Source organism: Pungitius pungitius, chromosome 10 (assembly GCF_949316345.1).
Source record: "Pungitius pungitius chromosome 10, fPunPun2.1, whole genome shotgun sequence".
Classification (NCBI taxonomy): Eukaryota; Metazoa; Chordata; class Actinopteri; order Perciformes; family Gasterosteidae; genus Pungitius; species Pungitius pungitius.
In genome coordinates, this window is record NC_084909.1 from 13014326 (window position 1) to 13085972 (window position 71647).

The 71647-nt window shown below is 40.3% G+C and overlaps 4 protein-coding genes across 5 annotated transcripts; all 4 read left to right on the forward strand.

The window, feature by feature from the left end:
- The first annotated feature begins 5834 nt into the window (after positions 1–5834).
- c10h2orf76 (chromosome 10 C2orf76 homolog) lies at positions 5835–13183 on the forward strand. The gene is made up of 5 exons (XM_037457562.2): positions 5835–6266; positions 6345–6395; positions 9436–9473; positions 9966–10047; positions 11093–13183. The coding sequence occupies exons 1-5, from the start codon at positions 6086–6088 to the stop codon at positions 11167–11169; spliced, it is 429 nt and encodes a 142-aa protein (XP_037313459.1). The 5' UTR covers positions 5835–6085; the 3' UTR covers positions 11170–13183.
- Positions 13184–14385: 1202 nt separating this feature from the next.
- LOC119206623 (acyl-CoA-binding protein-like) lies at positions 14386–26321 on the forward strand. Of its 2 annotated transcripts, XR_005118219.2 has the most exons (5): positions 14386–14535; positions 15548–15665; positions 18021–18083; positions 18242–18345; positions 25216–26321. XR_005118219.2 is itself a non-coding variant. In XM_037457563.2 (4 exons), exons 1-4 carry the CDS (start codon positions 14521–14523, stop codon positions 25287–25289), a joined length of 270 nt encoding a protein of 89 aa, XP_037313460.2. In that variant the 5' UTR covers positions 14387–14520; the 3' UTR covers positions 25290–26321. The 2 variants fall into 2 exon arrangements, 1 of the variants encoding a protein (XP_037313460.2); XM_037457563.2 differs by lacking the exon at positions 18242–18345 and having other exon boundaries at positions 14387–14535.
- A 16792-nt stretch (positions 26322–43113) lies between these two features.
- Positions 43114–50946, forward strand: LOC119198944 (uncharacterized). Its single transcript, XM_062564800.1, has 10 exons — positions 43114–43862; positions 44136–44285; positions 44416–44558; positions 44709–44845; positions 45652–45746; positions 45837–45948; positions 46023–46244; positions 46335–46506; positions 46635–46762; positions 47694–50946. Exon 10 carries the CDS (start codon positions 48408–48410, stop codon positions 50451–50453), a length of 2046 nt encoding a protein of 681 aa, XP_062420784.1. The 5' UTR covers positions 43114–43862; positions 44136–44285; positions 44416–44558; positions 44709–44845; positions 45652–45746; positions 45837–45948; positions 46023–46244; positions 46335–46506; positions 46635–46762; positions 47694–48407; the 3' UTR covers positions 50454–50946.
- Positions 50947–50952: 6 nt separating this feature from the next.
- LOC134132780 (BICD family-like cargo adapter 1) lies at positions 50953–53646 on the forward strand. The gene has a single exon (XM_062564802.1). The coding sequence runs from the start codon at positions 51130–51132 to the stop codon at positions 52999–53001; it is 1872 nt and encodes a 623-aa protein (XP_062420786.1). The 5' UTR covers positions 50953–51129; the 3' UTR covers positions 53002–53646.
- The last annotated feature ends 18001 nt before the right edge of the window (positions 53647–71647 follow it).

Here is a 71647-nt window from a genome sequence, read left to right on the forward strand (position 1 = left end):
TGCTGCCTGCGAGCCGCAAGCACCGCTATCGCTATGGCTAGTCACCTCTCCTCATCCATGTTCTATGTTCACCTGCTGTTTCTGTAGGGTTGCCAACCGTCCCGTATTACCCGGGACATCCCGAATTATGGGCAATTTTAATTTGTCCCAGCCGGGACAGCTCCAGTCCCGATTTCCAATCACAGCCTGCTAAGTCAATGATGCGCAAAAAACTCCCGGTTGTTGTGAAGTTGTGACGCATCAGACCAGTGTTTCTCCATCGTAATCCACATATTTCTTTCTGGCTCTGAGCCACTGACTGCATCTGACTGACACACTGAGAGGGAGGGGTGGAGCCTGCTAAGAAATGATGTATGGAAAATGAACCAATGGGCCGCTGTCCCTGCTTTATGGGCCGGTTGAAAGCAAAAAAAATTAAAAATTGTATAGGCCTATCGACCGGCCCCCAAGTGCGTCGGCCCACTGGGCATTTGCCCGGTATGCCAGATTACCAGTCCAGCCCTGCCAGCCCATACCAGAACCTTGCTGGCATCTGAGTCGAAGTGGAGCTCTGTGCCCGTTACTGATCCAGCCACGGGCCCCATCCATCTGGTCTGTCAAGAGTCAACCTCATCTCAGCTTGCCACACATCTTTAGTACCTTCATGGCCACAGAAGAATGTGTTACATGTTGTGGAAGATTTTGTCATGCAATCGGGAATCAGTTGTAAAGTCTCTTGTGAATCAAAGTTGTGTTTTCCGTTTATTTCTTGCAAGGAAGAAGAGGTCTGCAACAGCTATACATTGACAGGCAGTGGCAGGCTTCTTCTTAATGTTTGAGAGCAGCACAGATATATTTATACATTGGCAGGGTTAACACCTTGGTTTTGTTATGCTAAAGAGTTTGAGACAGGCAAGGAGATCCTAGACCTGAAGGGAACTCAAGGTGCTTACAACAGATGTTTGATTAGATCTAGGACAATAGCCAAAGAAATTCACACCTTCTCCTTCCTCCACGCAGCGGTGTTATGCAAAGATAAATGGGATCAAAGAGGAGAGGTGCTCTGAGATTCTCCTGCTCAGATAGTTCCCACACAGCTGGTGTCTTGGAACTTCCTCAGAATTTAAGTCATGATTGGTTTTAGACATTAATCTAATAAAACATTATGGCATCATTATATTTTGCCATTACATACACCAAAGAGCATTTCCACATATGGTATAAATGGGTGATTGGGTTTGATGTGCAGTACTGGAACATGAAGAGGACAGTTTCTGCAGGTGGATCAGTGTCAGTAGTGTTATGTCCTTACTTTATGGCGGGTGCTTGTCTAACCCAAATAAGCACAGACAACGACGTTGCATTAACGGTTTATTCAGACATCACATTATGTCACAGAGGTAGCCAAACGAGAGAGAGTTCCCGCCCGAATATATTACCCAGAATAACCCGGTGCTTCATTATTACGGAAACAGAGTATGCCCAAAATATACAACATCTCCTTCCCTCTTACAAAGAAAATACTTTTGTGAAATAACCATCCACTATATAATATTGCAGATGTCTAACACATCAAACATAACGTAAAAATGTACAACACAGGTCAGCATTCTCTACATAGCTACCTAGGGGTGAGGGTGGACTACCTCAGTCCCCTGACTGTGCCCATGGGAATTATTCTATACCCGTAACTTGGGTCAGTCACTAACTAAATCTCTATAAGTCCAGGCGGACAGGAGGCCGCCGCTCTCTGGTAGGGTATCACCTCTGCGAAGACACATTACTCTCATGGTCTTGATGCAGAAGCTACTGTAAGGGGCGGTCTCTCCGCGTCTGCTAGAGCCGCATCCTCCACTGGAACAGTTGGGTCCTGCACTTGTGAGGGTAGATAAACCGGTGTAGTGACAGGCACATCTAGAAAATTCCCCGGTTGTGTGCAGTGTTCCTTGTCGCTGTGATGATTTCAAAGCATGCTTCATGGTTTGGACAAACCACTCAGCGAGACCATTTGTTGCGGGGTGGTAAGGAGCTGACTTAATGTGTTGAACTCCATTAGCTTGTAGAAACGCGGCCATTTCTTGGGAATAAATTGGGGTCCATTGTAAGAGACGAGCTGTGCAGGTGATTCAAACCGACTGATGAAACTTCCGTACTCCAAACACAATGCTCAGTGCCTCCCGTTCTAGCTGAGCATAGTTAGACTCTGCCTTGTTTAATGTTCTTGATGCAAAAGCAATTGGCTTTTCCTCACCACTTGGTAAAGAAGAACAGCCCCTGCTCCGTATGGGGAGGCGTTACAGGTGAGCTGTAGCTGAAGTGATGGGTTAAAGTGAGTCAGGACCTCAGACGACGTCAGCACCTTTTTAGCTTTTTCAAAAGCCTCCTGACAGCCAACCGTCCACTTCCAATTGATCTCTTGGCGCAGCAGTTCGTGCAGCGGTTGTAGCAGCGAAGATAAATTGGGATTGAAGCGCCCGTAGTAGTTCAACAGTCCTAAGAAGGATCGCAGCTGGCTGACTTTTTGGGGCGCAGGTGCGTCCATGATTGCTGCTACTTTGGATGGTGCCCTGTGTAGCCCATCTGCACTAATTACATGCCCCAGATATTCCACTGATGGTCGGAAGAAGTCACATTTCTCCTTACGGCCTCTCAAGCCGTAGTCCCTCAGTCTTTGGAGGGTAGCATCCAAATTGCGCAGATGTTCGTCCTTGTTAGATCCGGTGCACAAGATATCGTCGAGGTAGCACTTTTCCCCTGGCAATCCGCTGAGGATCTGATCCATCGCTTGCTGAAAAAGTGCCGGGGCTGAGGTGATGCCAAAAGGCAGTCTGCAGTATCTAAAAAGTCCCATATGTGTATTGATGGTCAACATTTCACGTGACTGTTCATCCACATTCATTTGTAGGTAAGCCTGATTCAGATCTATCTTGCTGAATTTTTTACCCCCACTCAGCCCAGAAAACAAGTCATCAATTAGGGGAAGGGGATATTGCTCTGCTAATAACACAGGATTAAGCGTTACCTTAAAGTCTCCACATGTCCGAATTCCCCCGTCTTTTTTTGGTACTGAAACGATGGGCGTGGCCCATTCACTGATCGTCACAAGCTCCAAAACGCCATTCTTGACCAGGGCATCCAGGTCTGCTTCCACCTTGGTTCGGATTGCATATGGCACTGGTCTAGCTTTCATGAACACAGGCTTGGAGTCAGCTTTGACATGTAACTTCACAGTTCTATCCTTCATGCTGCCTAATTCTTCACGGAAAACCTCTGCATTTTTCTCCAGTATCTCCTGTAAGGGAGTGAGACTGTGTGACAGCTTCCATACCACCTGCAAGTCAAGACGAATTTCACGTAGCCATGCGCGTCCCATTATAGCAGGATGATTCCCCTTGGTCACATAGACTGGAAGCTTTTTTGTTTGTCCATTGTAGATGACAGTCACATCTGTCATCCCTTCCATGTGCACCCAGTGTCCGGTATATGCTTTAAACACAGTGTCTGATGGCCTCAGTGGAAGGTGCCCAAAATACACAACAAGTAGCTGTCCCACCCAGGCCTTCTTTGGTTTAAAACAAGGGACGAAATTCCTAAGCTGTGGTGAAGCCTGCATGGTGCTGGTATGTAAAACATATTCTTGCATTGAGAAAAAGGGTTTGAAATTGGTCTTTAGTGTAAATTAGATATTTTTAAATCCTTCCACATTCAGTCGGTCCACGATTGTCTGCCAGGCTTTTCCTCTGTTTAATTACAGCTGCCGTATTCCTTTTTTGCGTATTATATGCTTCACCTCCTCATATATTTGATTGGTTGCTGATCAGCGGGTGAGAAATATGCTGCGCGTGGCGTCTTCTCCATTTCCACATCAGTCAATCTGTGATTGATACCGTGGTCTACTTCAGAAAGCCGTGGATGCGCACTTATCCCCGCTATGTGCACCTGGATCGACTTGGCGCCTCCTTCTCAGCGCGACTCGGGCAAACGTGCAACGAATTAAGCCACGACAAGCAGGTCACACTAAGTCAAGCGGCGCTTAACACTTACTCTTTATTCTACTTTTGTGCAATACCCCCCTGGAAAACGCCTAATGATACTCATCCATAGTGGATCATTGTAAACATCAAAAACATACTTTCTGTAGTATTCTATAGTAGTATTACTACCTATAAAACTAATTTTACTAGCAATACTATAATTTCTATTGCTATTAATACTACTTCAACTACTGATATCACTACAAATATTACTATGACTAACAGTATTAGTATGTAAGCTGATTATACTAGTACTACTACTAACACTATTACTTTTAGTTTTTCTACTGCGTTAAATTTAAAACTTCTACAGCTAAAACCACTGGTATCACAATTACAACTATAGCTAATTCTACTATATTTACTACAAAAAAACTTTTTTAAATACTTGGCTTTTATTTCCGTATTTTTTCCAATTCTTTCAATTTAATTTCAGCTTGTCCTACTTCTATTATTTCAGCAATGTTTAGAATAATTTCAGCTTGTTTCATTTCTGTACTTGATTTTCAACCTTTTTTGAGCCGCGGCACATTTTTTACACTTACAAAATTCTGGGGCACACCACCAACCAAAATGACACTCTAACACAGTACATACAACACATATAGTTAATAATATAGTTTCTAAATGTATTTATACTCACTTAGTGTGAAGCCTGGGCCTGTTTTGATGAACACAAAATGGATATCCTGGCAGGAATGGTAGAAAGACACACACGAAGCTCTTCCTCAACACCTCTCAGTCTCTGTTTTTCGTTTTTATCGCAGTCAAGCTTGAGAAGCTCAGCTCACATATATATGTGGTTGAAAACAGGAGCAATGTCAAAATAGATTTGTTGGCCAGATCGGAAAACTCCTTGGCAACAGGAAGATCAGCAAAGTTTAGCTTTAAACCACGATCTTGTTTCAGTTCAATGAGTTCCTCTTGCTCCTTTAAAGTCATGTCCTTTCCAGCAACGGATGCTGAGCTGTATGGGTCCCTAACCCAGTCAAGGCATTCAAAAGTGCTTTATCCGTACCGGATACTCGTTTCAGCCGAGTATCCGGCTCAACTCTACGCACGCTCCTGATCTTGAATCTACTGTAGAATCGATTGCTCTACCTTAGTGTCCCGGGTGTTGGTGTCTCACGGCTGAATTCTTTTGCGGCTGAATATTTTAACAGTGATTTTTTGCAGTATTTTAATGTTGAAAAACATTCAGATACTTTATTTCAACGCATAAATATTCAGTGCTAGAAATTCAATCGCCTTTTTATTTCCACCCCCGATGACACAGATTTACTTCCATAGGGGCGAGTCACATCCGGGTATTATGACCGTTCTCGGCTAGATGCAAACTTTAGAATTAGAACAGCACTCGGGCTGCGACTGAGTCCACGAGAACAAAAGTCCACACAAGAACGCATATTGAGAAAAGGCCAAAGTTCTGTTTATAAGTGCTTTATTCAAATGTTTTAATGGAATGGCGTTAATGTGCGAAAAGCACATTAAATTATTACATATTAAATTTAGTTTGCACTTCATTTTGTTATTCTTTTTAATAGTAACAGTATTGTTGTGGTTTAAATCAGTGTTTCTCAACTGGTGGGTCCCGACCCACTAGTGGGTCGCGGACCCGTTTGTAGTGGGTCGCGGGCCTTTGCATGGAAAAATTTAAAAAATGTTTTTAATTTATTTTGAAGGGACAGCGGAGTGTCGGTTTTTTTCGGCTCGTCCGTCCATGTTTTCAGTCAGCGCGGCAATTAGAACGCGAAGGCCCCCCCCTTGACGATTTGGGTCGCGGCTTGTCATTAAGGGGTGATGGGTGGGTCCCGGAGCCAGACAAGTTGAGAACCACTGGTTTAAATATCATACATTCCTGATTGTGCACACTCCGGGACAGTAGATGGCGGCATGCACATACATGTCCGTTTGTACTCCTCTAATAACCTAACAACAAGAAGAAGAACTTAAGAAAAAGAAGAAGAAGAAGTAGAAGAAGAAGAATAAAAAGAATCCCAACGCAATCATTTCACTAAGCAACACGCCCGCGAAGGTTGAACTCTCATTAACATAAGGTGGTTAGGTTTAAAATGAGGAAAGGGGGCATGGAGCAGCGGGCCACGGAGCTGCGGGGCACGGAGCAGCGGGCTCAAGCGGTGGTCACGGTTCGACTGGTCCGGTCCTTCGAGCACAGGAACTTTAGACCACTAGTTTTTCACGGAGTCAGTTTGGACGGAACGGTGCAGGACTTTGTTCAGCTTGTCAGAGAAGGTAAGTGAACAGAACGACAGGCTACATCCTATCATGATGTAGCACAAGGTATTATGACGTAATGGTAAACCCTTTCAGATATAGCAACGAGACCAGGACTTCCCCCGCCTTTCAAGACGTTCGCTTATGGTACGTATGCCGGTGTTACACCCCCACTGTTTTTACACCTACTGGTTTCCCGAGTGACACAGAGTGCGAAAAGTGTTCGGTGGAAGGTGGCGATGGTCGGTGGTAGGTTCCTCCGGTGGTCGGCGGAAGGATCCTTTTTAGTAGCGTTTAGTTTAGTCCCTCATGCAAATTACATGTAAATGAGTATCTTACGACCATGGGTTTGCCCTAAGTGTTATTTTTTCAAACTTTATTGAGAATGTAGCACAACACATCGACTTGCAAGTAACGCAGCGTCTTGAATAAAGTGAAGTACGTCTGAATGCGAGGCTTTAGAAATCAATACAAAGTTCGGTAAAGTTAGCAAGATATTCACAGATTCAGACTTCGCGTTTCAATAGCTCGTCAGCGAAACGACGTTAAAACACAAACGACACCTCTCCGTAGTGAGGTCGACAACCAACTACACCCCGTAATAACCTTCATTTTACCAAAACAGACCGCTCAGCGAGCTAGACGAATCATTTTGTTTTTAAAATGCGGTCGCTTTCGAGGCGAATGCACAGAGACCGTCTGCCAAGTACAATCCTTAAAAAAAGTGTTCTGGATAGTACCACCGCCAAAATCATGACATACGTCCATGAGCTTGTACTTGTTGTACTACACTCTTTACTTTGTTTAGAGGTGGCTTTTAAGTATTTTCTAAGAATATTTTTGAATATTTATTGCAGATACCGTTCAATAGCCCCACTGACATGAATGGTAGAACTACCAAAATCATGGCATATGTCCTTGTACTTGTTGTACTACACCTGTTACTTTGTTTGAAACATGCTTCTGAGTAATTTCGAAGTATAAAACTCAATATTTATGGCAAATAATGTCATGGACAATAGCACCACCAGAACCAGGCTATCAATAGCTTTTTTGATTAGAATTATATTGAGTATAATACAAATGAACATTCTATTGCAGTGTAGCTTCATTAAACTTTGTTCAACAACCAGGATCACTCAATACCATTTGCTTTTCATAAAACAGCTTATTGGTTATGGAGCAGTTTTATGAATGAATATAAAGACTCTGACACACATCTTCCGTCCATCCATCTTCAAACCACTTATCCTATACTCCGGGGGGCTGGAGTCTATCCCAGCCAACTTCGGGTGAGAGACTGGGTACACCTTGGATCGGTCAGGAAACGTTTATTGCCATTATATGTTAGACCAGTGGTTCTTAACCTGGGTTCAATCGAACCCGAGGGGTTCGGTGAGTCAGTCTCAGGGGTTCGGCGGAGGTCAAGACACACACCCGACTCATATGATTCGTGATGACACGCCCCGCTTGGCCATCATTGGCTGTAGGTGATCACGCAAAATCGCTTTGCCCATCTGTGCTGCAGGGAATTTGGCACGCTCAGTAGTCGAATTGTGACTGTCGTGATGGTACGTTGTGTGATTTCTTTCTTAATATTTGAATCCCTTCATACTAACTATGTCGAGCAAAAAAAGAGAGTGGTCGGACGAATATGTACAATATGGATTCACATGTATAACCGCCAAGACAATTTCCATGTATATCTAACAGTTAAATCTTATTTTAACTAAAGGTTTCCTGAAAACACTTAATTTATTTATCCCCAAGTAGATACAATGTGAAACTTGCTCAAGATGGTTTTACACGCAGTGCCCTGGAATGACATCAGTCGAAATACCAAGCAAAGCCACCCCTTGGTGTTGTTTGTTGTCTAATCTTTAGAAAGGCAGACTCGCGCTCAAGTTTTAAGAAAAAAGTCAGGCACAAAAACATGAAAAAATTTGTTCTGCAAAATATATGCAACTGAAACAAACATTTGTTTTTATAGCGTAACTTTTTAAATTGCTAAGACCTGTTTAAAGTCATAAAAATGTTGTTCAAGCATAAATATATGTTTATATTGTTATGTATTATTTTATATTGTTATGTATTATTTCATTGAATTAAATTCATTCGAGTGAATAAGTTCCAATGGGTCGTAAGATACTCATTTACATGTAATTTGCATGAGGGACTAAACGCTACTAAAAAAGGATCCTTCCGCCGACCACCGGAGGAACCTACCATCGCCACCTTCCACCGACCACTTTTCGCACCCGGTGCTACTGGGTTTCCCTACGTGTGCCTGTTTGTATTTACCCAACAGCAGCAGATGTCTCTGCGTCTGTTTCCTGATTTGTCACACATTCACACGTATTGCTGAAAATCTACCAAACTCATTACAACTCCATTGCAGCGTTTGCCGACCTCTGCTCAGTAGAAATTTATTTCGAAAAGCTATAGGAAAAAAAAAAGCTGCCAGGGATGTTTTGGCAATACTGGTACACAACGTGTCATCCATCACATATGGATACGTATGTACAGCACTCAGGGCTATAGACTCAAACATTTGCCCGCGAGCGCCACCTAGAGGGCCGCAAAAAACTTGTACCTGGGGACCACACAGGGTTGCGGTTGAAATATTTCTTTAGAAAAATAATGTCTTGTGAGAGCCAATTAGCGTTCATGCTCCGCTCGTCATCACCGTCCTTCTGCTACAGCTTGAATACCCTTTATGAAACAGCCGCTCTCCGGAGACACACAGGCAGCTGAAAGTGAACGCCTGTAATTTAGTTTGTGTTTAACCGAGAGACACTGGCACCAACCGACACAACGGATCATCAAACTGGCTTCTGGTTAGCCTGAAGCAGCACTGGAAGCGGTGATCATCCAGACGAACTTCCCGGAGAAGTCGGTGAAATTCAGGCTGTGTGCGGAGACGGATGATGTCATGAACCCAATCACAACACCATTTGTGGCGCAGAAGTTTGTGAAATTCCACAACAAATAAAGAGCAGAAATAGTGGTGGATAGTGAAATTTATTATAACTGTCTTTACGGAGATAAGGAACGGAGATAAGCCACGCCTCCTTCCATGCGCACATATAGCGGGACGCGAATGAAGCGAACTAACTACTACTAGTTGGGCGAGAAGGTGATCAGATACATGCTCTTCATCTGATTCTGGAATTTTTTTTTTTTTTAGATACATTGAAGATTATCCACCAAGCACATGGAGCAAAGGTGTGTGTGTGTGTGTGTGTGTGTGTGTGTGTGTGTGTGTGTGTGTGTGTGTGTGTGTGTGTGTGTGTGTGTGTGTGTGTGTGTGTGTGTGTCGTTTAGAACTGTACAACAAGAAGGTAATCTTCGCAAATTACAGCTCTGTACAATAAGAAAAAGCTACCCTGCTTAGATAGGTACCAAATGTTCTGCCAGGGCGTCTGGTGAGTCTGTTAACATACAGTCATCCATAATGTCTGATGTTATCCGTAAAGACGGTACAAAATTCTACCTTCAGGCCAAGCACATCTGGTGACTACTGGATCTGTCCGTGGAACACAACTGACATACCTTTTTGTAAATGCCATTTCATGGTTCATTCTGCATACTAATTTCATAGTTGGCTGGGCTACTAGGAATTCAAAGATGATGAGAAATAATATAGGTATGTTACAGTAATTCTATTGTCTTTTGAAAACCCATGCTGTCATTCAAGTGTAAACCTTTTTCTTGCAGACTAACGAGTTGGTGATGAGTTTGGATGATGATGAAAATCTCATTCTGCAAGATAACCTCACCCTTAAAGCTGCTGGCGTTGGTAAGAGTTTGTCATTGCTGTTTATTGAGCATTTTGAAGTTATGCCTACTTTGTTTAGGGAACACCTGATCCTAAAATGAATTTTCAGTCATGCAGATTGTAATGTATAAACAGTGAAGAAAATAATTATCTGAACCTGAAACAACAAAGATTTTCCACTGACAAAGAAATAAACAGTGTATAATTGTAATGGTGGGTTTTTGTTAACACGGCTCAGTGTTTGAGGGCTTTCTGGAAAACATTTTGAGCCCCCTGTTCTGAGTCCGCATTGGATGCTGACTTTTCCCGAGGGAATTACCCACAAGTCATTGGGAACATAAAAACGTAAGAAAAGGTAAACAAAGGACTCCACATGGGTGTTCAGATTATAATATTAAAATGTATACTCAAAGATTAAACATAAAAAAACACTATTTACAAATGTATTCTTCAAATATTTAATCTTGTCATTCAAGCTTATCAGCCTAGAGCGGTGTGGCCTCCCGTGACGTCACAAAACGTATATGGGAATTCAAGCAAATATCATACGAACATATTGCACACAAATGTATAACAAAACCTTAGTGTAACATACTTCACTGGCGGCATACATCCAAGAGGGGAATGAGAACACCATTACATTTATTCGTGAGTAAATTCTATGCGAAGTCAATGCAGACGTGACTGGTCGCGGAGGAAGAACATTTTCAACTAGCAATTTTCATTTTCTACTCTTGGTAATCTTCATTGATTTCTTGTAGCGTCGTCCTCGTATAGGAATGATAATGTTTGTGTCTTTTGTTGAAGACTTTAAGGTACTCGTTCTTCCACCTTGTCCAGAATTTAGGCTAAAATAGGCCTAACAACGTCTCTGTAATTAACTATCTGAAAAATCCCAATGGGGATGTCACAGCGCCCCGCCCTCACCCTTCCACCGTTGTCACATTATTTACACCATATGAGTGCAGGAATGTGGAAAAGTGTGTCGACAGGTTTGATTAGACCTTTTTTTTTCCGAATGTCAACTTTATTTTATTAAGATTCGTTTGTTTTTTGTTTTTTTCAGCAAATGAAACCGAAGTGGCCTTCTTCAGGAAAGAGGACTACAGTCTCTATAAAGCAAATCCCAAAACTGCTTGGTGATCACAGTATTTTACTAATAATGTGTGGTTGTTTTTTAAAACCAAAGTATATTGTCCACCAGACTGGTATGCATTTAAATTTAAATTATGTCCTTTTGTTTCTGGCTGTTGTGGGAATTTACAGTAATTTTCAATATTAAAAAAAATGTATTTAACAGATTGAGTGTTGCTCTTTAAACATTGCTTATAAATAACTGAATATAATGCCCACTACTATACTTGAAAACCTTTAATTGCAACCATTTTGGCTCATTCAGTAGAGTTTTACCAAAGACATAAACACAATTGAAGAGACTTCTATGAAAGTAAATCTGTGTCATCAGGTTTTGAAAGAAAAAGGTGATTGAATTTATAGCACTGAATAATGTATCTGAATGTTTTTAAATGTTAAAAAAGTCAACCACAGATAATTCAACGTTAAAATATTCAACCGCAAAAAATTCAAGCACAACATCCGGGACCTCAAGGAAGAGCAATCGATTCTGGATTCAAGATCAGGAGCGTGGGTCAAGCAAAAGGAGCGGGCACCCAATACAACTTTGGCTTGTCGGCAGCATGGTGACCGGATTTTAGCCATGTCCAATAATAATGGAGCTTTAACTCTTCTTTATGCCATCAGTTTGGTTTGTGTCTGTAAGATTCCGTAATAGACAGCTGATATTTGTACATTAACAGACTATTGGACATGAACTAAGCGGAGGTTAAATGAGACTGTACAGCCGGTCAGAATACGCCTCTTCTAGTTTTTAATTAATTTAATGATGCTGAGATCCTTCGACAAGCTATTAGGAGTGATTGGCAGAGTTTTGAAACCAGGGACGTGCTTGAAGAGCGCACATGAGCCGCTGTAGCGTAGTGGGAAGGTCGGCAGCGGCTTTAGCCGAGCATGCAGACTCGTAACCCCGACGACATGCAGGAATAACCGCAGTAGCGCCGAGTTCGGAAAGTGGTCGGTGGAAGGATTTTCAGAGAGGCACAACTCGATCTCAGTTGGGAATTAAATGGCATGCAAAGTCCATGTAACGTTAAATGAGTATCTTCATGACCATGGGTAAACTTTATTGACTGACGATTGCCACTCGGTTACTACTGACTTGCCAATGAGATGCTACAGTCCTGATGACCGACTGACTACCACCACAGACTTGCCTTTGCATGCGAGTGTCACAAGGAGGATCTCTGCCTTGCTGCCTGTGTGAGTGAGGCGCTCCAACTGGCTGACCAGATCACCAACATGGAGCTATAATACCTGACTTAAACGGCAAACCTCAGCAAAGAACTGCCTGAATACAGACAGCATATTACATACAGCACCAGTGAAAAAATACACTCAACCACTGCTACACTGTAATAAAGGATGCATACCGCTCTCACCCCCGTGTAGTTTTTGGATTCCCTGATCACGTTGTGGTTCATCTTATCCAAATCTATAGGCATGAATTCATATCTGCATCGCCTGTCAAACTGACCAAGGTTCAGCTAGAATTACAGTCCTGCTTTTACTTTATTGATTGGAGGGTTGTTGAGGCGGCTACTACAGACCTGGGCCCCGTTCCTCGTACGTGGCTAACGGAGTTAGCCGGATAATTTTCAGGATAAGATGACGAAGCAGGTAATTTGAGCCAGATGGATTAGTCTGCCACTCCCCCGTAAAAATGACAGCTCTCTTCCTCATTGATAAAGAAGCGATATCAGCCGGATTAACGTTTTATAGGGAGACAGTTCTCCGACATAACAAAGACCTGTTAGGACATCACGACGACGTCCAGTACGAGCGCTATCATTGCTGAAGACAGGAACCATTTATTTAGATTTTCTCGAGCCGTAACTTTACATGGTGAACACCACACGCTGTAGCCAAGCATCCACTGTCCCGCAGACTGTCTGACACTGTCTCATACTGTACATGTCTGTACAGTCTTGCAATGCAGAGAACATCTGGAATGTCGCTGCGTGGTATGCTCTTTGTAAAGTTCTGTTTGTTTATTTAGCTCTTAATAAACTTCTGAATGTTACATTCACTGCTTGAATTGATGTCCGATTATGAATAATATATACTGATCCGCCCATACACAGATTCACACACATAAAGTTCTAGTTCTATACGGTTATCTACACTTACATTGTATACATGAGGTGATATATCCTAACTATTCATTCGTATCAATTAGACTCTTGGCGTGTTTTCATTTAGTTACAATGGCAAATAGGGAAGCACGACAGAAAATAAGAAAACACAACAACAAGTAGGGAAACACAACGACAAATGGGAAAACACAACGACAAATAAGTGAACACAATGACAAATGGGAAAACACAACGACAAATAAGTGAACACAATGACATTAACTTCTTACGGAAAGGGTAGGGCCTTTCTATCGAGGGCAGACCCTGATTGGTCAGACGGACTGACTGTCTTTTAAGGAAGTAGATATGAAAAACATAAATACGTCGGTCGTGTGAGGCAAAAGCATCGAGTTTTAGGGGGTGCCAGGCTGCAGCCTCGCGAAAAAAGTATCAATGCACATGTTAGAAAGTGTTTCCCGATCCGCCCGCCAAAAAACAGTTGTCTTGGTTCACCCTGTAATTCAGAGGAGTCCTGGATTAGCGTCGTCATGTCGTCTTTCATACCGGTACGGTGGTTTACCAGCAGGGTGGACAACTGTTGCATTGTGACAGGCTCGGCGGCGCTCTCAAGGGCGGAGTGGATTCCTTTACCTGGGGAAAGATCTGGGTCTGCCGCCATCTTAGTTAGCTTTCCAGACATCAAATTATTAGACATCAAAAAAAATTATATATATATATATTATTTCTTTTGTACATCCTTGTTTAATTTTTAAGATTTTTCCGAACCTCTTTAATTCCATAAATGGCCAATGAAGCCCATTCAGATAATTTTTTTCTCTCTCATTCTCAAAAATCTTTAACCTCACCGCCCCCAGCTTCATCTCACCCTTCCAAACAACTACCAGATACACTACTATGATTCCTGACTAAAAATGCATTTCAAATCCAGAATTTGTTTATTTTTTATTTAAATATTTCTTTAAGTCTTTATTTATATTATTTATAATAATACCAAAATTCTCTACAATACTGTCACCAAGTCATGTACACTCCTGTGCAATAGGGGGAGACATTCCTACTGTCCACTTTTGAATAGTCTAGCCTCGCCATAATTCCCTTTACACACTCCTGTAAAGTAGGTGGCGGTATAAGCTATCAACGCTGTAACCCGCCAAAAAAAAGAAGAAGAATTGACCACCTTTGAGCAGAAGAAGAGTGGTTGCATGAACCCTGGCCGTTTGGTGGACTTTTCTTTCACAGTCACTGTCGCCTGCCCTCTATTAAAATGGCAGATCTCCAGGTATGTATGGAATTAATGTGCACCATTTCGGCAATAAGCAGCTATTTTGCGGCAAAATGAGCGACATTAGTAACGTTAGCTAACTAGAATGGTAGTTGGGCTTGTTGCCTTGTCTTAGAGCCAATGCTAAATAAACAAAAATAATATTGCTAACCAATACTCTGATGCAACTTAACAGCTACCATTCCACCACATTGAGTATTTTGCTTTTGTACTCTCCAGTAAAGAGTAACATGTATTAATTAGTAAAATTGGAAACTTAAAAAGCTGGGAAAATAAAAAGCTCAGCGTAGCTGCTGATGCATAGCGTAAGCCATCTACATGATGCAGGATTGCGATGTAACGTTATATTAAGTTCCTCCGTGTCCTGCCTCGCAGTCAAACACGCATCAAATTTGTCATCTGACTAGGTGTTGAAATGGAATATGCATTAAGACCCTGTTACCTGCCATCCACTGCCAGCAAGCCGACCTTTGCTCCATTTAGTTTTCTATAATAGATTAACCAACGTTAGATTTCTTCACCGACCACATCCAAACAACGCGTGGTACAGGTAGTTGGGACATTGTTGTGTGTGGAGGGGTCCAAGTGAATATGTTTTCTTTCAATTTTTAGTAACACTGAATATATATGCAGATTCCCAGTCTGAATGCATTGGTTTCAAGGAGAGGTGTTATATTAGCTTCAACAACAGTTCTACTAGAACTATATACTTGAGCCAGCCCAAACCTTATGTAATCACAATTGGAGGTAATTCACTAGTACACTTGCATATATTCTTTGTTTCAGTCCAACAGAATACTTTGAATGATTTTAAAGCAAATAGGGCAACGGAACTTTTTCATTACGTGTCAAACAAGACACCGCAAGCACGAAGTTATTGTGCTGTTGTTATTGCAAGGTAGTTGCACCGCTACGTTATCAACCTCTGACCTACTGTTGTTAGCATCACCATCAACAACTCATTAATCCCATTAGCGTTTTTTACAAGTTTGTGCCCTCTCCTTTATAGGCTAAATTTGATGATGCAGCAGCTGAAGTGAAGCAGCTGAAGGCAAAGCCGACGGATGAAGAAATGCTTCAGGTCTACTCCCTGTTTAAGCAGGCCACTGTGGGTGATGTCAATACAGGTGAGAAAGCAGTCAGTCTCCTGCCTTACATAAAATGTATTGCAAGATTTAAAGTGCAATTTTTGTGTTACTCTTTGTGGATAAGAAGCTTGCTTCTTGCTTAAAGACTCATGTCGAATACATTTGAAAACGCAGCCCAGGTAAACACAAAATTTAAGGGGTTTTGTGTACATTTTTATGTTTTATGGTCAAGTTGACAAGTGCTAGTTCATTGAGGATTTAATTTAGGTCTAGGACAGGCTCCGTGCATCTGACATTGCTGTGTTTTTTCCTGGTAGCTTATATCAAAGGTTTAATGAGAGAAAAACAATTTTGTAACATCATGACATTACCACCGACAGCAACTTTTGTATTCTGCTGCTGATTCTTGTCCCTCAGGTGCCATTGCTCTCCTGCTCCTTGTATTTTCTTAGATCCAAAATCTGAACAATCCCAAAATATATATACTTTTTTTATATTAGGAGAAATGGAGAAAGTCCAACTCCTTAGTGGAGATTTTTTGTCATTTTTCGAGTGGAAGTTATTACGTTGTTTGTAAACTGCATCACAGGAAAGTGTTTTTTTATTTTTTTTTAATCCAAGTTGTGTCCTTGGTGCCTGACCAGCTCACTCTAAACTGGGAGCACTCTATAAGTATCAACAAAAACTAGACTGTTTTTGTTGCTTCCTGATGAAAGAAACATGTTTATGTTGGTACCTGTACAGAAAAATAAAGAAAACATATGGTGTAACAATTCCCCCTCCGGTTTAACTTTGAAAGGGAAAAATGTACAACGCTAAAAAGGGAATGGGCAGATTGACTGTCAATGGTAATTAAGTCACTGCTATTGTTTAATTTAACAAAATTGACAAGCTCTATTAATGGCACAGGGTACAAAGGAACAACCCACAAAACAGTTAGTTGCAAGGTGGGATGTTATTGCTAAATTAAATTAAATTAAATCCAACGCAACAAAACAAAACATTTTACGATCCGCTCGTCGCAACTTAATCTGTTGCACGCTTGCGTCCACGGCTTTCTTAAATAGACCACGGTATCGATCACAGATTTACTGATGCAGAAATGGAGAAGACGCCGCGTTCGGAATATTTTTAACCCGCTGAGCAGCAACTGATTATAGAAATATATGAGGAGGTGAAGCATATAATATGCAAAAAAGGGAAAAAACCTGGCAGACAATCACGGACCAACTGAATGCGGAAGAGATTTAAAAATATCTACTTACTAGGAAAGTTGTAGACTGTTTTAAATGCTTTTAATATGATGTTTTATCTGTTGGTTTTATTGCTGTAACTGTTTTCATGTGCTAAATGCGCTGGTTTTACCGTAAAGTGTCTGAGTAGCCTACCATATAAAGTACTATGTGAATAAAATGTATTATTATTTAGCCTAATTTGCCTTAAAAGTGAGCAGAGGGAATTAATGTTCCTCTGGAAATTTACCCTAAAGACTAGTCCTTATCAAACCCTTATTCACAATGCAAGAATATGTTTTACAACCATATGCACAAATCTCTATTAGCTGTGTATAATTCTAAATATCCTTCTGAAATAATGTGCACAGAACAAACAAGACTGGACAAAAAAAGTCTGGCCTGCAAGTCATTTTTAACAGTTTGCAAATGGTGTAGAAATTACTCTCGCATATTTTATCTAAATTCATTTAAACAGTTAAATAGAAGGCTCATTTGTCTGTCACTGGGGGGACCAGCACCATGCAGGCTTCACCCTAATCTGAGTAATAGGCCCTTGTTTTAAACCAAGGAAGGCCTGTGATGGAAGGGATTCAGGGTGGGACAGCTACTCATTCTGATCCAACTGCAGAAACAGCCCTCTTCATACATGGTACATTTTTCTGCACATCAAACCCAATCACCCATTTATACGGGCATATGTGGAAATCCTCTTGGATGTAACACATTTTTCTGTGGCCAGGGAAGGTAATAATATGTGTGCCAAGGACTTCAGTACCACACACACTTCTGGCAGTATGGCAAATACTGCAGGAAGAAACACAGGTGACTTACCCTCATCACATTTATAATTGTTCACTCCTCGCTGCGCAGTTTCGCCCACCAGCAGACACCCCCTTTACCTCACCCGTCGGTCGGTCTGCCCGTAACTACTACTACACCTCCCCCCCCGACCCCGCCCTGTCACAGCATTTCAGCAGGTCCACCTCTGAATGGCTCAGAAGAAGCAAAATTAAGTTTTTGGAGTGGCCCAGCCAAAGTCCAGATTTCAATCCAATTGAAATGTTGTGGCATGACTATGTGTTCTTTTTTTTTTTTTTAGCAGTGCTGTTTTTAAGCATCTCCCCCCTCCTCACTTTCTTTGTCTTTCTTGTTTTTCAAGGTCGCCCAGGGATGTTTGATTTCACTGGCAAAGCTAAATGGGATGCATGGGAGAAACAGAAAGGTAAATCAGTTTTGTAAATGGTGTCCCTCTGAAAAATGTGTATTTTTAATGTCTCAACCTAGTCAAATCAGAAAAATGTCCAATAGTTTGAAATATCAAATGAGTTTGTTTTACTTGCAGGATTTTGCCTTTCTCAATTACACTGCATTTATTTTCAGCCTTAAGGAAAAGATTTCAGGATGGTATCAGGCAGAGCTAAAGCTTTGTTGATGTAGGCAAATTCCAGATGTCTACTGTCTTTTTGCAGAAATCGTCTCATCAGGTACATGTTTTTTAATATGAGAACAAATAAATACCATTGTATGCCCATTTCACCACATTAACATTGATGGAGAAGGTCTGACTATTTCTTTCAGAAAGACCCTTGGTTAGCTAGCTCATTTAAAATATCTTAAACTTAAACTTTTTTGACCCTGCCTCTTAAAAGAATCGAGAATCGCTGGGAATCGAAACAAGGAATCGGAATCGTTCAAATTCAAACGATACGCAACCCTAGTGCTAGGCAGGGGGTCCAGTGACTGGGGGGGGCGATGTAAGAGAGATTCCCATTTCATAGGGACGAGAGAATGATAAGCCATTAAGAAACTGGGTCAGGTTCTTAGAAATGAGTTGAGCTCTGTCGCGGGACCAAAGCAAGGACCAGACTTGAGACTTTATGACAATGTTTATTTGTGACAGGAGAATTCTGTCCTGCAGTCATACATGCACGGACCTGTTCCAAGCCATCTAGCAACAGCAATGAAAAGGCGCTTAATACAGAGTGCGCTCGGATTATATAGTCTTTAATAGCATTTTTAATTGGTTCACTATGATGGAGGCGGCTCCTTGACCTTCGGAGAGCCCCATTGGAGCACAGGGATGTTCATCCCTTCAGGCTCTCGGATCATCACGTCTCCTGTTGTTCATGAGTTCAATTCAATTCATTTTATTTTGTATAGCCCAAAATCGTATTTGCCTCAGAGGGCCTCACATCGGCACAGGAAAAACTCTCCAAAATATGAAAAAACCCTTCAATGGGGGAAAAAAGGGAAGAAACCTTAAGGAGAACGTCAGAAGAGGGATCCCCCTCCCGGGATGGCCAGACTGCAATGGATGTCATCTGTACAGAATCAACAATGTAAAAGATGTACAATACATTCAATTCCTCTAACAGAAATGATACAAGTAATTGCAAGTAGCAGAACAAGTGTACGGCAGGACCACTGCAGGGACAACCACCATCAGTTCGAACCACCATCCACAGAGGCTTCTGTGGGGAGGGAGAGCAGACAGATTGGTTTATGACGACAGTAATATGAATCATATTTAAAGTAATGATGATGGCAGCAGCAGGTGTCAGCAGAGCCATGCCAGGAGTCAGAACCGTGGTCTTTACGAAACTATGATCCACAGAGACCTGCTAGGAGAGAAAGCACAAAGAACTCCCGGAAAGAAGCTTAATTAGTGATGTACATTAATAAAACATGGATGATTGTGGAAGGAGAGAGTGAGTGTGAGAGAGGGGCTCGGTGTGTCCTAAGAAGTCCCCCGACAGTCTAAGCCTAGAGCAGCTTAACTAAGGGCTGGTCCAGGCTAACCTGAGCCAGCCAGCCAGAGTTCACTGCATACTTAAGATAGTTTGTGTGTGAGACATGTTATTCTCAATATTCAGTTTTATCTACATTTGACCCTGAGAGTGCGTGCAGTTCTTTAGCAACAGGTTCACTGCATATTTAGGATGTTATGCTTGTGAGCCATGGCCACCCCAGTCCCATGTATGGACGTGACCCTGAGAGTGCGTGCAGCCTTTTTATCAACATGTTTGTGTGCTCCGGGTCATACATGGCCTCCACTCATTATTATTATTCAATTATTGTTCAAGTGTAATTTCAGTCTAGCGTGAGCATGCATGATTATATTTAATACTCAACAGCTCCATCCAAAGTTGGATGGATGCCGTCCCTCCTAAAAGGACTAGGCACACAACAAAACGTCTTCCAGTGATCAACAAAGCCCACATTATTTACTGGGCACCACCTCGACAACCAGCGGCGGAATGACGACATGCGTGTCCGACATTGTTTTAGCGTATGTACACACCGATCCTTTTGTGACTTCCGAGTGGCGTAACCGAGAGTCATTACCGCCAACGTGAATTACAATCTTACTGTATTTACATTTATCCTTAGCCAGCAGTATAAGTTAAGACTCGATGTCGCCCGCTCTGGCCCCGTGTATACAAGTAACTATGGCCCCAGGTTTCGCTAACTTCACGTTCCTCAGCGGGTGTGTCGTTAGCAGGAGCAAACGATACACCAATATAGTCCGCGCAGACTACGGGAGATGGCTGGTTAACTACAGCAGCTATTGACTAGGGCTGGGCGATATATCGGTATAAACGAATATATCGATATATTTTTTAATGGGATATGGAATTGAACAATTTCGCATACATCGATATATTTCAATTTGCGCTCTGAAAGCAAGCTGTCGACCCGGAGCGCTCTGCACTGCTTCTCGCCCTCGCCCCGCCCATCCTCTTTGACGCGCAGAGGGGGGAGGGGCAGGGACACACACGTCAACAAACATGGAGGAAGCAATAACGTCTGCGCAGCGTGCGGAGGAGGAATTGGTTCATTAAGCCACTGGCTCAATAATTTGGAGATGCTTCGGATTTAAAGTATCCGATGAGCAACAAAACAACGTTATATGTAGGGAGTTCCATAAACAGGTTACAGTAGGGCTGCGAACCGTCCCGTATTACCCGGGACATCCCAAATTTGGTCAATTTTGATTTGTCCCGGCCGGGACAGCTCCAGTCCCGATTACCAATCACAGCCTGCTAAGTCAATGACGCGCGAAAAACTCCCGGTTGTTGTGAAGTTGTGACGTATCTGTTAAAATGAGCAGTGAGGCTGGCGCTGCTTATTTATTCATTTTAATTTATTTGATTTTGCAACTCCTTACTGAAATAGCTGGTTTCAATTAAACGACTGATGACGTGTTATATTTGGCTGTGACTTTGCTTTGACATTTGCGTTCAGGTTTTCTTCCCTTTAATGTGGAGAAAATATCGGGATATATACCGTATATTGATATCCAGCCAAAATATACCGGGATATGACTTTTGGTCTATATCGCCCAGCCCTACTATTGACTGAGCTTCCATGGTGCGGAGCCGTGCTTCTAACTCACTAAGCCTCCCCTCCAACCTATCAAATATACTGCACTTCTTAAATGTACCATTATCCGTAAGGGAGGCAGAGGAATGGCTAAACATGTGACATACCGAACAAGAAAGAGCAGGGGCCAGGGGAGGTAGGGAGAGGTGCCATCACATGGTTAGCTGCTAATCTAATGCTAAAAGAGGTAGCGTTAACGCTAAACAACGTCTAAGCAACTATTCGTTTGAACGATAAAGTGCTGAACGCCTCACGTAGATAATTTGCCGCTTGTACTGAAAATATCACGACAGAATCAACTTGGTATCGCTAGAGCTTTGAAAAAGTTCAATGACATCAAACACGCTGGTGACAGGAAGTGACGCAACAGACTTACCGCAGCGATAAACCCAGCGGTGTCAATTAAGTTTCGGTCATCATCTTGACCGATGGCAGCCCATTCTTGCATAGTCAATGCTTGGAGTTTTTTGTTTGTCCAGCCGCTTCTTGAGGATTCACCCCAAGTTCCTCAATTGGATTAAGGTCTGTGGAGTTTTCTGGCTGTGGACCCTAAATGTAGATGTTTTGTTCTCAAACAACTGTATTTCTTTTTACCTATGGCAAGGATCCATCATACTGAAAAAGGCCATGTATGTAAGTAAACTGTTTTTGAATGGTTAGAAGTTTGTCTCTGAGGATGTTTTGCCACCATTCTTCATTCAACCCTAAACATCTAGAATTGAAAAGGGGAACATTACTTTACTCCAGTCCTCAGCAGTCCATTCCCTGGACCTTAGGCAAAATGTAAGTCTGTCCCAGTGTTTTCTTTGATACCCTCCTTGACACCAGCCCATCCTCAAATTATTTCTCACTGTGCGCGCAGATTCAATTCAATTCATTTTATTTTGTATTGCCCCACCGACACCTGCCTGCTGCTATTCTTCAGCAAGCCTTTCACTGGTGGTACCCAGCAGCTTAATCAACTTTGGGTGGCGGTCCTGGCGCTTGCTGGACTTTCTTGGGCACTCTGAAAGCTTTTTCACAACACTTGAACCTCTCTCCTTGAAGTTCTGGATGATCTGATAAATAGTTGATTTAGGTTCATTCTCACTAGCAACAATAGCCCTGTTAAGTAATTATGACTGCACGTGTTTCCTGGTTTGTAACCATGGTTAACAGAGGGAGAACAGTGGTTTCAAGCACCATTTTCCCTTTTAAGGCAATCTGTGATCTCTAGGCTTGATCTCACCAGTGTTAACAACATTGTAAGAGCCAAATGCCGTTTGTTTTCAGGTTTCTATTTTTTTCTTTGTTTAACACTGGGTGGCGCACTTAACAACTGTGCCTCAACTATAAAGAGGGCAAATACAGTGCGTTTGGGAGGACGTTTGACCGCTTGCGCGCGGTGCTTTGTATTGTTACAACTAATGAAAGATGTGCTTTATGGAAAATAAAAGAACCATCGTGCGTGGATTATCAGGACAACGTCAGTCTAGCGTTTTTATGTAGCACAGGGCACGCGAAGTGATGTTGCGGAATATTTCAATAAGCTCGGTAGAAGAGAATGATTTGTCTAATAAAACGGAGTCTTGATGAATGATCAAAGTTGCAGAAAGTCCATTTATTGCTTGCAAGCAGGAGGTCAACTACACAGGCACGTATCACGGTGCTGTCACTGTGGAGCAGTGAAAATGCTGAGTTCTTATACACACACATGAAGGTCATTTCTGGTGGTATGCAGACACGAGAGCTACTGAAGCCTGAAACTCTAAACCACCTGTGAGATAAAACAAATGAAAAGTTATAAATCAAGCAGGAAACGAATCAAGGCAAAGATGGGAGTAACAGGGTTCCTTTGTACGAGCATTCGGGTGAAGGCCGGTTTGACTGTCCTCCTTCACACAGCTGCAAAGACAACTTTTGGGTCTCCCTTTTCTTCTCACATTGCTTCATTACAGACAATAATCACTCTTTTAGCATAAGATTATGATATAACATTTTACCATTACAGTGAGCATAGCATATAGCGTGTCAATCACGCCTTCCCCGGGCTCAAACGCTAAGTAGTTCGGCATGAAGCGAACTCCTTACAAACAGTATCAGTGACGTGATGCCAGCTGGTCCTGTTTTTGGCTGGGCAGAAATGCAATGGAAATGTTTTTTTCTGGCGATTAAGTTCATTTTCATGGCAAAGAAGATAAATCCAAATGTTCACTCTTCATAACATTCTGGTGTTTACGCAAATCGTCACTAAAACTAATATATATAAAATAACAAATTAATAAATAATTACTGAATGAATACAAATCAGTGTTAATTTTGGCATCTTTGATTTTGTCTTTTAGACGAAAATGCATGTTAGTTTTAGTCACACTCATTTGAATCCTTCTTAGTTTTAGTCGACGTAAACAAATGACCTTTTAGTCTATTTTTAGTCACAAAGCCATATTAAACTCCCTTTCTTCCCCTCTCAGGCCCGGGGACCCCTGTGTTGTGTCTACAACTGCATAATGGTCTAGCTTGCAGTACTTTGGTTATCCATTAGATATCTAGACCACCCCTGCTATAGACCTAGGATAGGTCGATTCCTGTAGACTCGTGGGCCACAATGGGTTCTAAAATTTGACAGAGGGGCAAATGGATGAAGTGTTTATTTGAGCTAATATAAATAACATGTGAAAAATCATTTTGAACTTGTAATTTAACAAATTTGCAAGGGTCTAAAGCTCCGCTGACTTCATGAGAACCAGGGACCTGGTGGGTTTTCCTCCTCCTGCTCTCTGCCACCACATCCTTCACCTGCATTGAGCAGTCTATCAAAAGCCTCCACCTGCGCGTTCTTTGTTGCTTAGTAACGAACGTACGGTGGCCGAAGACGGACCGTCTTCTCAAGATGTGGCGTGTGAACTGGTTGATGTCCGCGTGTCTCGAAACGCTGGCTACTGTCGCCAGAAAACGGAGCAGCCAGGTCCGCATCAACATCTTCTGCTGGCCGACCAGCCCTGAGCTGTTATAACAGGTCTTTATCTCCACGCACATCGGTCTCTGAAGTGCCACGGCTTTAGCCTGCTAACAGTTAGCTAATCTGAGACAGCGGAGCTAGGCCAAGGAAGCACACACTCGCCGAAGTGTAAAATAGTCGACGCGGTCCGTATCGATGCACAAGAACCACCGCTGCACCCACAGTACCCAAGCGTTCTGGGTCCTTAATCTGTTGAATATATTTTCATGACAATTTAACAACCGCCATACGGGGCAGTACTTTGCCCATGTCTGTTAGGTGCATGCCAGGGGAAAAAAAGTATTGTGACATCGTCACCACCAACATTTTTGTCTTAAAAATAGATTTTATTTTTTAAGATCCATTTTCTTCTCGTCTTAGTCATCTTAGTCGTTTGTCTTGATCAAAGGGTCGTTAACGAACATTTTTCGTCATAGTTTTGGGCAACAAAATTAAAACTGATACAAATGCTATTTTTTTTCTTTTGTATTGTTATTTGTCTATTCCCTTTCTCAATCTGTTGAATATATTTTCTTTTGTTATGGCACCGCTATGACTACATAATCTACCAGTTGTCACACCCTATTCATCGGTAAAGTTGAGTGTTGAGTGTTATCAGCCATAGAAAACACTTCTATGTAAATCTATGTAATAAAATACAAGTAGTGAGAAACCAGAAGAGTTATTTAATAATATGCTCTATTCACATTAATCATTTCACTTTCTCACCAAAGCTAGTATGCAAATACTCCATTACATAGGGAACCAGGTCATCAAGTTGAGAAGCAGGTCTAATTTCACTGTCAAAGCCAATCTTTAAGCTTCATGTGAGACAGACCAGCTGAGGACTGAGCTGAGACAATCCTCATAACTACTAACTGCATGCAACAAGCATTAGTCTAAAAAAAAACTAGTCTAAAAGTTAAAATACTCTTTATTGCTCTGTTCATTTATCCATGTTTTTGTTAAATGTATTTTGATTTACCATCAGGCAGGAGCAAAGATGATGCCATGAATGACTACATCAACCTGGTGAAGCAGTTGAAGGAGAAATATGGAATTTAACCACACTGGATCAACTGCTGGATCAATGGAGAACATTGGAAGTTGTCTCTGATCCTCATACTGTAAAACGCCTTAAAATCCAAAGTGTATCCTTAGACAGCAAATGTGTGTCTGGTGGCTTGCTAATGGTGGAGATTACATATGCCTACATAACCAATGATGTATGATCATGAACTTGCCTCCATTACCATCATTTCAATCAATGATTTCAACCATGTGTATCTGCACATTATCCAGTTATTTTAATATAAAATTGTTCTACTGTTTTGTGTGGATTTTGTTGTCTGATTTTCTTAACATGTACATTACATGTCATTTAGCTGGCGCTTTTATCCAAAACAACTTACATAAAGTGCATTTCAACCATAAGGATACAAATTCAGAAAAACAGAGTGCAATTTCATCAAATAAGCCGATTTACAACTGGCTATAGATAAGAGCCATTAAAAGTACAATTTAAGTGCTACAATATGTTAAGTGTTTTTAGTCAAGGTATAGTCGGACGAGGTAGAAGCTGTCTGTGGTTCTGATGTCATCAGAGAGCTCATTCCACCATTTAGAGTTGTGATCTGGTTGAGTGCTTTGCTCTCAGTGAGGGAGGAATGTAATGGCAAAAATATATGTAACTCTTCTAAATGCTTCATTTGTATAACCAGTTTATTAATTGCAAGTGCTGAGATGGAAAGGCCATGGTATGAGAGCTGAAGTGTTCCACACTGATAAATGTCCTCAGCGTCCTAGCTCTAGAGACTAAACAAAGTAGGTCGTATGTATTTGTTTTCAAGTGTTAGGAGGGCGAGTCCATGGTCAAAGAACTGATGTGTCTTACATGGACTAGCTGTCCTGAGTATCCTGGCTGTAGAGACTCAACAAGATGGTCAAGGTTTCTGTTGACGCCACTGATAACTGAACTTGTGTATAAGAACTGCCTCGTTCTGTTAGGGGGCAGGAAGTTGGTTCATGACAGTCTGCAGAGCATGTAGCTGTTGTGACCTTTCTTCCCTTGCAAGGAAATAAACGGAGAAAGACATATTTGACTCGGACCCTTTGTTTCTTACTTTACGATTGTCTGTGCAAAATCTTCCACCACAATTTGGTGTCAGAAGTGGGATCGTTTGAAGTTCCGTCGGGACTCTATGGACGTCCGGAAAGAAGGCCTCTTCAGGATCAAAAACAAAAGTGATTCTGCCCCAAACCTCATCAGATTTAGAGAGTGGGGTCCGGCGACCAAATGGGGCCTGATTGACTTCAACACGATCAAATCAAGGAAGATTTTCACACAAATCGGGTAAGAAGTTGATATTCTAATTTTCAAACGGGGTTTTCTGAATTGTAATGGGTGATAACAGATTACAGACGAGTATTTGGTACTTTTTTACATTTTTTTTTTTTTTTCCCTCTTTTTATAAAATCCAAATTCCGGTTATTGATTGGGTCTCTAACGAGGATAACTTGTCTTTTTCCGGTTATTGAAAAATGTGTATGAAATCATAAAAGTAATTGTAAAGTATTTCTGGTTCATCAGCATCCAACTTTTTACTAAGGAAGACAGGGGCAATTTGCGGATTGACGATTAACACTCGAAAATCGTATAATTGTGACCCTTGACCAAGAGGAATACAAGGGCAATAATAGTTGTGACCCTTGAACAAGAGGAAGACAGGGACAATTGACAATTGTGACCCTTGACCAAGAGGAATACAAGGGCAATAGTAGTTGTGACCCTTAAACAAGAGGAAGACAGGGACAACATTAGTTGTGACCCTTGACCGAGGGGGGAAGATAGGATTGATTTTGCGAACTAACGATTGTATTCAGACCAACACTGAAATCGCATAATCGCAGCCCTTGACCCAACAGGAAGACAGGAACAATATTGTGTTTCGGATAATAATAATCTGAGAACAGATATTTGCGCCCTTGACCTATATTTATTAACCAATATTTTTGGTTGGGTTTTAACTTGTATTTTTCCTATGTAAAAGAAAATCAAGACTTATAGTGACGACTATATTTTAAGGCAGGGATGGGCAACTTCCATGATGAGGAGGGCCACATTTCTTTCAGGAGGACCATTGGAGGGCCACATGACCGCGCACTTGAAATAATTGGATATGAAAAACACTACAAATGATTCTCAATTAGATTTTTTTTAATATGAATTTATACCTGTGTGTTTACTGCACCAACATACAACTATTTTCTGCATAAATGCATTTTAATTTAGCAAGACAGATAGTTTGCTTAAAAAAGTGCAAAAAGTAACTTGAACTCCTTCATATCAAAGAACAAAGTTTGCTTAAAAAACTGATTGCAAATAGTTTCTGCTTATAAAATAAATGCATTGTAACATGTCCTTCATAAGACAAAACATGCTTAAAAAATAAGTGCAAAAGGCATTTGAACTCATTCATCACAAACAACAAAAAAGATTTTTTTAAACTTATTGCAAATAGCTCTCATTCAATAATAGCAGAAAACCACAGAGGCCCAACATTAATTGAAGCTAATGAGAGAGCTGTGGTTTGGCCTGCTGGCTCACAATGGATTGGATGTCAATGTCAATGTTTGTGGTCCCAATGCGCATCAAATGAAACAGTGTATCGTCGGTGAGTCTATGTCAAGTTTTCTCTTTATTCCACTGCTAGTGGCCATGACTGTTGACGTTCTTCTTCTCTGTTGTTGTAAAGCGGCCGTGCCCGCTATTGTCTGGGAACGGTGCGCCCTCTATCGGTCAAAAATGTAATTACCTTTTTTTTTTTTTTTTTTAATTATTAAAATTTAAAATTATTATTGATCTATTCAAGGGCCGCACTGAGTGATGACGAGGGCCGCGTGCGGCCCGCGGGCCGCCAGTTGCCCATCCCTGTTTTAAGGAATAAAAAGTATACTTTACCACGCCTGACAGATGGGTGGTGTACAGGGTAAAAGTAAAAAGGAAATGAGTCCTCCGGAGGGACACATTGTGGATGTGATGAGACAGAAATATGAAGATAAATCAAAATGTTTGGATGGCATGAATGTGAATGTAGTCAATAAGAAACGTATGACTGAATACAAAGGTTTCTAGACGAGATGACCAATGGGTTTCTTTTCTGCTATGTGTCCGAGTCTAACAGATGCTGGAGGCCCTCTTCTCATCACATGTCCGCCAATACCGCACCCTGCCACAAAGGCTGATCCGCAGAAAGAACCACAACAACCAGGTTCCACAGCACACAATCTGATTGACGTGAGGAGAGGGAGCAGGAGGCTGCATGTGAGGGGGAGACGGCATCCATGCTGAGATCCTCAAATGATGAGGGAAGTAAAACACACACACACACACACACACACCGCTGTCTGCAATGAAGAAACGCTTTCTGCACTAACTGCATGTACACTCACACACTTACACACACTCACTCACACACACACACACACACACACATCCAAGCAGCAACAAGCTCACATGGACATCACAAAGCCATTTGAAGCACAACAAAAGCTTTCACTCAAACACACATATAAGAGTTCAGTGGAAATTATGCCCACCACTATGGGGAGAGTTCAAGAGAAACTTTAATTATCTTTCATTTTTAATTGAAAAAAGGGGCTACACATTCTGTAACACAACAAAAGTATTTTCCAGGTCAGAAATTGAGTGGCAGACGTGTCTTCTCTTTTTCTAACGTAATTGGTTCTTCGAGTCGGATCTCAAGAACTCTTTTTCCTCTCAAGGTTTGGACCTGAAACTGTGCACAGGGAGTCTATGACTCTTCTCAAAGTCCTCTGCCCTGGTCCGTTACAGGATTAGTTTGGTTTTGTGAGGCCAGGATCAACTTGAGTTGGAGGAGAGTGACGACATCCGTTTGACTAGCAATCCCGGACTGGTGTTTTTTTATTATTATTTAATTTTTAAGTTTAAATCCCTCAAAGCCAACTTTTCTTTACTCTGCGCTACTTAAACAATTAAGAATTAAAGTTCCTGTTAGCAATAAAGACAAAAGCAGGTTTCTATTCTATCTAAATCAGTCCGTGGAAAATAGTTTAGATAAATGCACTAATAGAAAATAGATGTGATGATATAATATAGAATGGGGTCGTTCCCCAGCAGCAAAAGATGGAAGTTATGAGAGCAAGAGATGATGATGGATGGGTTTTGAAAAGGGAAGTTGGAAAATTCAGAAAGTTGATGATGGAAATGTTACGCATTTAAGGAAATGGGAAGACCAATATGGTTGATGGAAGGTTGCTAAGGAAATGGGTTTTCTAAGAGGCGCAGGAGCGCAAGGAGGAAGTAAGAGGAGACGGTGAAAAGTGAATAACAAGAGATGTGATAATTTGTGATTAATTCTCCTGATTTGGTTTTTCCTTTTGAGAAGTGATATAAGGGAGACGAAGCCTCCTCTGCTTGTTTATCCTCCAGCCTCCATCCACCCGTCACGTCCTCCTCCACCTCCTCCGTCCCCATCACAAACCACAGCCCTGGTCCCACAGAGGCCAGACCCTGTGTCTGCATTGAACAAAGCTATGAGCCAGAACTTCAGCATCCAGCTGCAGGCCAGCTCCCACCAGATGGGACAGAGTGACTGGTAAGCAACAAATACCAGTACATTGCTCCCGGGAGCCCAAAACTAATGAGTTTATGCCAGCAGCAACAGTGCTGCAGAGCATAAGAAAGATAAAGAGATACGATGATGTTGAAGTATCTGAAACCTGTTTGTTCTTGTGTGTATTCCTGAGACAAATAGAGACACGGAGGCCTGTGGACGGGGGTCTGTGGGGGGGCAACATGAGTGGAGCAGGGAGGAGGCCTTCAAAGGACGGGATGGTGTTTGGATGGAGGAGAGGACAAGTGGAGGTGGTGGATCCCTCTTCAACGGACAACAGGTCATACACAAACACAAACACACAGTCATAGACGGATGGGGAACAGGAGAGAAGTAAAGTTAATTAATTAATTTGAATAATGAAGGATGTGAAGTAATACTGTTGCGTGATTCCAGAATTACGCAGATCTGTTATTTTAACCTCAGGATGAACAGAAAAGAAAAAATTGATAAAATGTCGCTATTATTGTGAGACTACATACAAACACCAGCACACTGGATATGTGTGTGCAATTAGGGATCATAGATCTAAAAACAGGTTTACAAACGAGACGACAATTGGTATTATCAAATAATTGTTTGGTTGATTTGTTTCGGCAAAATTAATGAAAGCTGTTGGGATGAAGTAGGAGTGACTGGACAACGTGGACATCAGAGCCGAGGAGGGAGGACTCACATCGGCGTTGGAGAAGGGGAGGAGCAGCGGGGGGGCGAGGTGGACCCCAGTGAAGGATTAACACACTCACCACAAATCACACCCCATTGGGTCAGTAAACTTTAGAGTATGATTAACAAATTGAACAAATAAATGCACACACATCCTTTCAGTAGAATGCTGGAATCACAGTTCGGCAAGGCAAAGAATTTGACATTATCACTGTTTACTCTGATCTCTGGCTGTATCGCTCCTCGCTGTGTTTGGAGGCCTCTAATACTTGATATTGGAGGACTACAGCAGCGTCGGGTGGATGCTACCATGACTAACCAATTTGAACCAACAGAATTCTCAACAAACAAACTGCAGCATGCTGGGGGAGATCATCTCGATCCCCTGACCGATTATATCGAGGCCTCAATGGCCTTATTTGAATATGAAATCATCAATAAAGCTATTTTCTGTATTAGCAAAAATAATAGCATGTTGTAAGATATGTTTTTTTTTATAAACACATCAAAGTGATCCATGTGAAATTCTCCTTTTATGTCTTGGTTTTATGCAATCATTTAATTAGTTTAGTTGTTCCACCGTAGTACGACAGAAAGTCTGTCCTCTCTTGGACAGAGGTACATTGTGTTCTGGATCATCTGATAAATGAAGGTGTGAGAATTTTTCTGACAGAAGTTTTTCCACCTATTCATTCTATATTGTGTGATTGTACTTAGATTAAGTTCCAGTATTGTGATAAACATTTTTTATTTTCCTATAAGTAAATGGTTATACTGTACACATGACATCCGTGGTGTAATGCTCAATCCTGGGAGAAGGTTTCCAGTCTTTTCTTCTCTCAACAGATTTTTTCCTATTTTCCCCCATTTTGGAGGGTTTTTGTAGGGAGTTTTTGTTCTGTGACAGGCCAAGTTTTGTGAGCGATCTCCGGGTGTACATGTTTATGATATTTGATGTGGTAAATATCAGATTGTAAATGTTTTAGAGTAGACATCCTAAATTGATGCATAGTGTGTGATTATTATATAATCAAAAGAGTGGAATGTAATGGCAAAAATATATGTAACTCTTCTAAATGCTTCATTTGTATAACCAGTTTATTAATTGCAAGTGCTGAGATGGAAAGGCCATGGTATGAGAGCTGAAGTGTTCCACACTGATAAATGTCCTCAGCGTCCTAGCTCTAGAGACTAAACAAAGTAGGTCGTATGTATTTGTTTTCAAGTGTTAGGAGGGCGAGTCCATGGTCAAAGAACTGATGTGTCTTACATGGACTAGCTGTCCTGAGTATCCTGGCTGTAGAGACTCAACAAGATGGTCAAGGTTTCTGTTGACGCCACTGATAACTGAACTTGTGTATAAGAACTGCCTCGTTCTGTTAGGGGGCAGGAAGTTGGTTCATGACAGTCTGCAGAGCATGTAGCTGTTGTGACCTTTCTTCCCTTGCAAGGAAATAAACGGAGAAAGACATATTTGACTCGGACCCTTTGTTTCTTACTTTACGATTGTCTGTGCAAAATCTTCCACCACAGGAACAAGCAGCTTGGCAGATGCAGAGCAGAGTCTGCGGGTTGGGATGTAGGGTTTGACCCTGTCCTGGATGTAGACTGGCGAGAGCAGGAACACCTGCCAGGAAAGAGTTAAAATAGTCGAGGCAGGAGATGACAAGAGCCAAAATCACTACCTGCGTTGCTTTCTGAGTGAGAAGGGGAGGAATTCTCCTTGTAGAGCGTGTATCTACAGGATCGTATTGTCACTATAATGTTGACATACATATATTGTGTGTTATTCAGTGTTTGCAGTGGCACAACAAGACTGTAAAGCCTTATGCACAGCACACCATCTGTTATCCTGCGGGATGAATTGTTGGAATGCAGGAACAGCATAGACATGTTCCCAGAATCTTTATACATTACGTTTTTTTGGGGGATCTATGTGGTCCTGCATCCTTTCAGCTACAGAATCCGCGCTGCTATTCGGTGCAAATATTGTGCTCTTCTCGGGAGTATGGGTGATGGGGCAGAAATGTTTTTTTCTCTTTCAAAAGGTTTTCTGTTCGACCTTTAGATAGGACCGCTTTTCATCTTTTATTTATCATTTCAACCTTATAATTTAACGTTGTAACACATGACAACTAACCCCGTTAGCATCAAATAGAGCGTTTCTCGTATTATCTTGTGTAACATTTCATTCCTCTCAGCAGAAAGTCCCAGTTATACTGATGTATTAGCCCCACCCTCTTTCATAGCAAATAAACCTAATCTTGTATTATCTTGTGCGACATATCGTTTAACTCAGGGTCCCTGTTTTATTGGTGAGGGTTAGCCGAGGGTTGCAGTTCAATGCTTTTGGCCGTAAACATTTTTCACACAGATTGCTAATTTTGCTCATTTAGCTGATTCGGTATTCCAACCCATTTGTCAAAATACATTAAAACCTGCAGGCCTCATTCTTCCATGAGTTCTCAAAGATTTGTTCACCAGTTCAACCGAAAAAGATAAAAATTTCCTCTTTCACTTGAAAGGGGTTGTGCCGTAAAGATATTCAAATAACATTTAACATTGATTCCATAGTGACTCACCACACTCAAGAATTTTAAAATGAACAAAACCCTGGACTATATTGGCCCAAAGGTGCATTTTAGTAGCTAGCACGGTTTCCTTAGATCATTGTGTACGTTTCAGGATAATGAGAGTAGAGTAGTTTCAGAATTCTGTCATACTTTGATTTTGCCAAAATAGTCACTCTTCATGCATCGTTTTTTCATAATGGTTCATGATAGTTGTGTATTGCACAGCTCAGAGTAAGTGATGATCATCATAATATAGAGGGGAGCTTCAGAATCTTGAGAAAAATGTATTTATGTCCTCTGATTCTGGATGGCTGCATGCGATTTGAACGAGTCATTTATTGGACAGCCTAGTCGCTCTTGCTGTGACGCACTCAACAAATATCAACAAATAAAGGGCAGCTTCTGGAGGATGCAGCCACTGGATTTGGAGACGCTACAGACAGGTATGTATTAATTCAATTCAATTCATTTTATTTTGTATAGCCCAAAATCGCAAATTACAAATTTGCCTCAGAGGGCTTCACAGTCTGTACACATGCAACATCCTCTGTCCCAAAACCCTCACATCGGCACAGGAAAAACTCCCCAAAATGTGAAAAAACCCTTCAATGGGGGAAAAAATTGAAGAAACCTTAGGGAGAACGTCAGAGGAGGGATCCCTCTCCCGGGATGGACAGACTGAAATGGATGTCATGTGTACAGAATCAACAATGTAAAAGATGTACAATACATTCAATTTCTCTAACAGAAATGATACAAGTAATTGCAAAAAGCAGAACAAGTGTACGGCAGGACCACTGCAGGGACAACCACCATCAGGTCGAACCACCATCCACAGAGGCTTCTGTGGGGAGGGAAAGCAGAAAGATGTTGGTTTATGATGACAGTAATATGAATCATATTTAAAGTAATGATGATGGCAGCAACAGGTGTCAGCAGTGCCATGCCAGGAGTCAGAACCAGGGTCCGCACGAAACTATGATCCATGGAGACCTGCTAGGCGAGAAAGCACAAAAAACTCGGAAAAGAAGCTTAATTAGTGATGTACATTAATAAAACATGGATGATTGTGGAAGGAGAGAGTGAGAGAGTGAGAGTGAGAGAGGGGCTCGGTGTGTCCTAAGAAGTCCCCCAGCAGTCTAAGCCTAGAGCAGATTAACTAAGGGCTGGTCCAGGCTAACCTGAGCCAGCCCTAACTATAAGCAATATCAAAGAGGAACGTTTTAAGCTTCATCTTAAATGAACTGACCGAGTCTGCCCCCCGGACTGAAAGTGGAAGCTGGTTCCACAAAAGAGGAGCTTGATAACTGAAGGCTCTGGCTCCAATCCTACTTTTTAAAACACTAGGAACCACAAGTAGCCCAGCATCTACGGAGCGCAGATGCCTTGTAGGGCAATACGGTGTAACAAGCTCTTTAAGCTAGGACGGTGCCTCACCAGCAAGTGCCTTGTAGGTGAGGAGAAGTACCTTAAATTCTATTCTTGATTTAACAGGAAGCCAGTGCAGAGAAGTTAATACAGGAGTTATATGATCCCATTTCTTAGTTCTTGTTAATACACGTGTTGCAGCATTCTGAATCAGCTGAAGAGGTTTAAGCGATTTACAAGAGCTGCCTGATAACAAAGAATTAGACTAATCCAGTCTAGAAATAACGAATGCATGAACTAGTTTTTCTCCATCACTTTGAGACAGGAAGTTCCTGATTTTAAATATATTACGTAGATGAAAAAAGGCAGTCCTTGAAGTCTTCTTTATATGAGAGTTGAAGGACATATCCTGGTCGAAGAGAACTCCAAGATTTCTGACGGTGCTGTTGGATACCAGAGCAATTCCATCCATAGAGACTGTATCACGTGACAGGTGACTTCGAAGGCGCTCTGGGCCTATCATGATAACTTCCGTTTTTTCCGAGTTTAACATCAGTAAGTTGCAGGTCATTCAAGTTTTGATGTCTCCAATCCTGAAGTCTAACAAGTTGGTTGGTGTCTTCTGGCTTGATCGATAGATACAGTTGAGTATCGTCTGCATAACAATGGAAGTTTATGCGGTGTTTTCTGATAACGTCGCCCAAAGGAAGCATGTACAGGGTAAATAGAATCGGTCCAAGCACAGAACCTTGTGGGACTCCATGACCAACATTGGTGGTCCTCGATGATTCACCGTTCACAAACACAAACTGGGATCGATCCGATAAATAAGATTTAAACCAGCTGAGTGCAGTTCCTTTGATGCCAATCAAGTGTTCCAGTCTCTGCAGCAGGATACGGTGATCGATGGTGTCAAAAGCAGCACTGAGGTCCAGCAATACAAGAAAAGATACAAGTCCTTGGTCCGATGCAAGTAAAAGATCATTTGTAATTTTCACCAGTGCCGTTTCTGTGCTATGATGCACTCGAAATCCTGACTGGAAATCCTCGAACAAAGCATTGTTTTGTAGAAAGTCACATAATTGATTCGTGACAGATTTCTCCAGGATCTTAGCGAGGAAGGGAAGGTTAGAGATGGGTCTGTAGTTAGCCAACACCTCTGGAGCTAGAGTAGGTTTCTTCAGAAGAGGTTTAATTACAGCTACCTTGAAGGACTGTGGTACATGTCATGTCAACAAAGACAGATTCATAATATCCAGTAGGGATGTGCTAATTAACGGAAAAACTTCCTTAAGCAGCTTAGTTGGAATCGGATCCAGGAGACAAGTGGAAGAGTTGGATTTCAAAATTGTAGAAGTCAGTTGATCAAGGTTGATGGACAAGAAACCATCCAAGTAGGTATCAGGGCCCACGGCTGCATCCAAGGATCCTACATCCGAGGACGGGTCGGCTCCGGTTGGGGGCAGGAGACCATCAATTTTCTCTTTGATAGTCAGAATCTTATTTTTGAAGAAGTTCATAAAGTCGTTACTACTGAGGTCCACAGGAATACACGGCTCGACAGCGCTGTGACTCTCTGTCAGTCTGGCTACAGTGCTGAAGAGAAACCTGGAGTTGTTTTTATTTTTCTCGATTAATGATGAGTAATAGGATGCTCTTGCGTTACGGAGAGCCTTCTTGTATGTTTTAACGCTGTCTTGCCAAGTTAGCCTAGATCCTTCTGATTTGGTGGAACGTCATAACCGCTCAAGTTTCCGCACAGTTTGCTTTAAGTTCCGGGTTTGAGAGTTATACCAAGGGGCGAACTTCCTTCTTGTTGCCATTCTTCTTTTGAGGGGAGCAATACCGTCCAGTGCCATTCTCAAAGAGCCTGTAGCAGTATCGACAAGATGGTCGATTTGTGACGAACTGAAGTTTTCACAGGAGTCTTCTGATATCTTGAGACAGGACACTGAACTTGGAGCAGAGGGAATGGCTTCTTTAAATGAGGCTACAGCGGTATCCGATAAACATCGACTGTAGAAACCCTTGGCAGGAGGAGGAGATTCTGGCAGTAGAAATTCGAAGGTTATCAGACAATGGTCCGACAGGAGAGGGTTCTGTGGAAAGATTGTTAAGTGTTCTATCACAATACCATATACAAGAACCAAGTCGAGCGTGTGGTTAAAACAATGAGTTGGTTTATTTACAGTCTGACAGAAACCAATTGATTCCAGCAAAGAAAGAAATGAAGTACCAAGGCTGTCGTTATCGACATCCACATGAATGTTAAAGTCACCCACAATAATTACCTTGTCCGTTTTAAGGACCAAACTCGTTAAGAACTGTGAAAATTCACATAAAAATTCAGAATAAGGACCTGGGGCCCTGTACACTATTACAAAGAGAACCGGCTGGATTATTTTCCAGGTTGGTTGTGAAAGACTGAAAGTCAGACTTTCAAATGAGTTATAATCCAGTTTAGGTTTATTAAAAGGCAGGAGTCATAAATAGCTGCCACTCCACCCCCTCGGCCTGTGCCTCGGGGGATATGAGTTTTAACATGACTTGGAGGAGTCGCTTCGTTCAAGCTAAAATACTCCCCTTTCGATAGCCATGTTTCAGGAAGACAACATGGTTGTCAGATATTAGTTCATTTACTAAAACAGCTTTAAAGCACAGAGATCTAATATTCAAAAGTCCCCCTTTAATTCTCCTAGTTTGTGGAAGAGGTGGAGATGGTGGAGGAGGAAGCAGGGGAAACGAAGGCTGCAACCAAGAGAAAAAAAAAAGAAGCAAAACATAGGCAGCGAGGCAAAAGCCAGTAAGGTTGGGGAGGAAGAGGAGGCAGGTAGGGGGCAGGTTTCTGACGGTAGTGAAAGTGAGGGCTGTGTGTCGGATGGCAGCGACATACACTGTGCCTTTTTAACAGAAAGTCAAAGGGAAAAGGTATACTCGGCAGAGCAAATAAAAACATTCTTACAAAAAGTAAAAAATAAAAATCTAAAAATTGAGGAGTTTTTCCCAGACCTGGTGTGCTTTTATAATTCAGCCAGACTCCGCATGAGCCAGAGGGAGGAGTCTGGCTTCACCGATCAAGAGGTTTTTAGATTGAAAAAACTTGTGCTTTAAGCAAAACGAGCAATTATTGATGGTCACGAAAAAAGCTCCAATGTGTGTTTTTATTGTTTTTTTGGTTTTTATTTGTGTTTTAATTTTTTCATTCATCATGGATATATTTAAAATAGGAAGCCTGAACGTGAATGGAGCCAGAGATGCCAAGAAGAGAACATCTATTTATGAATGAAAAAAATGAAACATCTTGATGTTCTCTTCTTGCAAGAGACGCACAGTGACAGCACCAACGAGGCCGACTGGAGGAGGGAGTGGGAAAGGGAAGTCCTGTTGAGCCATAACACCAACCTCAGTGGAGCAGTGGGCTTCCTCTTCTCCAGGTCTTTTAATCCAGTCTCCCTGGAGGTCAAACACATTATCGAGGGGAGGTTGTTTTTAGTCAAGGCACGGTTCGACCTTTTTACTGTTGTTTTTATCAATGTGTATGCTCCAACAGGAGGAAGCTGTTTTTACAACAAATTTTTGAGATTTTTTATTTTTGGTCGGGGATTTTAACTGTACAGAAAATGCATCTTTAGATCGCAACCATGCAGAGCCACATCCAGCTTCACAGCATGCTCTGAGGCAGCTGGTCATTTCCCATGGTCTGGTGGATCTGTGGAGAAGGATGCATGCAGACTGCCGGCAGTACACGTGGTCCCGCCTTGGAGACGGTAGACTCTCCTCAGCCAGGTTAGATCGGTTTTATGTTTTTAAGCAGTATTTTCATATTTTTAAAATGTGCAGTATTGTACCCGCTGGTTTTATTGATCATGCTTTGCTTTCATGTAATGTTTTTATTGGAAATGTTTTACCTAGGAGTGCATACTGGCATTTTAATTCCGTTTTAGCTTTCGATTAGAATTTTAGAGAGGTGCTTTTTTATTTCTGGAGTGTTTTTAGGCTGAGGAAGAGCGAGTTCAGCAGTCTTAAGCAGTGGTGGGACCGCGGTAAGATTGAGATTAGGCTCCTCTGTCAACAGCACATCTTCAACGTCACCAGAGACATCACCAGATCTATGAAGGACCTTGAGACTGATATAGTAGAACTAGAACGTTTAGGCGAGTCCACAGGAGATCGAGGACATATTGAAGTCCTCAAAGTAAAAAAAATGGCTCTGGCCGACCTTTGACGTTAAAGTACAGGGCGCACTGGTCAGGTCCCGATTTCAGACCATCACGGAGATGGACACTCCCTCTAGCTTCTTCTTTGGCCTGGAGAAGAAGAGTGGGCAGGGGAGGGTGATCCACTGACTGCTAGGTGACGCAGGGCAGCCAGTGAAGGAACCATGCCAGATTCGAAGGCGAGCTGTGGGCCTTTTCTCCTCCCTGTATGCCAGTGAGTACAGGGAAGAGGAACCACTGATGGAGGAGCTCTGCAATGAGCTACCTCAAGTCTCCGAGGAGACCAACCAGCAGCTCAACAGGCCCATAGAGGTGCAGGAGCTGAGGGCCGCCCTGAAAAGTATGCAGGGACGGCGTGCTCCCGGCATCGATGGCCTCCCTGCCGAGTTTTACAAGGCCTTCTGGGACATCTTTGAGGAGGACATCCTCAAAGTACTAAACGAGAGTCTGGCCTCTGGTTCCATGCCGATGTCCTGCCGCAGAGCTGTAATAGCTCTGCTGCCAAAAAAAGGAAACCTGCAGGACATCGGCAACTGGCGCCCTGTGTCCCTGCTGTGTGTGTATTACAAGCACCTGTCCAAGGTCCAGGCTGAGAGAAGCTATGGAGCAAGTCATCCATCGGGACCAGACCTACTGTGTCCCTGGCAGGTCCATGGTGGACAATGTCTACCTTATTCGAGATGTTTTGGAGGTCTCCAGCTCGTTGGGCATTAATACTGGCCTGATTTCTCTAGACCAGGAAAAGGCTTTTGACCGCGTTGAGCACAACTTCCTCTGGAAAGTCATGGGGAAGTTTGGGTTCAGCGCTGGTTTCATAGCTAAGATCAAAGTGTTGTACAAGGACGTTGAGAGTGTGCTGAAGATAAACGGCAGTCTGTGTGCACCTTTTAGAGTGTGTAGAGGGATCCGCCAGGGTTGTGCCCTGTCCGGGACTCTATGCACTCTCCCTGGAACCCCTCCTCGGAAAAATACGCTCTAGCCTGGAAGGCCTGATTTTAGGTGGTTTTAGAGGAAGAATGATTTTATCGGCGTATGTTGACAATGTCGTTGTTTTTATTAAAAACCAGAGGGATGCAGACATTTTAACTGACATTGTGAAGAATTTTAGCAAGACAACGGCAGCGAGGGTGAACTGGAAGAAAAGTGAAGCCCTCGCTGTCGGTGAATGGTGTGACGGCCTCCCAGTTCTTCCCCAGAACATAGTGTGAAAGAAGGACGGCTTCAGATACCTGGGAATATATCTCGGACAAGAGAACATAGTCCAGAAGAACTGGGAGGGCATCATAGAAAGAATTGAGGGGAAACTTTCTAAATGCAAATAGCTGCTCCCTCCTCCGTCCTACAATCAGAGGGTTGGCGGTCTGATCCCAGGCCCGGGTAACCTGCCTGTCAATGTGTCCTTGGGCAAGATACTTAATCCCATGATTGCTCCTCTAGCTGTGACTACAGTGTGTGAATGTTAGTTACTGATGGGCAGGTGCCAATGTGTATGGTAGGTCCTCTCATTAGAGTATGAATGGGTGAATGTCATGTAGTGTTAAGGTGCTTTGAGTGGTCCGAAGACTAGAAGAGCGTTGTACAAATCTATTTTACCAAGTCCATTTGGTTTGAATAACAAACATTCTGTCTCCCAAACCCCCCACCCAATTCCATTATTTCAAAATAAAAGCCTCAATGATTATCTGTACCTCAACAATAGGTACACCACAATTGCTTTCAAATACTAGTGAAACTAGTACTTACTTATTCTACTGCTGCTAAAACCACAATTACAACTATAACTAGTACTGTAAGAGCCATTATGCTCTCTTTTTGCTGTTGTAGTTCCACTGGAGAACACTGGGTGGAGTATGGGTTTAAGGTGTATATAGATAATCAGAGAGCAAGGGAAGCCAGGTGTTGGGTTTAAGGTGTATATAGATAATCAGAGAGCAAGGGAATGAGGGTGTTGGGGAAGCAAACAGTTTTTGACCGTGAGGATCAAGCGTGAGGATCAAGGGTGAGGATCAAGAGTCATGGTGGATCAGAACTATGGATTGTAACATGTTTGAGCATCAGAACGGAGCAAAAAATAAAGAAGATAAAATGCAGTATTTGACTGGAACTGGATTCGTTTGGAACCACGCGTCAGATAGCCCTACAAAACACCTCTACTAGTGACAAGATGGTAAATTGTCGCTACACTTTGTCAAAAACTACTTCTTTGTGGATTATCACGCATCGCTTTGGAACTTTTTTTGAACTAAGCACTGGATTCCGCTGTGGATTTGGATATAATTGGACGTATGAATCAAGGACCAGTCGCGACGAAGCGAGCGAATTAATTCAAGGTATGTGTACTGCTACCTATGAATGGCTCTTGTGTGCACACCTTTAATAGCATAAATCCAATGCATTGGTTGCTTAAGTTTACAGTTACTGACAAGTTGAATGAAATCAACACTCTGTGAAAATGAGTGTGAGTAATTGTGGTGAAGACTTTATGGCTGCTGGTAAACCACCAGAGACTAATGTGCCGGTTGAGAGAGTTGAAATGGAGTCGGTGAAAGAAAAACGGGGCATCAAACTTACTCCAAGGGCATTACTAGAAAAATTGGAAACGTTGCAGAAAACAAGAAAGACTAAATTAAATAAAGCAAACAACTTGATGGTTATCATAAGAGATTTGATGTGTAACCTTGAGTATGAAAAGGAAGTGCAATGTTCTTTTGAGAAATTCATAAAGCTGTGTGATGAAGCAAAAGAAATGCACAATTCTGTGATGGTTATTTTGCCCAATGAAGAAAAGGAAAGACAACAAACATGGTTCAATGGAAAGATGTTAATTTATAATGGGTTTAAAGATGATGTTAACAAATGGTTGAGTACTGAAAGTCAAGTTTCATGTTCTGGTGTTGATGACAATGCTTGTCAAGATGACATTGAACCAAATGATAGCGTTTCAAACATTTCCTCACGAGTGTCAACTAAACCATCCAGTAGGAAATGTTCTAGCAGTGTGCGTACTGGGAGATCTTCTGCTTCTTCAGCACGAATTATAGCAGAGGCAGAAAAGGCTGCATTAATTGCACGTGCAACTGCTTTAAAGGAGAAACATGCCTTGGAGGTACAACAGGAACAACTGAGGCAAAGACAAGAGCAAATGGATATTGATGCAGATATTGCTGCTGCTACTGCTAAAATTGCGGTTTTAAACAATTTTGACGGCCAGCATCGTAAAACCTTTTCTGATGGTATGAATGCATATTATGATAAAGGAACTACAATGGGTGGCAAAGAAGTTATTCTTAACCCTCATGTTGAGGAATATAGACCAAGGAATTGTTTCCAGCAAGCGAACCAAAGGAATGTGGTTCAGCAAACTCACAGTGCACTGCAATCTGATCTTCATTCTGTGTCACAAATGCAAACATCAAATGTAATGCCGAACAGCAATGGAACATCAACTTCAAACATCTGCAGTATTATGCAAAAACAAAATGAGATTAATGCTCTTCTTGTACAACAACAACAAACCAGCACACTGCCTCAAAGAGATATTCTTGTGTTTGATGGTAATCCTTTGCAATATAGAGCTTTCATCAGAGCATTTGAACATGGAATAGAGGACAAAACCAACAATTATCGAGATTGTTTGTACTTTCTGGAACAGTACACACAAGGTCAACCTAAGGAACTTGTGCGCAGTTGCCAGCACATGGATGCACAAAGAGGATATGTGCAAGCTAAAGCATTGTTAAAGGAACATTTTGGCAATGAGTTCAAAATAGCTGCTGCATATATAGAGAAAGTACTTGGATGGCCTTCAGTAAAATCAGAGGATGTAAGTTCACTGCAGAGTTATGCTCTCTTTTTGCGTGGATGCTGTAATGCAATGGAAGAAATTGAGTACATGGAGGAGCTGGAGATGCCAAGCAATTTGAAAACAGTCATCACGAAGCTGCCTTACAAATTAAGGGAGAACTGGAGAACTGTTGCTTGTGAGCTATTGGAAAGGCACAATCGAAGGGCAAAGTTCAGAGATATCGTAACATTTGTGGAACGTCAAGTTAAAATGTCATCTGATCCACTTTTTGGGGGGGTGTTAATATTTCAGAGTAAAGTTATTTTAACCCAGATAGAGTATTTTCAACATTTTTGGGAGTAAAGCTGCTCTATCAATGGAGTTAAAAGTGAGTGTAAAATCTGCAGAAACACAATGACAATTTTAACTCTACAGCAGTGATAAATACCCTCCACAAAAAAAAAAAAAAAAAAAAAAGAATAATCGCCATTTCGCTGCTCGTCGTCAAACGGCACGCATTTCGGTGGATGGAGATCCGAAAAGAGCAACGCAAAGCTACTGATATTGCTAGGTAAGTAATATTCTGTGTTTTCCACAACAAACCTGTAACTTTACATCTTTTAGAGATGTGCTGATAAATTGAGGTCATATTACAAGTTATATCAATCCGTATCGGTAACGTTAACTGTGTGTGTTTCTTTATGTAACGTTATGTTGTAGCCTAATATTTTCACGAATGAAGTTGGTCCGAATGATTTATGCGTAAAATAACGTTAACTCGGTCACTATTAACAATACAATATTTAATACAGTTAATAGCTAACTTATTTTTAGCTTCCAAGCTAACGTTAATCTGAGTTAGGTTTTTTTAATATACTGGTCACAGTTAATGTTAGCAATAGCATGCTTCTGATAGTTAATGTTGGTCTTATAAAACGATAGCTTAAATCACTGAATGCATGACGTGTTTGTTTAACATGGGTTAACAATTTTAACGGGTTACTGTTCGAACTAAAATAATGAGCTAGCTAACTTCGGCCCAGTTGCTAATGGACACCGGGCCTGTTAACTTTAACTAACGTAACATTAAGCCTAATTTGCTGCAGTTAACGTTATATTCAACCAGCATAAATTTGTCTAATTCGGGCGCCCTATGTAATTGCAGTATAACATCTAAGTAATGCATAGTGCATGAGACAAATGGATGTGTAAGATAACTAACGTTAGTTGAACCAGCCCTAAACTATGATTTTGAATATATATATATATATTCTTTGTTAACAGATACACAATGCTGTTGCGTGTTCAATTCAAGGAAGAGCAGAAATATGTCAAGGTGTCTGAGCTGACATTCAACGCTTTCTTGAAAGAAGGTGGGCACATTAGGTTAAAGCTGTATACATCACACAATGACACAATAATCCAGCTTTAACCTATTATGTTATCTGATATCTAGGTCAATAATCATTTAAAGTTTATTCTGTTGTAATTCAACAGAATTCTGTTGTGCTTTATATTTTCAGTTACATAAAATATTGGCTGCATATACTTGTCTTTCATCATTTAGTGAATACATGAGGCAAACTTAAATATGAACTTTGAATCTTGGGAGAAAGGAATTCATTTTTTTATTTATTTTTTTACAGTGTGTCTAAAATTCAAGATACCAGAAAGCAGGAAGCCAGACATTAAGGTGTATGACCAATCAGACACAGAAGTTGACACAGAGGTTTTTGAAGAAATAGTGAAGGAGTCACCTGGAACTTTGAGAATCATGCTGGACAATGGAGGACATGGTATTCATTCAGACAATTCACAAATTAGTTTGTTTATTTTAAAGGCAAGACATGAGAACATTTATTGTATTAAAATAACTTTTTTCTTGTAAAATGTTTATATGTTTTGTACCAATTTCATAATGAACAGGTGCCTCTCAATCATCATGCCCGGGTACATCTAAGGACACCGTCATCCTGAATTTCACGCGTTGTGACCCCATTGAAGAAGAAGCCGCTGCAGAAGAAAGCCAGCCTAAAAGGCCATGCCACATTAACCTTGAGGCAAAAGAGGTAAGTGGTTGAAATTGCTAAGTCAAAATTACTTTAATTGTTAAATCCAATCTGAATATTGTTTCACCATTATTCTTTAGATGACATTTTTTTCATCATTATTACATATGGTTTTACAATAACGGAAAGCACATTTTATTCCACCTACAGCTGATTGAAAAAATCTTAACTTCTAAGCCTGGTGGTGAACGCATCATCCAAGAATATGGGAAAACTCAATCCCTGACGGATGCCACCAGAAGACAGATGATTAACATACTTGCTGCTGAGATGACAGAAAAACATGGGTGAGCATTAAGCATATTGCTGGGCTGTAAAGAAACAATGTTATTATTTTACAAATATGAATTATGTCAATTATGTTGTAGGGCTGTCACTTTTGAAAAAAATCAAATTTGAACGGATATCGAATATCAAGCAATGCATTCGAATATTCTTTCCTTACTGTAATATTGTTTGCTAGAAACACCAATCTATCAACTTGATCTGGAACAAGTGCGGCCCTCTTTTTATTGGCAATGTTCCCCGCGGTGGAGAATGCATGTTTGGAGCACTCACAGATGTGCCACACACAACTTCAACGGTTACTTTACCATCTCCGGTGTAGAAGCCAACATATTTCTCAACACTGCTTTTTAGATGAGTTCGGCTCGTAATTGCATGTCCGTTCAGGCTGGCTGTTCTGTGCATTATCTCTAGAGAGCTGCCAACTCTCACGCATATAGGTTTTACACGCCACACCCCCGATTTCTCAAGCTGAATTGTCCACCCGGTCAGTCTAATGCCTGAAAGATTAGTTTATCACGCATATTAGTTCAAATCTCCCGCAATCTAGAGCACGCGCATGCAAGACAGAGACTGTGCTCCGCAGCATGCGCGCGCCAGAGAGGGAGAATGGCAATCAACTAATCATAGACTGTAAAATTGCGCTATTACACGTCACTCTAAAAAACAAATAGTTTATTTATAGTTCGATTACAGATATTTCACGTCATGTTCGAATGTACCTTCGAATATTGGATAAAAAGTGACAGCCCTATTGTGTTGTGCATTGTCATTTGAGTGTGATGTTAACTTTGAATTCATATGCTAGGACATCCCCCCCCCAAAAGTGTCAGAGTGATGTATGCACAGGGGATAGTGGCTTTGTTTCCCTTTCTAAAAGACCCATACTCACAACATGGATATGTAAGTAAATGAGTTATTGCAATATTATGCATCTATTCACTCTTTGAAATGTTAATAGTACTCCTTTATAATTTATTTATAATCATTTAGGAACATTACTACGATCCAGAGAGTGGTTCGGGATATCTTGCATGGCGGTTAAAGACCATACAAAGAAAAACAGCAGAGGAAAGAGGTGCCTTAATCAGCAAATCTCCTAAAGGTATGTTTACAGATCAGTGACATGTGATTATATTGGTGACCTGTGAAGTTTTTAACATTTTATTTTGTCTTAAGTTGGTGGGCCAGGTATTGGTCGTCAGCCCTGTACCTTTGACAGAGAGCCATCTGATGAGGATGTGGAAGCAGCTATTTCTGTTTTGAGACACTCTGCTGATGAAAAGACTGTCCGTGAGAAGATGAAAATGACCTTCATATATCGGCAAGCAATGGTCAACGATGAAGCCAAATCATCAGATGTCTTCTGTTTTTCCACGATTTCTGGACACACCGGGACTGGTATGACATCTTAATTCATAGCATCACCAAAATATCCAATGTAGCATTAGATTTCACTCATCACTTCTGTCCATGTGTGTTACATTGCAGATAGAACAAGATTTCAGATTTCTGTTTGGTGAGGTCACGGTCAACAAATTATTGGAGAAGTGGCCAACCACTTTTAAAGCAAAAGTAATAAAAGAAAGCCATGGACTTGTACCCACCAAATAACTCTTGGATTTGATGCGCAATGCTGAGTCAGCGGCTGAAGTTGAAAATGGTATGAATGGAATTTTACTTGTTATTGTGGGTTATGTAGGTGTGTAGTGTACATTTTTATAATGGTGCAAGTTGTCATTTTGAATGCTATGCATAATGTTAACCAGCTTTTTATTTACTTATTTGTAGGCTGGGACAATGAGATGTCTGCCATCTTGCTGCTGCTACATTTGCTTCCACCATCTGCCCAAGGAAGAAAGAGGCCGGGAAAGCTTTCAGCCTATCAAGCTGTAGATCAGCTCATTAGATTTCAAAAGGTATGCTTAAAGGGTTAGTTCACTTATACTTTTTTTTTTTTGCTGATTATTTACTTCCCCCCATGTCATCCAAGAGGTCCATGTCTTTCTTTCTTCAGTCAAAAATAAATTAAGGTTTTTATGGAAAATATTCCAGGATTTTTCTCCATATAATGCACTACCATGGTGACCAACTGTTTGTTGTTTTAAATGAGGGTTCAAATTCTGTCTCAATGTAGCTTCAGAGTCTTGATATCATCCCAGCAGAGAAATAAGGGTCTTATCTAGCAAAACGATCGGTCGTTTTCAAAATAAAAATTCCACAATTGCACGTGTTGTAGAAAGATGCGCCACGCTTCTTGAGATTGACATTGGAAAGGTCGCGCGGGACAGACATAAGCCCATTTAAAGGGGTAGGGAAGTGCGAAAAACTTTCCAAATCGTCCAATATCTTTGTTTATTATTAATTCATAAATATATATTTTTTTGATAAAGGGTGTTTAAATTAGTTTTTGCTTTCCAACATCATGATGTAATGTGTGTCTACAAGACGTGCGATTATGGTTAAAAAGTATATTATTTTAATTTTGAAAACAGATCGTTTCTCTTTATAAGACCTTTATTTCTCTGCGGGGAGTGTTGAGTTTTTGAAGCTACATTGAGAGACATTTGAACCCTCAAACCATTGGTCACCATGGAAGTGCATTATATCCAGAAAAATCCTGGAATCTTTTCCTCAAAAGCCTTAATTTCTTTTTGACTGAAGAAAGAAAGACATGAACATCTTGGATGACATGGGGGTGAGTAAATTATCAGCAAACATTTTTTTCAAAGTGAAATAATCCTAAAATATGTCTTCCATCAGCTCAATCTTATGCGCAGTTGGAGGTGATCTGATCTATTGTCAGAAGTTAGTCACCAAAACAATTCTGTTGAATGTGTTTTGTTGTAGGTTGGAAGCAGTGTGCAGCAGCATCTAGACAACATCACCATGAGCAGTCAGCCCTACCTTCTTGCCCAGGGATCCACACAGAGCACCATTCACTCCTACTACATTGTGGTTGACAAGCATGCCATTCCATGCAAGGCAACAGGTTCAGTTGGAGCTTTTGACGAACTCTTTAAAGCCCATTACGTCTTTGGTACCTCATACAGTTACTCCCTTAGCAGCTTTTTCACTTTCGTGCAAACAACCATCTACAACATCGACATGGGGGAAACAAAGGAGACTCCTAGAGTTGCAGAGTTGAGGGCAAGAATGCTGCGTTAGTTAAGACAAAACCATGAAGTGTTTTCTTTGCAAAAGTGACCATGGAAGTCCAAGCAACCTCGTTAAGCACTTTAAGGTCATTCATGGGCTATGTACAGGCAGGACTCTTTTTCTGAAGTGTGGTCAAGAAGGATGCTCACGTTCGTTTGGTAGTTTTTCAGGTTTAAGAAAGCATCTTAATAAGTGCCATGGAAGCAGTTCAGTTGATTCTGTAGAAAATGATCTTTCATATCCTCAAAGTACCGGCAATACAAGTAATGTTTCTCATGTTGAAGAGTCGACTGAATATTTAGAGACTGAATCACAGTTATCTTCGCCATACATTGTAAATAGTTGTTCAGCTGTAATTTCTGATCTAAAGGCAGCAGGTGTACACTGAATTCTGTAGTCATTTCCATGGAAGAGATTGTTCAAGATATCCATCAGCATGCTAAAGAGACAGTGATAACGCATGTATGTAGTAATGAAAGAGAAACGGAAATGTGCAAGAAAGTTGAGGCGTGTTTTGAGGGGTTAGAGAATCCTTTCACAATTCTAAATTCGGAATACAAGCGATCAAAATTTATGACTGACAAGTGGGAAATAGTAGAACCAGTTGAATGTGTGATTGGTTCAAGATTTGACACAAGACGAAATAAAAAGACTGGAACATATGATCAGGTAGTTGTTCAAGATAAATTCATGTATATTCCAATTTTATCTACACTGCAGTCAATATTTAAAAGTCAATATGTTGCAGAAATGTTGCACAGCTCAGCTACCAGCGACTCTAGACTGAAAGATATTTGTGACGGATCTTTTTTTAAAAGTCACCCCCTGTTCTCAACTGAGAAGCAGACAATACAGATCCAGATGTTCTATGATGACTTTGAGGTCGCCAACCCTCTTGGTCCTAAGCGAGGTATTCATAAATTGGGTGGAGTTTATTTTACTTTAAGAAACTTCTCTCCAAAATGGAATTCTTTCTTAGCTAACATACACTTATGCGCCTTATTTCATACTCAAGATGTTAAACGTTATGGTTTTAGTGAAATTTTTGCTCCCATTGTTCGAGACATTAAAGTGTTGGAGAGTGATGGTGTTGAGATTCCATTATACAATGGCTATGTTCGTGGCACTGTAATACAGGTTACTGGTGATAATTTGGGTTTGCATAGTTTGTTTGGTCTGGTGGAGTCTTTCAGTGCAAGGTACTGTTGCAGGTTCTGTTTAGCGGAAAAGGAGGACTTTCAGACAGAATTCTCTGAAGATTCTTCCAAAATAGTTTTGCGCACCAAAGATATACACACCGCTCACTGTCAAGAAATGGCTGGTAATCCATCCCTTCCATACGTTTTTGGTGTGAAAAGGTCATGTATATTAAATTCATTGGAGTATTTTCACACAACAGAGAACTTCTCAGTTGATGTGATGCATGATGTGTTAGAAGGGGTGGGCCAGTACGAATTGAAGTTGTTATTTCTGTATTTGAAGGAAAAACATGTTACATCAGGCGAAATAAATTCAAGAATACTAAGTTTTGATTATGGTTACACAGAGAGAAACAACAGGCCTGTTGCAGTTAATTTAGGTGAAGGATCAAATGATCTGGGACTGAATGCAGTTCAGTCCTGGTGCTTACTTCGAAATGTTCCTCTTATCTTTGGAGATTTAGTAACTTCCACTGACCAACACTGGGGCCTGCTTCTTTTACTACTTCAAATGATAAACATTATATTCTCACCCATGCTATCTCAAGGTTTATGTGTATATTTGAAACATTTATTTGTGGATCACCATACACTGTTTAAGAAGTTGTATCCTCAGAAAAACCTATTACCAAAGCACCATTTTCTTATCCACTATCCCCGCTGCATCCAGAAAATTGGGCCTGTCCTTCATAGTTGGTGTATGAGGTATGAAGGCAAGCATAATTTTTTCAAAAAACAGCTTAAATCGTTTAAAAATATTACCAAAACGCTGGCAAAAAAGCATCAAAATCATATGGCATATTGTTGGCAACGTTCAACAACTTTTAGTCGGTTAGACATTGGTCCAGGAAAAATGGTGTCTTTAAATATGGTAAAAGGAGGTTCTGAAATTGCAATGGCAATGCAAGTGCCCAGTAGCATTCAGGTAATGAAGGTTAATTGGGCTAAACATAATGGGTTTGTTTATCGCCAAAACTTGGTTATCTGTGGCAAAGTTGAATCTGAAGTGCCTGTGTTTTATCAGATTGAGTCAGTTCTGATAATGTGTGAAAAACTGTTGCTACTCACAGTGCCTTTAGGTACAGTAACATTTCAAGAACATTTCCATGCATATGAGGTGATCAGGACAAAGCAGGATTTTGTTTTTTTTCACGTCGACAACCTGCATTACCCTAGGCCTTTTGACTTCAAAATGTCATATGGAGGGAATGACACAACTCTCTTTGTCGTGCCATATTGCTTTCTCTGGTAAACATTTTGTGATGTTAATGGTGTTACAGATGTTATGTTTCTATCAGAGACAAGGCAATGTGTTTGCAATGTAAATTCAATTACATTGAAATGCTTTATTTATTTTTTTTACAATAAATTTTAAGTTCTGAGATCTAGTGTTTTTGTGCTTGTTTTTAATTGAATTGTAGTGCAGTAACACTGCATATGATTAATATATGCTAGAGAAATGAAAAATTAATATTACACTTAGTGTCTGTTTTTAAGTAAAATTGTAGATAAATTAACTCTGCTGTGTAATTATATTACTCTTAACCGTGTCATTAAACTATAGTGTTAAATACTTTTACACATTTCATTGTTATTTTTTACACAATATCGAGTAGAATTAACTCTAAAAACGTGACACTGACCATAGAGTAAATTCTACACTGATTTCGAGTGGGACCAAATGTTATCTGAAACAGAGTTAAATTCAACTCTTTAGGAGTTAAATTAACACTTCTGTTTTTACTGTGCAGAGTACTCAAATTGTACAACAGAAACCTCAGCCAAGGAATACAATTAGAAACAGCTTTGCAACAACGGTTGTTACTAACAGCAAGTCAATTCAGTGTTGTCTATCTGATTTCAGATCAAAATCTCAAGTTGTATGTTTGTGTTGCAAACGTGATCACTTATTGGAGCAGTGTACACAAATGCAAAACAAGATGCACAAGGAAAAACTGAACTTTCTAAAGGAGAAAGGTATCTGCTTTGGCTGTCTTTGTGTTGGACACATGAGCAGAGATTGTGAAAAGCGCTTGACTTGCACAGTATGTGGCCAAATGCATCCCAGCATTCTGCATATTCAACAGAAGGAGAGAACATGCACTCAAGAACAAAATCGTCCATCACTAAGTAGTGCGCTTGTTGCCCTTCAAGCATGTGGTCAAACAGGTGCCGGTAATGGAGAATGTGCATTATCAATTGTACCAGTTCAAGTCAAATCCTGTAAAGGACAAAAGGTAATTCAAACATATGCATTCTTGGATCCTGGTAGTTCTGCCACATTTTGTTCAGAACACTTAATGCACCGTTTGAAATTAAAAGGAAAGAAAACTAATATTCTTTTGAAAACAATGGGCAATCAAAGGTCTGTTAGTAGTTCTATTCTGACTGGATTGGAAGTGTCTAGCCTTTATAATGACATCTTTTACAGTCTTCCGGAAGTTTTCACTCAGGAGAAAATGCCTGTGTCCAAAGATAACATGGTTACCGAAGAGGATTTGGATAAATGGCCATACCTGAAAGGTGTTAAGATCCCTCATATTCCTGCTGATGTGGATTTGCTAATTGGAGCAAATGCTTCCAAGGTAATGGAGCCCTGGGAGGTTAAAAACAGTGATGGAGAAGGACCTTATGCAGTTAGAACCCTACTGGGATGGGTCGTGAATGGACCATTACAAGGAAGCAAGGACAATGGGAACACAATTGAATGTCCGGATGTTACTGTTAATAGATACGCAGACAAGCTGGAGGAGCTGAAACAGGAGCTCCAACAAAAAGGAAGCCACAACAGGCTGCAGGAGGAGGAGCTTATCAGTGCGATGAGAGAGCAGGTTCTGCGTCTCACCCAGAAGGAGCAGGTGCTGGAGGAGCGTTTGGAGAGTGTGTGTCAAGAAAACACCGAGCTGAGGGCCAGTTTGGCCTCTTTGCACACACGCCTGGCTCTACAAGACCAACTCAACCAGCAGCACAGCCAGCAGCTAGCTGGGGCGCTGCAAGAGGCAGAGGCTGCACAGGGTCGCTCACGGCAGCTGCAGACCCAGGTGGAGGAGCTTCAGGAGGAGGTGTCCCTGCAGGAAGGCAGGAGCCACGGAGACGCCTCCCTGCTGTCCGAGCTGGAGAGCAGCATGGAGACGACGAGCCTCTGGGTCAGCAAAGAAGAGATTACACAAGAAATGTGGTCCAGTCTTCAGTTGCTGCTCCCACTGACACCGAAACTGAACAACTCGGGGAGGTCAGAGGTCGTGGATCAAAAGGAAGACCTGCACACAATGCTGCATCAGCTGAAGGGAGTGGCCCAGACTCTGGCACTGACGTGGGGCCCTCAGGAGCTGAATCAAGCTTTTGTCGACAGGACGGGCGATCAGTGTGGGAATCCGAGTGCAGCGCATGAGCTGAGAGATCAGAACGTCCATCTGCAGCAGGAAAACGCTGAGTTGAAACGTAAGCTGCAGGACGTGAAGGAGGAGGAGGCCGACGTCGTCCAACAGACCATCAGAGATCGAGATGAAGCCATAGCCAAGAAAAACCTGATGGAGGCGGAGTTGGTGAGAAGTAAAAGTGACATGATATCTCTCAACAACCAGTTATTAGAAGCCATCCAACGTAAGCTGGAGTTGTCACAGGAACTGGAAGCCTGGCAGGACGATATCCAGATCGTTATCAACCAGCAGCTCAGGTCCCAGCAGCAGATGGAGCATCCTCAGAAGAAGTCCACCTCCAACGGCACGTCCTTCTTCCGCAGGGGGGGAAGAGCCGCCTCCACCTCCTCCACCTGGAGTTCAGACGTGGATCCTGGTTGATGGGACGAGTCTTGGAAGTTTTTCCTGATAAAAATGGACTTGTGCGAGTACAAACTAAAACCAATATACTTGAGAGACCTGTGACAAAGCTTTGTCTATTGTATGACAACCTGGAAAATTAAAGGACTGATTGCAAAGACTTATGTTCTAAAAATGGAAGATTGTTTAAATGCAATGTTATACAGTGTCGCTTTGGACTTTAATGGCTCTTTGTATAAATATTGTATTGAATTGTAATGTCTACTTGTCATGTACAATTAGGGGCCGGAGTGTAAGAGCCATTATGCTCTCTTTTTGCTGTTGTAGTTCCACTGGAGAACACTGGGTGGAGTATGGGTTTAAGGTGTATATAGATAATCAGAGAGCAAGGGAAGCCAGGTGTTGGGTTTAAGGTGTATATAGATAATCAGAGAGCAAGGGAATGAGGGTGTTGGGGAAGCAAACAGTTTTTGACCGTGAGGATCAAGCGTGAGGATCAAGGGTGAGGATCAAGAGTCATGGTGGATCAGAACTATGGATTGTAACATGTTTGAGCATCAGAACGGAGCAAAAAATAAAGAAGATAAAATGCAGTATTGGACTGGAACTGGATTCGTTTGGAACCACGCGTCAGATAGCCCTACAAAACACCTCTACTAGTGACAAGATGGTAAATTGTCGCTACAAGTACTAAACCTTATATTACTACAAAAAATGTATTTTTTAATTCTCAGCTTTTCCTATTTCTATTCTTTCAGCAAAGTTTAAATTAATTTCAGCTTTTATTATTTCTGTGATTCCAAATTCATAGAAGCTTCTCCCATTTCTGTTTTTTTGCAATTCTTTCAAGTTCATTTCAGCTTTTCTCATTTCTGAATTTTCAGCAATTTTTAAATGTATTTCAGCTTTTTCTATTCTTTCAGCAATGTTTAGAATAATTTCAGCTTGTTTCATATCTGTACTTTAAGCAACTTTTTGAAATTAATTTCAGCTTTCTGCATTCCAACGCATTTTCAGCAGGAAATGCATTTTTTAGTTCTACTTTTTCTATTTCTTCCGCCGCACGTTTCAACTCCTTCACACTTTCAGCTATTAAGACCATTCCAATATTAAAATATTCAGCTCCTTCAGGGGAGGGGGGCTGTGACTCTTCAGCTTTCTAGCTCTTATAATTGACTTAATATAAATTCAAATCATCAACCTTTTTAACATGGTTTCCAATGTATTCAATTTCAAATCCTCTCTAAACTTCCTCGACTTTCAACTTTTCAGATTTTCCAATCCTTCAGCTGGAGACACCATTTAAAATGTTGACACAAGTCTTAACAATTTAATAAAAAACAGCTTGTTGATATCTATTATACTTTTTTCATAACCACTAATTATGTTTCATTAGTTTTTGGGTCCCTTTCGAAGTTACAGTGTGTGGTAGAGTGTGGACAAAGTCAGAAATCAACAAAAGATACATGTTTTGTATCATGTTTTGTAGAGCAGCAACATTCACCGGAGAGGACATGGCCTTAACCCTGATGTCCGGCATTTGGTGGTGGTGTATGATGACACAATGGGGCTGGAAAGCATCATTCAGAAGGCTGTTCGTGTGTCTCACCGCTTATCTGCCTGCGAATACTCTGCCACGACTGCCTCTCCTCCACCTTCGGTACCGACGATCTTGTCCCCAGTGGACAAGCCGATGCAGATTGATTCTGCCCACCTGTCACCTGCTGAGTGCCGCATACGACTCAGGCAGGGCCGGCGCTAGCCAGTTGGGTGCCCTAAGCACAAATGCTTGGTGGTGCCCCCCCCAACCAACGAACCAACCAACCACCAAAGGAATAACAACCATTCAGAATGTCTTAGTTAGGTTCACTTTATGCCCCAAATAACTTCTAAACATAAATAATTTATATAAACAAACATGAAAAGAAATAAATTATATAAAAGATAAAATTATAAATACCAAATACCACCACAATTACTAAAAACACAGATTTGGAACTGAACATTGTAAATGCAGAAAGTATTCAAGTATATAACCGTGTAAGTAATAATGTGCACATTTCTTCAGTAAATAATATACATAAGTACAAATAATAATAATAAAGTGCAAACTGCACAGTAGAATTTACTTTACCATCTCTATAAAAGAGACCATTCTGCTATCCGATAGAACAATATTACAAACATTTTCACTACCATCAGTTGTCAAAGGCCCTACAGAGGCACATGCCTGCATTTCCTAGCTGCAAAATCAGCTCTCAGGTCATATGACAGTTTCTGAGCCACGTCCCCATTGATGCTGACAGCCAGACCACTTAAACGTTCCTGCCCCATTGATGAGCGCAGGTACGTTTGGATTAGTTTGAGCTTTGAAAAGCTTCGCTCAGCAGAGGCAACTGTGACAGGGAGAGTCAGTGCAATACGAAGAGCAATCCACAGATTGGGATATGCCGCTTGAAGCCGATTGTTATGCAAAAACGTAAATGATAACATAAAAAACAAATGATAACAGAAACGGTAACGGTAACAGAAACTTTGGGCGGCCCGCGGACGAGTACCGAATACGGCCCACGGCGGTCCGTGCGGACATTATGAGCGCGAGTATATGTGGGCAGCCGGCCGCCCGTTGACCGCTAGCAACGGTCCTCACGAGACAAAGTTTGGGGACCCCTGATTTAAAACATTGTCTTAGCTGAGAGCGACGCGCGAGCATCATCCCGCTGTCTCTTTTTTCCGCCCCCGACTCTTGATGCCTTTTCGAAGCCATTTCAAAGCTGTCTGCCACATTTGAGATTTGAGGCATAATGGAACAAACCACTGGGAGGTGGGGGGAGGGGGGGCCGCACAGGAGGTTCCCCTTTTTCTCCACTAATTTGGTCTAGGCCTATTACTTTTTGACTTTGTATTGATTTTGCATATTAGCATGCTTTAGACATATTTTATTTGTTATTTATACTAGTAGCCTACTGTGATGATTTTTCACGTCCCAGATTTTTTGGTGCCCCCCCAGGCACTTGGTGCCCTACGCGCAGCGCGTGATGTGCGTGTGCGGAGCGCCGGCACTGTCCTTAGGCCTTAGGTTTGCCAGAAGTTTAAGCTTTTACCAGCATTCAGTAGCATTAAGGAAAGAATAGAGTTAAATATGATGAGCAGGAGGCTGGATATTATTATTATATATTGCATTTGAAATCCCATCTGGTTTGTTTTAACCAGAGACTACACAATCTCTAATATAAAGGTGTATCCTAAGAAACCTCAATTAATGACTATGGTTGAGTTCAATCTTGATTTCCCATATGATGCTGGTAGTAATAACGTAGTACTCTACCTCCTGTAATGTATGTATTTAATAGATAATATATTATTGAATAGACAGTTTGGTTTTATTATTTATACAGATAATTCAGAAACTGTAAGACAACACATAACACACATACTTTGTTGTAACATATAAAAAGGGATACACAAAATTTCCATATATATATAAAATATATAATTTCTTATAAAAGTTCATCATTCATTTAACATAATTCAAGAAAGTTGCTCTATTGTTACTTTACATAAAAGCAATTGTAGTAAAAGTCTATATTATAAAATAAGTTAATTTCCTGATCGATATTGTTGCTTTGGAGCTCTGCTGGTTTGTATGTAAAGCGTTCTTTTGGTAGCAGATATCTTCACTTTTATCATTCACTGTATTTGTTATTTTTGTTGTTTTAATTTGTTCATACGGAAATAAAACAAATTCATCTATAAGGACAAAGTGGATTTATTGGGAGTTGCTACCTTCTTTCTGCAGACCTGATGTTCTTCAGAAGCTTTAATCCATCATCACGTTGCCACAACAACTCTTCCTGATTTACAAAATAAAACACAGTATTATAAGTTACTCTCTTCTGGTAAGTGCAAACAGTTGAAGATTAGATGGTTGTGGATTAGTGGAAAATATCTTTAGTGTATTAAATTTATACAAAACAGTGGCTCGCTGTTATGAACAATTGGAAGAAACATAGTTTGTTCAGTTGTGTGTCAGTGTCAAACTTTAGTTAAACTTTAGTCAATGTAAACTAGTTTTTACATTGAATACATATCAAAATTTGTCAGGGTTTTTTTGAGAAACATCTTTTACATATTCAATATAATCCGATCCTTTATTTAACCTCTTACTCATGTACACTGACCAGAATAGACCTGATCACAGTATTTATAGAAGTGGTTTGTTTAAATTGTCATATACTGTAATAAGGTTTCTTTGATTTTGGAGTGTATTAGCCTTAATATAATATATCTAAGGAATATATATACTGTCACTGGCATTTGACATTCCAAGCATTTGATTAACAAAAACTAAAATATATAAATACCATAGAGCACAATTTACATTTATATCCACAGACCGAGCTTGGGCCTTCTAGAGCAATACTTGCAAACTGAGTAGTCTCTTTGGTGATATACATAATAATTGTATAGTTTCAAAGCATTAAACCCTGAACTTTTCTGTGAGTTAATGTATCATTCTTGGTCAATAAAACCAGACACTTGAGAATCCCTGTGCAACATGGACTGAAGGAGCAGAATGGGTTGGTCCTGAGAGCAGTGGAGAGGAAATGATGTCTCTTGCTGTGACACAGGGAGGTCAAAGTGAGGAGTCACGTGTACCACAGGTATCATATGCAGACTTAGTAAATAGAGGACGTCACATGGATGATTCATGTACAGCAGGACCTTCTAATGTCATGCAGGTGAATCTTACAGGTCAAAGGGAAGAGTCATGTGAACCAGAGGTATCTCTTAATAAAGAAAGGGGAACCCATTAAAGAGCCATGTGTAGCAGGACCTTCTAATGCAGAGTGTGTAGACCCTGGAGATCAGCCTTCTGAACAACATGTGCGTGCATCCCACAGCCAGGCTTCTATGCGGCAGATCCAGAAATCAGCAGTGCACCTGTAACTCACTGACCTTTCTTGCATTCCTTCATGAGAATGACCTGGACCATGTTATGGATAAAGGTAACACAATGTATAGAGAGACCAGGAAACAAGTCACTACTTCTGACAGACAACTCCTATCACTATTTCAATATGTATTGTGATGCGTCTGGGTCCAAAACAACCACAAAGTTAGGAGGGGAAGGGTGAACACGCCGTCAGCGTGGCTTTATTTCCAACAAAACAAAAAAAACAATAGGATGAGGACAGCGTCCGCGTGCTGCCGGTCCCACCGGCTCAAACACGTATCAAAAACCCCAACTTAAAACGTCCTCGGTTTCCCGTCGTTGCCGCCCGATGGTGAGAGCTCTGCTCCGGATACGAGCCAGGCACACACAGAGAGGCCAGGGTGCAGCTCCTGTTATGCCGACACCCTGATTGGCAATTCAGCACAGCCGTGCTCCTGCAGGCGGGGCTGGGAGCATATCACCCTGATCAAGGATGGATCTGGGGACGTACCTCCCATCGAACACCCGCCCCAAGAGCTGCACCCGGCCCCCTCTGCGTACACCAGTGCTGCAATAGAGACTCTCACCTGATCGGGGGCAGCCTAGGGTAGAGACTCCACAGTATCCTAAGAGAGGCTAGACATCTGGTGTTCTCCAAGTCAGCAGGATCCAACTGCTTCTTTTCACGAGTAAATGCTGGAATCTTTAATTCAGCTTGGCATCTCTGAATGGACTCTTTAACCAGGAAACCTCTGTCCGCTAAAACTACGTCCCCTGGGAGCAAATTAGATAAAAAGTTACTTTGTTCTGTGATGAACTTATCACTTGTGCGACCTTCCAATGCAGTGGAAATGAAACAAATGGTACCTTGAGGGCAAATTGCAATTAAATATTTCATTGTGTGGTGTGATTTGTATGAGGAGTAACACTGAGCACTGGCTAGCAATCTACTGGGTTTCTCTAGAAATATTTCAAAACAATCTATAATGCTAACTGTCTTTTCAAAGCTACTGTTTGGAAATGCATATGGAAGAGACTTTAAGAATTCTCTGTCAGGCCACAACACTAGACTTGGCACCAGTCTACAATGCATAACACTAATACAGTGTTTGAAGAGCTTTGAAACAGTAGTTGAGTCAATGCCAAAATAGAAAGACAAAAATTCAAAGGAGAAGTTCATTCTAAGCTTCATCAAAGTTAACATACGTACTGCTGAAAACATGTCAAAACAGATTTAACTTTGAGAAAAGGAGCCACAATATGAAAAATTGTCATGAGACTTGAATATGTGGATAAACCAGTGAGAGTATTAACCCTTTTATCATCATTATGCAAGCTCATCTCATTCAGTGCAGTCCTATTCATTTTTTCCTTTAACAACATATTTTCAGTCCTCAGAGCTTGGCATTCTTGCTCAAGAGATTGGACGTGTTTACCACAGGTTTCAGTGCTGCATGGTGGAGTTGCTGGATCATCATGGAAAACAGGCTGGACATCATTTCCAGGTTCTTCATGGGTAGATTCCTTCAAAGACTCTGTGGTGGAAGTTTGGTCTGCAGTAGGATCCTCCTTGTTGCTGTCTTAGGGACAATCGGTTGATGCTCTGGTGAAAACACAAAATTAGAGTATATGTATACCCATCTGATGACAGTTTGTCATTTCTTTTGTCAATCACTCTGTTTTCTGCAGTGAATCAGGTTCTAAAACTATGCCTAATCCTTCATACCATAATAATAATAATGAAAACAGGTGATTTGCTTAAAAAAAACAGTGTAAGCTCAAGCATTCTTCATACAGTCCGTTTTAGCTGTTTTCTCCTGCAAAAGCTTTGAAAGTAACAATAAGGGTCAAAACGTAGTTGAGTGAATCAGGTTCTAAGACTATGCCTAATCCTTCATACCATGATGATAATGATGAAAAGAGGTCATTTGCTTAAAAGAAACAGTGTAAGCTCAAGCATTTCATCATACAATCCGTTTTAGCTGTTTTCTCCTTCTTTAAAAGCTTTGAAAGTAACTGTTGGAGCTATATTTTTATTTTTGTTTATTTTTGGGCTTAAGTTAATTTATAGCTTCATTTATTCATTTATTTTCTTGTTAAGGTTAATTTGGTTTATTTTGTATTTATGCTTTACTTGTATTGTCGTTTATTGGTCACATGGTGTTATGTTCATTTGCATAAGTAGGTCAAGGTGGGAGGTACTTCAGGCTAGGAGGGCATATGGTTTTTTACCAGCGTGAGAGAGGCAGCAGGAATGTCTGTGAGCTTGCTTATGTGTGTGAATAAACCTCCTCAAACTCAATCTTGTTATGGACATCACTTTGCTTTGGTACCTCTGAACCTGCGTAAAGCCTAACCATGACCTAGCCTCAAGTGGCCATTTGAGAAGTTTGTTATTATTTGTTTTGTTTAAGTTTATGGACAAATAGCCACTACAGTAACAATAAGGGTCAAAACGTAGTTGAGTGAATCAGGTTCTAAAACTATGCCTAATCCTTCATACCATGATGATAATGATGAAAAGAGGTCATTTGCTTAAAAGAAACAGTGTAAACTCAAGCATTCTTCATACAGTGCGTTTTAGCTGTTTTCCCCTTCTGCAAAAGCTTTGAAAGTAACAATAAGGGTCAAAACGTAGTTGAGTGAATCAGGTTCTAAAACTATGCCTAATCATTCATACCATGATGATAATGATGAAAACAGGTCATTTCCTTAAAGGAAACAGTGTAAGCTCAAGCATTCTTCATACAGTGCGTTTTAGCTGTTTTCTCCGTCTTTAAAAGCTTTGAAAGTAACAATAAGGGTCAAAACGTAGTTGAGTGAATCAGGTTCTAAAACTATGCCTAATCCTTCATACCATGATGATAATGATGAAAACAGGTCATTTCCTTAAAGGAAACAGTGTAAGCTCAAGCATTCTTCATACAGTGCGTTTTAGCTGTTTTCTCCTTCTGCAAAAGCTTTAAAAGTAACAATAAGGGTCAAAACGTAGTTGAGTGAATCAGGTTCTAAAACTATGCCTAATCCTTCATACCATGATGATAATGATGAAAACAGGTCATTTGCTTAAAAGAAACAGTGTAAGCTCAAGCACTCTTCATACAGTGCGTTTTAGCTGTTTTCCCCTTCTGCAAAAGCTTTAAAAGTAACAATAAGGGTCAAAACGTAGTTGAGTGAATCAGGTTCTAAAACTATGCCTAATCATTCATACCATGATGATAATGATGAAAACAGGTCATTTCCTTAAAGGAAACAGTGTAAGCTCAAGCATTCTTCATACAATCCTTTTTAGAAGTTTTCTCCTACTGCAAAAGCTTTGAAAGTAACAATAAGGTTCAAAACGTAGTTGTGTGAATCAGGTTCTAAAACTATACCTAATCATTCATACCATGATGATAATGATGAAAACAGGTCATTTCCTTAAAGGAAACAGTGTAAGCTCAAGCATTCTTCATACAATCCGTTTTAGAAGTTTTCTCCTACTGCAAAAGCTTTGAAAGTAACAATAAGGGTCAAAACGTAGTTGAGTGAATCAGGTTCTAAAACTATGCCTAATCCTTCATACCATGATGATAATGATGAAAAGAGGTCATTTGCTTAAAAGAAACAGTGTAAGCTCAAGCATTCTTCATACAGTGCGTTTTAGCTGTTTTCTCCTTCTGCAAAAGCTTTAAAAGTAACAATAAGGGTCAAAACGTAGTTGAGTGAATCAGGTTCTAAAACTATGCCTAATCATTCATACCATGATGATAATGATGAAAACAGGTCATTTCCTTAAAGGAAACAGTGTAAGCTCAAGCATTCTTCATACAGTGCGTTTTAGCTGTTTTCTCCGTCTTTAAAAGCTTTGAAAGTAACAATAAGGGTCAAAACGTAGTTGAGTGAATCAGGTTCCTTAAACTATGCCTAATCCTTCATACCATGATAATAATGATGAAAACAGGTCATTTCCTTAAAGGAAACAGTGTAAGCTCAAGCATTCTTCATACAGTGCGTTTTAGCTGTTTTCTCCTTCTGCAAAAGCTTTAAAAGTAACAATAAGGGTCAAAACGTAGTTGAGTGAATCAGGTTCTAAAACTATGCCTAATCCTTCATACCATGATGATAATGATGAAAACAGGTCATTTGCTTAAAAGAAACAGTGTAAGCTCAAGCACTCTTCATACAGTGCGTTTTAGCTGTTTTCCCCTTCTGCAAAAGCTTTAAAAGTAACAATAAGGGTCAAAACGTAGTTGAGTGAATCAGGTTCTAAAACTATGCCTAATCATTCATACCATGATGATAATGATGAAAACAGGTCATTTCCTTAAAGGAAACAGTGTAAGCTCAAGCATTCTTCATACAATCCTTTTTAGAAGTTTTCTCCTACTGAAAAAGCTTTGAAAGTAACAATAAGGTTCAAAACGTAGTTGTGTGAATCAGGTTCTAAAACTATACCTAATCATTCATACCATGATGATAATGATGAAAACAGGTCATTTCCTTAAAGGAAACAGTGTAAGCTCAAGCATTCTTCATACAATCCGTTTTAGAAGTTTTCTCCTACTGCAAAAGCTTTGAAAGTAACAATAAGGTTCAAAACGTAGTTGTGTGAATCAGGTTCTAAAACTATACCTAATCTTTTATACCATAATAATAATGATGAAAAGAGGTCATTTGCTTAAAAGAAACAGTGTAAGCTCAAGCACTCTTCATACAGTGCGTTTTAGCTGTTTTCCCCTTCTGCAAAAGCTTTAAAAGTAACAATAAGGGTCAAAACGTAGTTGAGTGAATCAGGTTCTAAAACTATGCCTAATCCTTCATACCATGATGATAATGATGAAAAGAGGTCATTTGCTTAAAAGAAACAGTGTAAGCTCAAGCATTCTTCATACAGTGCGTTTTAGCTGTTTTCTCCTTCTGCAAAAGCTTTAAAAGTAACAATAAGGGTCAAAACGTAGTTGAGTGAATCAGGTTCTAAAACTATGCCTAATCATTCATACCATGATGATAATGATGAAAACAGGTCATTTCCTTAAAGGAAACAGTGTAAGCTCAAGCATTCTTCATACAATCCTTTTTAGAAGTTTTCTCCTACTGCAAAAGCTTTGAAAGTAACAATAAGGTTCAAAACGTAGTTGTGTGAATCAGGTTCTAAAACTATACCTAATCATTCATACCATGATGATAATGATGAAAACAGGTCATTTCCTAAAGGAAACAGTGTAAGCTCAAGCATTCTTCATACAGTGCGTTTTAGCTGTTTTCTCCTTCTGCAAAAGCTTTAAAAGTAACAATAAGGGTCAAAACGTAGTTGAGTGAATCAGGTTCTAAAACTATGCCTAATCCTTCATACCATGATGATAATGATGAAAAGAGGTCATTTGCTTAAAAGAAACAGTGTAAGCTCAAGCATTCTTCATACAGTGCGTTTTAGCTGTTTTCTCCTTCTGCAAAAGCTTTAAAAGTAACAATAAGGGTCAAAACGTAGTTGAGTGAATCAGGTTCTAAAACTATGCCTAATCATTCATACCATGATGATAATGATGAAAACAGGTCATTTCCTTAAAGGAAACAGTGTAAGCTCAAGCATTCTTCATACAGTGCGTTTTAGCTGTTTTCTCCGTCTTTAAAAGCTTTGAAAGTAACAATAAGGGTCAAAACGTAGTTGAGTGAATCAGGTTCCTTAAACTATGCCTAATCCTTCATACCATGATAATAATGATGAAAACAGGTCATTTCCTTAAAGGAAACAGTGTAAGCTCAAGCATTCTTCATACAGTGCGTTTTAGCTGTTTTCTCCTTCTGCAAAAGCTTTAAAAGTAACAATAAGGGTCAAAACGTAGTTGAGTGAATCAGGTTCCTTAAACTATGCCTAATCCTTCATACCATGATAATAATGATGAAAACAGGTCATTTCCTTAAAGGAAACAGTGTAAGCTCAAGCATTCTTCATACAGTGCGTTTTAGCTGTTTTCTCCTTCTGCAAAAGCTTTAAAAGTAACAATAAGGGTCAAAACGTAGTTGAGTGAATCAGGTTCTAAAACTATGCCTAATCCTTCATACCATGATGATAATGATGAAAACAGGTCATTTGCTTAAAAGAAACAGTGTAAGCTCAAGCACTCTTCATACAGTGCGTTTTAGCTGTTTTCCCCTTCTGCAAAAGCTTTAAAAGTAACAATAAGGGTCAAAACGTAGTTGAGTGAATCAGGTTCTAAAACTATGCCTAATCATTCATACCATGATGATAATGATGAAAACAGGTCATTTCCTTAAAGGAAACAGTGTAAGCTCAAGCATTCTTCATACAATCCTTTTTAGAAGTTTTCTCCTACTGAAAAAGCTTTGAAAGTAACAATAAGGTTCAAAACGTAGTTGTGTGAATCAGGTTCTAAAACTATACCTAATCATTCATACCATGATGATAATGATGAAAACAGGTCATTTCCTTAAAGGAAACAGTGTAAGCTCAAGCATTCTTCATACAATCCGTTTTAGAAGTTTTCTCCTACTGCAAAAGCTTTGAAAGTAACAATAAGGTTCAAAACGTAGTTGTGTGAATCAGGTTCTAAAACTATACCTAATCTTTTATACCATAATAATAATGATGAAAAGAGGTCATTTGCTTAAAAGAAACAGTGTAAGCTCAAGCACTCTTCATACAGTGCGTTTTAGCTGTTTTCCCCTTCTGCAAAAGCTTTAAAAGTAACAATAAGGGTCAAAACGTAGTTGAGTGAATCAGGTTCTAAAACTATGCCTAATCCTTCATACCATGATGATAATGATGAAAAGAGGTCATTTGCTTAAAAGAAACAGTGTAAGCTCAAGCATTCTTCATACAGTGCGTTTTAGCTGTTTTCTCCTTCTGCAAAAGCTTTAAAAGTAACAATAAGGGTCAAAACGTAGTTGAGTGAATCAGGTTCTAAAACTATGCCTAATCATTCATACCATGATGATAATGATGAAAACAGGTCATTTCCTTAAAGGAAACAGTGTAAGCTCAAGCATTCTTCATACAATCCTTTTTAGAAGTTTTCTCCTACTGCAAAAGCTTTGAAAGTAACAATAAGGTTCAAAACGTAGTTGTGTGAATCAGGTTCTAAAACTATACCTAATCATTCATACCATGATGATAATGATGAAAACAGGTCATTTCCTAAAGGAAACAGTGTAAGCTCAAGCATTCTTCATACAATCCGTTTTAGAAGTTTTCTCCTACTGCAAAAGCTTTGAAAGTAACAATAAGGGTCAAAACGTAGTTGAGTGAATCAGGTTCTAAAACTATGCCTAATCCTTCATACCATGATGATAATGATGAAAAGAGGTCATTTGCTTAAAAGAAACAGTGTAAGCTCAAGCATTCTTCATACAGTGCGTTTTAGCTGTTTTCTCCTTCTGCAAAAGCTTTAAAAGTAACAATAAGGGTCAAAACGTAGTTGAGTGAATCAGGTTCTAAAACTATGCCTAATCATTCATACCATGATGATAATGATGAAAACAGGTCATTTCCTTAAAGGAAACAGTGTAAGCTCAAGCATTCTTCATACAGTGCGTTTTAGCTGTTTTCTCCGTCTTTAAAAGCTTTGAAAGTAACAATAAGGGTCAAAACGTAGTTGAGTGAATCAGGTTCCTTAAACTATGCCTAATCCTTCATACCATGATAATAATGATGAAAACAGGTCATTTCCTTAAAGGAAACAGTGTAAGCTCAAGCATTCTTCATACAGTGCGTTTTAGCTGTTTTCTCCTTCTGCAAAAGCTTTAAAAGTAACAATAAGGGTCAAAACGTAGTTGAGTGAATCAGGTTCTAAAACTATGCCTAATCCTTCATACCATGATGATAATGATGAAAACAGGTCATTTGCTTAAAAGAAACAGTGTAAGCTCAAGCACTCTTCATACAGTGCGTTTTAGCTGTTTTCCCCTTCTGCAAAAGCTTTAAAAGTAACAATAAGGGTCAAAACGTAGTTGAGTGAATCAGGTTCTAAAACTATGCCTAATCATTCATACCATGATGATAATGATGAAAACAGGTCATTTCCTTAAAGGAAACAGTGTAAGCTCAAGCATTCTTCATACAGTGCGTTTTAGCTGTTTTCTCCGTCTTTAAAAGCTTTGAAAGTAACAATAAGGGTCAAAACGTAGTTGAGTGAATCAGGTTCTAAAACTATGCCTAATCCTTCATACCATGATGATAATGATGAAAACAGGTCATTTCCTTAAAGGAAACAGTGTAAGCTCAAGCATTCTTCATACAGTGCGTTTTAGCTGTTTTCTCCTTCTGCAAAAGCTTTAAAAGTAACAATAAGGGTCAAAACGTAGTTGAGTGAATCAGGTTCTAAAACTATGCCTAATCCTTCATACCATGATGATAATGATGAAAACAGGTCATTTGCTTAAAAGAAACAGTGTAAGCTCAAGCACTCTTCATACAGTGCGTTTTAGCTGTTTTCCCCTTCTGCAAAAGCTTTAAAAGTAACAATAAGGGTCAAAACGTAGTTGAGTGAATCAGGTTCTAAAACTATGCCTAATCATTCATACCATGATGATAATGATGAAAACAGGTCATTTCCTTAAAGGAAACAGTGTAAGCTCAAGCATTCTTCATACAATCCTTTTTAGAAGTTTTCTCCTACTGAAAAAGCTTTGAAAGTAACAATAAGGTTCAAAACGTAGTTGTGTGAATCAGGTTCTAAAACTATACCTAATCATTCATACCATGATGATAATGATGAAAACAGGTCATTTCCTTAAAGGAAACAGTGTAAGCTCAAGCATTCTTCATACAATCCGTTTTAGAAGTTTTCTCCTACTGCAAAAGCTTTGAAAGTAACAATAAGGTTCATAACGTAGTTGTGTGAATCAGGTTCTAAAACTATACCTAATCTTTTATACCATAATAATAATGATGAAAACAGGTCATTTGGTTAAAAGAAACAGTGTAAGCTCAAGCATTTCATCATACAGTCCGTCTTAGCTGTTTTCCCCTTCTGCAAAAGCTTTGAAAGTAAAAATAAGGGTCAAAACGTAGTTAAGTGATTCAGGTTCTAAAACTATGCCTAATCATTCATACCATGATGATAATGATGAAAACAGGTCATTTCCTTAAAGGAAACAGTGTAAGCTCAAGCATTCTTCATACAATCCGTTTTAGAAGTTTTCTCCTACTGCAAAAGCTTTGAAAGTAACAATAAGGGTCAAAACGTAGTTGAGTGAATCAGGTTCTAAAACTATGCCTAATCCTTCATACCATGATGATAATGATGAAAAGAGGTCATTTGCTTAAAAGAAACAGTGTAAGCTCAAGCACTCTTCATACAGTGCGTTTTAGCTGTTTTCCCCTTCTGCAAAAGCTTTAAAAGTAACAATAAGGGTCAAAACGTAGTTGAGTGAATCAGGTTCTAAAACTATGCCTAATCCTTCATACCATGATGATAATGATGAAAAGAGGTCATTTGCTTAAAAGAAACAGTGTAAGCTCAAGCATTCTTCATACAGTGCGTTTTAGCTGTTTTCTCCTTCTGCAAAAGCTTTAAAAGTAACAATAAGGGTCAAAACGTAGTTGAGTGAATCAGGTTCTAAAACTATGCCTAATCCTTCATACCATGATGAAAATGATGAAAACAGGTCATTTCCTTAAAGGAAACAGTGTAAGCTCAAGCATTCTTCATACAATCCGTTTTAGAAGTTTTCTCCTACTGCAAAAGCTTTGAAAGTAACAATAAGGTTCAAAACGTAGTTGTGTGAATCAGGTTCTAAAACTATACCTAATCTTTTATACCATAATAATAATGATGAAAAGAGGTCATTTGCTTAAAAGAAACAGTGTAAGCTCAAGCACTCTTCATACAGTGCGTTTTAGCTGTTTTCCCCTTCTGCAAAAGCTTTAAAAGTAACAATAAGGGTCAAAACGTAGTTGAGTGAATCAGGTTCTAAAACTATGCCTAATCCTTCATACCATGATGATAATGATGAAAAGAGGTCATTTGCTTAAAAGAAACAGTGTAAGCTCAAGCATTCTTCATACAGTGCGTTTTAGCTGTTTTCTCCTTCTGCAAAAGCTTTAAAAGTAACAATAAGGGTCAAAACGTAGTTGAGTGAATCAGGTTCTAAAACTATGCCTAATCATTCATACCATGATGATAATGATGAAAACAGGTCATTTCCTTAAAGGAAACAGTGTAAGCTCAAGCATTCTTCATACAATCCTTTTTAGAAGTTTTCTCCTACTGCAAAAGCTTTGAAAGTAACAATAAGGTTCAAAACGTAGTTGTGTGAATCAGGTTCTAAAACTATACCTAATCTTTTATACCATAATAATAATGATGAAAACAGGTCATTTGGTTAAAAGAAACAGTGTAAGCTCAAGCATTTCATCATACAGTCCGTCTTAGCTGTTTTCCCCTTCTGCAAAAGCTTTGAAAGTAAAAATAAGGGTCAAAACGTAGTTAAGTGATTCAGGTTCTAAAACTATGCCTAATCATTCATACCATGATGATAATGATGAAAACAGGTCATTTCCTTAAAGGAAACAGTGTAAGCTCAAGCATTCTTCATACAATCCGTTTTAGAAGTTTTCTCCTACTGCAAAAGCTTTGAAAGTAACAATAAGGGTCAAAACGTAGTTGAGTGAATCAGGTTCTAAAACTATGCCTAATCCTTCATACCATGATGATAATGATGAAAAGAGGTCATTTGCTTAAAAGAAACAGTGTAAGCTCAAGCATTCTTCATACAGTGCGTTTTAGCTGTTTTCTCCTTCTGCAAAAGCTTTAAAAGTAACAATAAGGGTCAAAACGTAGTTGAGTGAATCAGGTTCTAAAACTATGCCTAATCATTCATACCATGATGATAATGATGAAAACAGGTCATTTCCTTAAAGGAAACAGTGTAAGCTCAAGCATTCTTCATACAGTGCGTTTTAGCTGTTTTCTCCGTCTTTAAAAGCTTTGAAAGTAACAATAAGGGTCAAAACGTAGTTGAGTGAATCAGGTTCTAAAACTATGCCTAATCCTTCATACCATGATGATAATGATGAAAACAGGTCATTTCCTTAAAGGAAACAGTGTAAGCTCAAGCATTCTTCATACAGTGCGTTTTAGCTGTTTTCTCCTTCTGCAAAAGCTTTAAAAGTAACAATAAGGGTCAAAACGTAGTTGAGTGAATCAGGTTCTAAAACTATGCCTAATCCTTCATACCATGATGATAATGATGAAAACAGGTCATTTGCTTAAAAGAAACAGTGTAAGCTCAAGCACTCTTCATACAGTGCGTTTTAGCTGTTTTCCCCTTCTGCAAAAGCTTTAAAAGTAACAATAAGGGTCAAAACGTAGTTGAGTGAATCAGGTTCTAAAACTATGCCTAATCATTCATACCATGATGATAATGATGAAAACAGGTCATTTCCTTAAAGGAAACAGTGTAAGCTCAAGCATTCTTCATACAATCTGTTGGAGCTATATTGTTATTTTTGTTTATTTTGGGCTTGAGTTAATTTATAGCTTCATTTATTCATTTATTTTCTTGCTAAGGTTAATTTGGTTTATTTTGTATTTATGCTTTACTTGTATTGTCGTTTATTGGTCACATGGTGTTATGTTCATTTGCATAAAGTAGGTCAAGGTGGGAGGTGCTTCAGGCTAGGAGGGCATATGGTTTTTTACCAGCGTGAGAGAGGCAGCAGGAATGTCTGTGAGCTTACTTATGTGTGTGAATAAACCTCCTTCAACTCAATCTTGGTATGGACAGCACTTTGCTTTGGTATCTCTGAACCTGCGTAAAGCCTAACCATGACCTAGCCTCAAGTGGCCATTTGAGAAGTTTGTTATTATTTGTTTGGTTTAAGTTTATGGACAAATGGCCACTACATTAAGTAAAAAACCCGCCCTGGATATATCGTTGGTTTACGTGGATACTGGACTTGTCGTTTGCTGGATTACCGTTTGGAAAGTGGATTACTCACCTGGATGCGGGAGACAAACAAAGGAAAGGGCCTAGGAGTGACGGAGGCGTGGGCTAGATACAGTGCAAACATTGAATAATACGACCCATCCGACAGTGTAAAGTTTCCTTGGACACCGTACTGGATAACGGTGACAATACTGGAGCGCTGGAGCTGCACTACGGAGTGGAGGACATTATCTGCTGCAATTTGAATTCGCAAAGGCCCAAAGCCTTCACAGGTGATGCGCACGGCCGCGCGCAACAACAACAGCTACTGCGTGCATTCAACTCTGTGTACAAAGGCAACCACCGCAACAAGCAAAGTTCCACAAGGTATGTGCTTTATTCAGTCTTGGCAAACAACTCTGTGTGTGTACATGACCGACATCGACAAAGAGTAAAATGTCTGACGTTGCATCTAAAGCCACGAGCGACACGGCGCTTCCTACAAGAAGACGCACAAGTTTTACTGCTAAAGGAATGATGTTTTTTATGCAAACGTGTCAGGAAAAGAGATCGATGCAATGCAGACGAGCCAAATCGTGTATGAATCAGATGGATAAGTTGATGCATTCTGCAGACAATATTGATGCAGTCAAGTCTCTTTTGGATCAAATGATAATATGTGTTGATGAGGCAAAACAACATCATTTGTCATTTATGTCACTGGACATACCTCAGGATGAGAAGGAGAAACAAGATAAATATTTTGAACAAAAGGAAAAGTGTTTTTCAAGCTTTATTGATGACGTCAAAGGTTGGTTATCAAACACAGGCCATTCATATGAACTTCCGATTAAACCACCTGATAATCCAACTGGTATTGGGCCTGAGGACAGTGTATCCAATAAAGGTTCTGCAATGTGTTCAAAGGCTGGTTCTAAGCTCTCAAAGACTTCATCCAGTTCATCCGCAAAACTATTAGCGCAAGCAGAAAGAGCAGCGTTACAGGAACGCATGGTTGCTCTGAAACAAAGGCATATTTTGGAGGATCAGGAGGAACAAATACGACTTGAACAAGAGGACTTGCGTAAGAAACAGGAACATTTAAGGAGAGAAAAGGAACAACTTGCTCTGGAGGCAGAATTAAAGGTGACAAATGCAAAATTGGAGGTTCTGGAAGTAAGCTCAAAGTGTGGCGGTAACGTGTCAAGATGTGCATCTCAAACATCAGATGGTATGAATTCTTACTTGAAAAGGTCAGAAACTCAAGGGACATATGAACTAAATCCGAATGCTGAACGCTATGTGCCCACCAATAAAAGCTTTGAACCTACCTCCAGTCGCTTGTTAAATTCTGTCCCTGTTGGTGTTCAACCCATCAATTCTCTGGACATTTTGAACATCATGCAGCGTCAAAATGAAATAACTACGCTGTTGGTCCAACAAAACACAGCCTCTGCCCTGCCTATGAGAAATATACCTGTATTTGATGGTGATCCCCTGTATTTCAAATCTTTTCTCAGAGCCTTTGAAAATTGCATTGAGGATAAAACTCAAAATTTCAGTGATTGTTTGTACTTTCTAGAACAGTATACAAGGGGGCAACCAAGAGACATTGTAAGAAGTTGTCAACATATGCCCTCTGAACCAGGTTATCAAAGAGCAAAAGCGCTTTTGATTGAACATTTTGGCAGTGAACATAAGATCTCTTCTGCTTACATGGACAAAATCAACAACTGGCCCTCAATAAAACCTGAGGATGTTAATGCTTTGCAGTCATTTGCTTTGTTCCTTCGAGGTTGCTCCAATATAGTACATCATATAAAGTATATGAAGGAGTTGGACATGCCAGCTAACCTCAGG

Excerpts from the sequence above, each read along its gene's own strand:
- c10h2orf76 (XM_037457562.2), top strand. The coding sequence starts at position 6,086 with ATGAGGAAAGGGGGCATGGAGCAGCGGGCCACGGAGCTGCGGGGCACG. Across the intron at positions 6,267-6,344 it reads TGTTCAGCTTGTCAGAGAAG|ATATAGCAACGAGACCAGGA; the intron begins GTAAGTGAACAG and ends AAACCCTTTCAG. Across the intron at positions 10,048-11,092 it reads CCTTAAAGCTGCTGGCGTTG|CAAATGAAACCGAAGTGGCC; the intron begins GTAAGAGTTTGT and ends TGTTTTTTTCAG.
- LOC134132780 (XM_062564802.1), top strand. The coding sequence starts at position 51,130 with ATGCAAAACAAGATGCACAAGGAAAAACTGAACTTTCTAAAGGAGAAA.
- LOC119198944 (XM_062564800.1), top strand. The coding sequence starts at position 48,408 with ATGGAAGAGATTGTTCAAGATATCCATCAGCATGCTAAAGAGACAGTG.
- LOC119206623 (XM_037457563.2), top strand. Across the intron at positions 15,666-18,020 it reads TGTGGGTGATGTCAATACAG|GTCGCCCAGGGATGTTTGAT; the intron begins GTGAGAAAGCAG and ends TTGTTTTTCAAG. Across the intron at positions 18,084-25,215 it reads TGCATGGGAGAAACAGAAAG|GCAGGAGCAAAGATGATGCC; the intron begins GTAAATCAGTTT and ends ATTTACCATCAG.